This window comes from Mustela erminea, chromosome 3 (assembly GCF_009829155.1).
Source record: "Mustela erminea isolate mMusErm1 chromosome 3, mMusErm1.Pri, whole genome shotgun sequence".
NCBI lineage: Eukaryota > Metazoa > Chordata > Mammalia > Carnivora > Mustelidae > Mustela > Mustela erminea.
In genome coordinates this window covers 7,278,281-7,350,369 of record NC_045616.1, presented here as the reverse complement: position 1 = coordinate 7,350,369, position 72,089 = coordinate 7,278,281, and the positions used below count along the sequence as shown (strand labels likewise).

At 38.1% G+C, this 72,089-nt stretch overlaps 1 protein-coding gene, 2 long non-coding RNA genes and 1 pseudogene across 3 annotated transcripts; 1 reads left to right on the top strand and 3 right to left on the bottom strand.

Annotated features, from left to right (window-relative positions):
• Positions 1-35,052: 35,052 nt before the first annotated feature.
• Positions 35,053-35,958, bottom strand: LOC116585848. The gene is made up of 3 exons (XR_004283790.1): positions 35,944-35,958; positions 35,456-35,461; positions 35,053-35,359 (listed from the first exon to the last, which is right to left on the bottom strand). It is a non-coding gene; the product is annotated as an uncharacterized LOC116585848 (long non-coding RNA).
• Positions 35,959-38,666: 2,708 nt separating this feature from the next.
• Positions 38,667-39,065, bottom strand: LOC116585847. The gene is made up of 2 exons (XR_004283789.1): positions 38,925-39,065; positions 38,667-38,886 (listed from the first exon to the last, which is right to left on the bottom strand). It is a non-coding gene; the product is annotated as an uncharacterized LOC116585847 (long non-coding RNA).
• A 3,110-nt stretch (positions 39,066-42,175) lies between these two features.
• Positions 42,176-52,456, bottom strand: LOC116585781 (annotated as a pseudogene).
• An 8,224-nt stretch (positions 52,457-60,680) lies between these two features.
• On the top strand, positions 60,681-66,886 carry LOC116585780 (olfactory receptor 2G2-like). The gene is made up of 2 exons (XM_032335034.1): positions 60,681-61,601; positions 66,797-66,886. The coding sequence occupies exons 1-2, from the start codon at positions 60,681-60,683 to the stop codon at positions 66,884-66,886; spliced, it is 1,011 nt and encodes a 336-aa protein (XP_032190925.1).
• The last annotated feature ends 5,203 nt before the right edge of the window (positions 66,887-72,089 follow it).

The following is a 72,089-nucleotide window of genomic DNA, read 5'->3' as shown; positions in this document are numbered from 1 at the left end:
CACAGACCTGTACCCCTGGGGATAAAAATATATTATATGTTTATAAAAAAATAAATAAATACACAAATAAATGTTTGTTAGAATTCTCCTGTGAAGGTATCTCATTCTGGATTTTTGTTTGTTGGGGAGATTTTTGAATACTCATTCATTTCCTTTGCTAGTTATTGATCTGTTCAAGTTTTCTGTTTCTTCCTGTTTTAGTTTTGGTAGTTTATACATTCCTAGGAGTTTATCCATTTCTTTTAAGTTGTCCAATTTGTTGGCATGTTGTCATGTGTAATCAAATTCTTTCTCATTTTTTCTTGATACATCTTGCTACAGGTTTATCATATTTATTAATTTTTTCAAGGAACCGCCTCCTGGTTTTGTTGATTAAAAAAAAAAGTTCTGTATCATTTATTTCTGCTCTAATCTTTATCATTTCCTTTCTTATACTGGTTTTGGGTATTCTTTTGTTAGCTGCTTTCGGTACAAGATTAGATTGTAACATGTGATTTTTTTTTTCTCTCTCAAGGTAGTACTTTCCTCTTAGAGCCACTTTTGTTGCATCCCAAAGTTTTGGGACCATTGTGCTTTTTAACTTTTTCTTTTATATCCTGGTTGACTCATTCACTGTTTAGTAGCATGATACATAACCTCCATTTATTTATTGTTCTTCCTGCTTTTTGCTTGTGATTTTTCTTCTAGTTTCAATGTGTTATGATCAGAAAAGATTCATGAGATGACTTTGATTTTGAATTTGTTGGGGCTGATTTTTCAGGCTAATATGTGATCTATTCTGGAGAATGTTTTGTGTGCACTTGAAAATAATGTGAATTCTGCTTTAGGATGAAATGTTCCAAATATATCTGTTAAGTCCATTTCATCTAGTTGGTTATGCAAAGCCATTGTTTCATTGTTGATTTTCTCTTTAGATGATCTGTCCATCAGTGTAAGTGAGATGTTGAAATCCCTAACACTATATTGATTAGTTTCTTTATGTTTGTTATTAAATGTTTTACATATTTTGGTGCTCTTATGTTTGGTGTGTGAATGTTTACAATTGCTATATCTTCGTGTTTGATTGTCCCCTTTATTATTTTATAGTGTCCTTCTTTTCTCCTGTTACAGTCTTTGTTTTAAAGTCTGTTTTGTTCAATATAAGTATTTTTACTCTGGCTTTCTTTTTATGTACATTTTTATGATAAATGTTTCTCCATCTCCTCATTTTCAATATCCAGATGTCTTTAGATCTAAAATGAGTCTCTTGTAAGCAACATATAGATGGGCCTTGTTTGTTGTTTCTTTTTCTTCTTCCTCTTCCTCCTCCTCCTCCTCCTCCACTACTACTACTACTTCTTCTTCTTCTTCTTCTTCTTCTTCTTCTTCTTCTTCTTCTTCTTCTTCTTCTTCTTCTTCTTCTTCTTCCTCTTCTTCTTCTTCACCATCTATTCTGCCACCTTATTTCTTTTGATTGGAGTATTTAGTCAATTTACATTAAAAGTAATTACAGATAGATATGTATTTATTGTCATTTTCTTATTTGTTTTGTGGTTGTTTTGAATATTTTATCTGATTCTTTCTTGTCTTTCTATCTTTCATATTTGGCGATTTCCTTCAGTGATATATTTTGATTTTTTTCCTCTTTATTTCTTGCATTTTATGAGTAGTTTTTAGATATATGGTAACCATTAGGTTTCTACATAACTTTTCTGCTTTTATTAGTCTATATTAAGTTGATAGTCATTTAAGTTGGAACCCATTCTTTACCTTCCTCTTGTTAGGTCCTCCCAAAAATGGGTACCCCAAAAATGGGTCCATGATTAAAGGAGCAAGACTGATACAGAGTGAAGGTTAAGCAAACCTTTATTTCATGCCAAGCATCAAGAATCAGACTGACCATCAAACAGACCAGTCGGGGATGCCCCTGTACAGAGAATGACCTTTCTCTGCTTTCCAGACTAACTTTTATAGAGCAAAGGCCATGTGGTTCGGCCTGGCCACACACAGGTGGCTAATTGAATTACAATTCACCCCACAGTAGCCATGGAAACTAGCCCATCACCTTGGTAGCTAGGAGACAGTATGTGCCCCCACTGATTGAATACCTCTACCTGGCCTTACCCACCCTTGTACTTGGGCTTTGTAACCTGGTGCTGGTTTCTGGTACTTGTTTTTAAGTCCCGTGGGGGAAGGGGACAATAACAAAGTTATTGTTTAACCTTAATGGAAGCATCTGGCTAAAATAAAAATATAACATAGGTCCTTACACTTCTCATATTTTATGTGTTGTTATATTTTATAATTTTTAAAACATTTTAATATACATTTATTTTATGTCCTTTTATTTTATAAGTCCTTTGACTAATTTTTTACAGAAGTATTTATTTTTACTTCTTTTGTGTTTCCTAATTTTGTTCTGTCATTTTTGGACTCTCCTTTCTATTCAACAACTCCCCTTTAATATTTCTTGCTGGGCTGGTCTAGTGGTCATGAATTCCTTTAGTTTCTGTTTGCTGGGAAACTCTTTATCTCTCCTTCCATTTTGAATTATGTGCTTGTTGGATAGAATACTTTGACTGGAAATTTTTACCATTCAGCATTTTGAATGCATCATGCCACTCCTTTCTGACTTTCAAAGTTTGTGTTGAGAAACCTCCAGCTAACCTTATGTTATGGATTTTCTCTTGTAAGTTACTATCTTCTTCTGTCTTGCTGCTTTAAAACTTTTTCTTTATTGCTACATTTTGCCATTGTAATGTATCTTTGTGTGAATCTGCTTTTGGTAATTTTGATGGGAGTTCTCTGTGGCTCCTGAGTCCAGATATCAGTTTCTTCTCCAGATTATGGACGTTTTCATGAAACATTTATTTAAATAAATTTTCTGCCTCCTTTTCTCTCTGTTCTTCTGGGACTCCTATAGTATGGATGTTATTATACTTGGTGGAGTCACTGAGTTCTCTATTTTTTTTTTTTTACATATTTTTTTCTCTTTCTTTCTTCTTTTCAGCTTGATTACTATCCATTGTTCTGTATTCTAGACCACAAATTCATTCCTCTGCTTCTTCCAGCCTACTATTCATTCCATCAAGATTATTTCTCAGTTTGTTTATTGAGCCCTTTATCTCTGTTACATCATTCCTCATCTTTGTGGTAAGGGTCTCACTCACGTCCTCCACTTTTCTCAAGTCCTTTGAGTATCCTGATGACCATTGGTTTAAATTCTCTGTCAGGTTTGTTACTTATATCTGTTTTGCTTAGATCTCTCATGGCCTTGTCTTATTCTTTCATTTAAGATAGTCTCCTTATTTTATCTGCCTTTCTGTGTCTTTGTCTGTGTTAAGAAATTCAACTGTGTCTTCTGCTCTTGAAAGTTCAGATTTTATGCAGAAGAGGTAGTGAAGTGCTTTGCAGTGCAGTGTCTCCTGTTGATCAGAAACTAGCTCTTCAGAAAAGTATGCTGTGTATTGTTTACACCCTGCTGCTGTGTCTGAGTCATTTTTTTTTCTTTCAGAGCAGTAATCTGCACTTATTCTTTGCTTGTTTCAGTCTCTGTTTGCCCTTTGTGATGTTAATGGGACCCAGCTATATCTGCTTTTGGGGGATGTTCCTGCTGGGGAACTTTGAAGAAGGCCTTCAATGTTAATAAAATTTGTGTTGTGGCATCAGTCCTATGCTGGATCCCCTGAAGTGCTGCAGTGGCTGGGAGCTACACACTAGGTGGCCTGGCACAGGAGTCTTGGTATGGCATGTGGTGAAAGCTGTACACCTGGCAGCTGGGCTGTATGCATATCTTTAACAAAATTTGTCCTCAGCTCATGGCCAAGGCTATCAAGCTGGGAGTATTTGAGTTCCTAGGAACACTTGTGGATGCGACATAGTGCTGACAGGAAAGTTAGCAAGAGTCTGTCCAGTACCATTTACTGCTTATGGTGCTGTGTTTATGCTGGGGGCAGGGAAGCAAAATGATGCCTTTCTTCTCCCTCATTTTTAGAGAAGACCTCAACAAGCTCTAGAATCAGTAAGACAAATTTGTCTCTCATTTGCTCCCAATAGTGTGTAAATTGCTGCTTGCATGTTACCTCCTTGTGCAGGCTGCTATCTTTTTAAGAATGGTAACTTAGCTCTCATTCACCCTCTCTGCTTGCCCACTGCTGAGTCAGCTGACACTGAAAACTCCAGGCTCCATGTCCCACTGGATATACAAAATCATGGAATTCAGCCCCTCTGGTTTTTGAAGTAAAATATTATGGAATTAGTCCTAAGTGAGTTCCCTGGTGTGAGGGCCCATTTCTATGCTCTTTCCATCCATACAGCTCCCTGCTTCAGGCATTCTCCCTTTGTCTTTCTGATTTTTCCAACCTTTTTTTTTTTAAGATTTTATTTATTTATTTATGAGAGACAGAGAGAGAGAAGAGAGGGAGAAGCAGGCTCCCTCTGCAGAGATCCTGATGCAGGACTTGATCCCAGGACCCTGGGATCATGACCTGAGCAGAAGGCAGATGCTTAACTGACTGAGCCTCCTAGGCTCCCCAATCATCCTTTACTTTTAAATGCAGCTTCTTCTTTATATTTAGTTGTGGAGTTTGTACTTCCAATCTTCAGATTACTTTTCTGGTTCCTTGATTTGGATATGGATATCTACTTATAAATGTGGGACAGGTTGAGCTCAGGGTCCTCCCACTCAAGTTACCAAGTTCCACTCTATATTGACTTAGTGTGAAAGACCCCCCCCAGTCGTTAACTAATTAACTGCTCTTTTATTGTGTCAGAGTACCCCTCTTCCCCTTACAATGAAAAGACCCTTCCCCCAGGGTTGAATTCAATTTAACTGCTCATTTGCCTTTCTGTAACTGCTTGGCTTTTAGGGCATGACACTTGTCTCCTGTTTGAACAAGGTACCTTCTCCTAATAGCGGAGGTATGGTCACGTAGGCAAGGGGGCTGCATGGTCACGTAGGTCACGTAGACAGGGGGCTGCATAGTCACGTAGACAGGATGCCTTTCTGCTGAGTAATAAGGTCAAACTTCCCCTCTTTGTTTCCCCTTCCCGCCTTTCTCTTCACGGGCGGGGGTCTTCCAAAGCCAATCCGCTAACACCAAGTATGCCTTTTTTCAAATGTTCAAATTGTCAGTCAATCGGCCCCGTCCCATCCGGGACTTGTATGTACCTGTCTATAAAAATCCTGCACCACCCCAGCCTGGTGTGCTCAGCTAGCAGGAGCTGCTGACCACCCACAGGCGCCCGCGCTACAATAAAGAACCTCTTGCTGTTTGCATCCTGTGGCAGTGTTGAATTCTTGGGTAAGGGGATCCCCGGGTCTTTCATTGAAATAATTTAAACTAAGACTCTTGAAATCAGATTTTTAAAATTCCACAAATAAGTTAGATCATACAATATTCATATTTCTCTGACTTATTTGGCATAATACCCTAAAGGTTCATTTATATTGTCACAGATGGCATGATGTCCTTTGTCTTTATGGTGAAACACTATTCCATTGTATATATGCAATACATGTTTTGTGTGTGTATATGTATATGTATGTGTGTGTGTGTGCACGTGCATATATATATGTATATGATCTATTTGTTAGGAGTGTACAGAACTCTTTGAGATAATGATTTGATTTCTTTTGGATAAATACCTAGACATAGGATTGCTATATCATAGGTAGTTCTAATTTTTTTGTTGTTTTGTTTCGTTTTTTGTTAAACAATATCCATACTGTTTTCCATAGTGGCTGCACCAGTTTACATTTCCACTGACAGGACATCAAGTTTCTTTTTTCTCCACATTCTTGTCAACAATTATCTCTATTCTTCATGATGATAAACATACTAACAGGTGTCAGGTCATATCTCGTGATTTTGATTGGATTTCCCTGATGATTAAGTATGTTGAGCAAATATTCTTCTACCTATATGCCATTTGGATGACTTCTTTGAGAAAAAAAAAAGTCTATTCAGGTCCTTTGACAATTTTTTAAATGAGTTCTTTATTCCATCATGTAGTTCTGTGATTTCCTTAAACATTTTGATATTAGCCACTTATAAGATAAAGGTTTGCATATTTTTCCCCAATTATGTAGGTTGCCTTTTAATTTTGTTAATTGTTTCTTTTACTATGTAAAAGCTTTTTACTTTGGCATTGTCCCACTTGTTGAATTTATTTTTCTTGCTTGCGCATTTGGAGCCATAACCAAAAAATAATTGTCAAGATTGATATCAAGGAAATTCCTCCCTATGATTTCTTCGAGTAGTTTTATGGTTTTAGATCTTATATTTACATTTTAAAAGGCTTATTTATTTTTATCGTAGAAAGAGAGGGGGGACAGTCAGAGGGAGAGGGAGAGAAACTTAGGCAGACTGTGCTAAGTGGAGTCCTATGCAGGGCTTAATCTAATGACCCTGAGATCATGACTTGAGCAGAAACCAACAGTCAGACATTTAACCAACTGCACCAACCAGGCACCCCCATTTACATTTTTAATACACTTAAAACAAAGTTTTATTAATGAACTTTTCCAAATATAAATCTTGTTTATATTTTCTTATATTTATGCTTAAGTATTTCATTTTGGGGGGTGTTAATATAAATGGGATTGTCTTTTGAATTTTAAATTATATTTGTTTATTGCTGGTTTAGGGGAAAGTGTTTGACTTGTATATTAGCCTGCATATTATAACATTGCTGTACTCACTTACTTGTTCCAGGGGGATCTTTTTTTCTTTTTGAATTTTTTTTCTTACTGTTAATTTGTTTGGATTTTTTAGGTAGATGTTAAGTCATTTACAAACAAAGACAGTTTTATTTCTTCCTTTCCAAAGCTTACATCTCTTATTTCCTTTTCTTGTCTTATTGCATCACCTAGGATTGCCAGTACAATGTTAAAACAGAGTTTTGTTCCCAATTTTAGTAGGAAAGTTTCTTGTTTCTACCTATTAAGTAGACTGTTAGCTTTAGATTTTCCATATATATTCTTTTTTTTAAATTAACATATACTGTATTATTTGCTTCAGTGGTACAGGTTTGTGAATCATCACTCTTACACAATACACAGCACTCACCGTAGCACATACCCTCCCCTATGTCCATCACCCAGCCACCTTATGCCTCCCATTCCCCTCCCCTCCAGCAACCTTCAATATGTTTCCTGAGATTAAGAAACTTTTAATCCTTAGATATTATTTATAAAGTAATGAATCTTTTCCTGTATCCCTTGTATACTGAAAGTTTTTATTAGGAATGGGTGTTTGGTTTTATCAAGTGTGTTTTTATTTCCTGCATCAGTTTATACAATTTTTTGACTCTTTTTCTCTTGCTTCTTGATATGATGCATTGTATTAGTTGGTTTTTAAAAGGTTGAACCAGCCCATCAAGATGTCAGTTCTTACCAAATTGGTATATATATTAAAAGCAACCTAAATAAAAATCTCACCACATTGTTTTATGGATATCAACAAACTATTAAAGTTGATATTGAGAAGCAAAAGACCCAGGAAGGTCACAAATCTTGAAGGAAAAAGACAAAACTGGCAGACTCACATTATAAAACTTTAAGACATAATATAGAGTTATAGTAATAAAGAGTTATGGTGTGGTGTTGGGTGTTGGTTAAAGAATAGGTAAAATAGATAAATTGAGCAGAAGATAGTTCAGTAATAGACCCATACAAATATAGCTAAATCAATGGAAACTGATAGTCATTTCCACAAACAGTGCTGGAACAACTGAACATCTATATGTAAAAAGAATAATGTAGATTGACATATTTGTTATAAAAATTAACTCAAAATGGATCATAGATATAAATATTAAATGCAAAACTATAAAACTCCTTGAGGTTAACATGGCAAAAAATTTAGATGACTTTGTGTTATCCATGACATTTTAGGAAAAATTAGAAGTCACGATTTATGAAAGAAAAAAAAAAGATTGGCATTGCAGCTAAAAACTTGTCTTCTGTAGAAGGTAATTTCAAGAGTATGGGGCCATAAGCCAGAGGCCAATATTCTAAATATTCCAAAATACAAATCTGGTAAAGAAAGCACTGCTTTCTAAAACACACACACACACACACACACACACACACACACACACACTCCTTAACTTTCTTTTTTTTTAAAATATTTATTTATTTGAAAGATAGAGAGTGTGTATGTGAGAGCACAATCAGGAGAATGACAGGCAGAAATAGGGAGAGAAGCAGGCCACACACTGAGCAGAGAGCTTGATACAGGGCTTGATCCCAGAATCCTGGGATCATTACCTGAGCTGAAGCAGATGCTTAATTAACTGATCCATCAAGGCATCCCATTAACTTTCAGAATAAAACAATGAACAACCTAATTAAAAAATAATAAGTAGTACCTTAGTGTTTACAGCAGCACTATCAACAATAGCAAATTATGGAAAGAACCCAAGTGTTCATTGATTGATGAATGGATAAAGATGTGGTATATACAATGGAATATTAGTCATTAAAAAAAATGAAATCTTTCCATTTGCAATGATGTGCATGAGTGAGAGAATATTATACTAAGTGAAATAAGTCAAACAGAAAAAGATAAATACCATAAGAATTCACTCATATGTGGAATTTAAGAAACAACAAGTGAACATGGAGAAGAGAGAGAGATAAATTAAAAAAAAGTCTCAATTATAGAGAATAAACAGTCTCAATTATAGATAACAAAATACCAGAGGGATGGGGGATGACAGGATGGGTTAAATAGGAGACGGGGATTAAGGAGTGCACTTGTGATGAGCACCAGGTGTTGTATAAAAGTGTTAAATTACTAAATTATATACCTGAAACTAATATTACACTGTATGTTAACTAACTTGGAATTTAAATGAAAACCTGGACAAATAAAAAAAGTGAGTAAAAGATCTGAACAAACATCTTACTAGAGAAGACATGCATGTAGATAGGTGTGTCTGGGTGGCTTAGTCGGTTAAGTCTGTCTTTGGCTCAGGTTGTTGCAGAACCTGGACTGGATGGTGGTGGAAGAACCAAGTGGTACTTGGAGACTTTGGGGGACTGGAGGATCAGTGGTTTATTTAACACCAGTGGGCTCAGACGGGGTTATTCTCCAAAGGTCTGATCCCTGAACACAAGCAGGGAGGGGGATTTATACCCTTCCACTTCCACATACTTGGTACTTTTGGCATGCATGGGGAAATGGGGTAGGAAAGAAGAACCTGGAAGGGCTTTGAGACAGGGACTGGAATTCCCTTGCTTGTTTAGTCAGCCATCATAGAGTATAGTTTTTCCCAATCAAGGTCATGATCCCAGATTCCTGGGATAGAGACACTGCTTAGCAAGGAATCTGCTTCTCTTTCTGTCCTTTTCCCCACTACTCATGTTCTCTATCTCTCTTACTCTCTGTCTGGAATAAATAAATAAAATCTTAAAAAAAAAGACATGCATGTATCTAGAAAATATAGGAATGCTCAAAATCATTAGCTGTATTATTAGGTAATTGCAAATTAGATAATTGCAAATTAAAACACCTATGAGTACAACTACAGACTTACTAGAATGGCAAAATCCAAAATATGGATGATACAAAATGCTTGTGAGAATATGTAGAGTAATAGGAACTCTCATTTGTTGCTGATGAAAGTCCAGAATGACATAGCCACTTTGAGAGACAGTTTGGCAGTTTCTTACAAGAGTAAACACACTCTTACCATACAGCCCAGCAATCATGCTGCTTGATATTTACCCAAGGAGTTGAAAATATGTCCTCAGAATAACCTCCACAGAAAGGTTTATAACCACTTTGTTCTTAGTAGTGCAAATATGGAAATAACCAACATGTTCTCAGGTAAGTGAAAAGATATATAAACTGTGGTTTATCTAAACAGTGACATATTATTCAGTGTTAAAATTAGGTGACTGTCAAATCATGAAAAACATGGATGAATTTTAAATGTATATTACAATGTAAAGAAGCCAGTCTGTAATGGCTACACTACTGTGATTCTAATTTCATGATATAATGGAAAAAATATTAAGGCAATGAAATATCCGTAGTTTCCAGGGGTAAGGAGACAGGGGGATGTATCCATGAAACATGGGATTTTGGGGGGTTGCAAACTACTATGTAGAATATTATAATGGAGATGAATGTTATTATATATTTGTCAAAATTCAGCACCAAAAGTAAATGATATTATAAACTATGTACTCTGATTGAAAAAAAAAATATCCTGGTACAAGATGGTGATGTAGGAAAACTCTGAATTTACATCCTCTGTGGAAACATCAGATATACACCTATTTATAGAACAATTCCTCCTGAAGAAGAACCAATCAACTGAACAGCTTCTGCTCAACAAAAGAGAGAGAGACTGCATAAGTAATAGGAGGAGAGATGGAGACACAGGAACAAAGGGAATGCTCACTCCTGCTGCAAACTGCAGTGGGGAGTGATAGTACTGTTAGAACAGGAGCAGATTCATCTCCCCTGAGACACAGAAAACAGCCATGGTTTAAAAGAACAACTGAACCAAAAAAAGACCCAGCTCCAGAATTCTGCCAAATGGTAGAGGAGCTACTTAAACTCTCTCTGGGTCAGAGAAGCTGGTGAGCATGATGGTTTATGTTCCTCCTCCATACTGACAGTGCAGACAGGAGCAGGATCTAGATGCTATGGGCAGCATGCCACATAACGCAAACTCTAGGCTTCTAGACCACAGCAGGCTCAGATGCCTTGGAAGACAGAAAAAGAAAGCCATGGATTAAAAGAACTACTACACTATGAAGAAACTAGCCCCAAACTCTGACAAATGGCAGGGGAGCAGCTGGAACTCACTCTGGGTCAGAGGAACCAGTGAGTGGTAGGATTTACATTCTCTTATGATATTGATAGTATCGATGGGAGCAGGGTCCAGATGCTCTATTTCACCTACAACCTCAGTAAGCCTCAAACTACTACCCCACACCAGCCCCAGCCACCCTTAGCATAGTGCATACAGGGATACACTTGGTCAGTTCCTACTACAGCTCCAGCTCTCTCGCCAAGGTGACAAATGTGCAAAGCACCCTGAAACACTCCAGGCTTGCACCACTTAGGCTCCAGATATCTTTCTAAGGCATCTCTTGCTCAGAGTTCTCAGGGAATTCCCAGCTTATGCCTGCTTCAGCTCTAGACAGTGTTCAGAGCACCCCACATATTTCCAACCTTTGTCCATCTCAGCTTTAGCCATAATACCAGGGTGCCCCCAGCATCACACAAGCACTCAGCCCACACCAATTTCAGTACCAGCCACAATGTCAGGGTGCTCACTGCACTGAACACAGTGTGTATGCACTTCAATGTTAGCTATTTTTCCAGGGTGTCCTTGTGTGAAGAGACCTGGGACCACCCCTGCTTCCACCCACTTGATAAAGTGCTGTCCACAGGGCAACCCCCTACATGGAGTGCACTGGGACCCCCAGGACATTAATCCATCTCGGATTCAGCCACCCCAGCAGGGTTTCCCACCCAAATAGCATCTCATGATGCCCTAGCCCACATTGTGCTTTAGCCCCAGTGAATCTCTGTATGCTTCATATAGAGCATTCCAGGAACTACAGCTTGCACCCACATTTCTGTTAGCAATCTTGCCAGGTACCCTCTGTGCAGATCCTTGGGATCCCCAGCTTGCATCTGCACAAGCTTTAGCTGTTTTGCTAGTTTGTATTCTGCATGGAGAGCCTAGCAACCACAATGGCCTATGTCCACTTTACCTCTGGCCACTCTCCCATAGCAGCTCTGACATAGAGTGCCCTGGAAACCCCAGGAACCACAGCTCATATTAGACACAGCTCCATTTAGCCAACCAAAGTCCCCAGGCACAGTCTAAACAGGGAGTGACTGTAGACCCCCTTTTCTCGAAGTCTTTTCTCCAAGTCTAGAAGAAATAGCAGTACCACCTAATTCATAAAAAAACAAAGACAGAAAGGCAAGCAAATTGAGGAGATAGAAGCATATGCTTCAAATGAAAGAACAAGATAAAACCTCAGAAATATAACTAAGTGAAATAGAGATGAACAGTATGCCAGGTGAAGATGTATGATTATAAATGATCATAGAGATGTTCCTTAGACTGTAAAGAAGACTGAAAGGACTCAGTGAGAACTTTAAAAAAGAAATAAAAAATATAAGTAAAACTCAGAGTTGAACATAATAACTGAAATGAAAAATACACTAGAAGGATTCATCAAGAGATCAAGATGCAGAATAAGTCAGTGATCTGGAAGACATGGTAATAGAAAGCACCCAAGCAGAACAGCAAAATGAAAAATAAATACATAGATAAATAAATACATAAATACATCGATAAATTTTAATACATAGATAAATTTTATTTTATAAATAAAATAAAAGCATAAAATAAAATAAAAATGAGGCTAGGTTAAGAAACATATGGATAATATCAAGTAAACAAATACTCACATTATAGGGGGTCACAGAAGAAGAAGAGAGAAAGGAGTACTAAAGCTATTTGAGTAAATAATAGCTGAAAATGTCCCTAACCTGGAAAAGGAAAGAGACATCCAAATTTAGGAAGCACAGTGAGTTCCAAATACCATAAACTCAAGGAAATCCAAACCATGACATAATAATTAAAATGTCAAAGATTAAAGGTAAAGAGGAAAAAAAAGATTTTATTTTCTTGAGAGAGGGACAGAGAGAACACAAGCAGGGGCAGAGACAGAGGGAGAAGCAGAATTCCCACTGAGCAGGGAGCCTGATGTGGGGCTCAATCCTTGGACTCTGGGATCATGACATGAACCAAAGGCAGACACTTAACTGAATGACCCACCCAGGTGACCCAGATCTATGATTTTAATATTTATCACATAAGTAATCTAATTTTTATGCTTTATATTTCTTACCAATATTTCAAGTTCTTTTAATTTTAGTTAGTTAAAATATATAAAATTTAGTTAGTTAAAATTTTAGTTAGTTAAAATATTCCATCATTTGTAATATTAGTTTCAGGAGCAGAATTTAGTGATTTATCACTTACATATAACACCCAGTACTGATCACAAGTACCCTCCTTACCTTCACCCATTTATCCCACCTCCCTCTATCAACCCTCAGTTTGCTCATTATAGTTAAGATTTTCTTATGGTTTGCCTCCCTCTGGTTATTTTCCTTTCCCCTTTGTTCATCTGTTTGTTTGTTTGTTTGTTTCTTCAATTACACATATAACTGAAATCATATTTTTATTTGACTGACTTATTTTGCTTAGCATAATACACTCCAGCTCCATGTATGTCATTGCAAATGGCAGGATTACATCAGTTTTGATTTTTGAGTAATATTCCACTCTGTATATATACCATATCTTCTTTATCCATTCATCAGTTGTTGGACACTTAGGCTTCTTCCATCATTTAGCTATTGCTGATAATGCTACTATCAAGGTGCATGTGCCCCTTCAAATCAGTACTTTAGAAGCATATTTTATATTTTATTATATTAAGATGATCATTAAGTATTCATATATTATGTTCCAAACATTATATTATTTTAATGGTGTTCTTTTAAAAAAAAATTTATGATTAAGTTCAATTAGCTTATATATAGTGAAACACTCAGGGCTCATCACAACATATGCCCTCCTTAATATTCATCACCTTGTTACCTCATCCTCCCACCCACCCCCCAATTCTGTAACTCCCAGTTTGTTTCCTGGAGTTCAGAGTCTCTCATGGTTTGTCTCCCTCTCTGATTTCCTCCCATTCAGTTTTCTCTCCCTTCCCTTATGGTCCTCTGCATTATTCCCTATGCTCCATGTATGATAATTGTCCCTCTCGGCTTGACTTATTTCACATAGCATAAGCCCCTCCTGTTCCATCCATGTCAATGCAATGATGGGTATTCATCCTATCTGATGGCTTTAATTATACTGATATTTTCCTTCACTGTATAGAAGCTTTTTATCTAGATAAAGTCCAAATACTTCATTTTTGCTTTTGTTTCCTTTGACTCTGGAAAAGTGTGTAGTAAGAAGCTGGTACAAATGAAGTCAAAGAGAGTGCTGCCTGTGTTCTTCTCTAGGATTTTGGTGGTTTCATGTCTTACATTTAGGTCTTTCATCCACTTTTAGTTTATTTCTGTGAATAGAATAAGAAAATGATCCAGTTTCATTCTTCTACATATTGCTTTCCAGTTTTCCCAAAACCATTTGCTGAAGAGACTCTTTCCCATTGGATATTCTTTACTGCTTTGTTAAGGATTAGTTGAACTATAGTTGTGGATCCCTTTCTGGGTTTTATATTCTGTTCCATTATTTTATGTGCCTGTTTTTGTTCCCAAACTGTACTGTCTTGAACACTGTAGCTTTGTAGTACAACTTGAAGTCCAGAAACATGATGCCTCCAGATTTGCTTTGTTTTTCCAAGATTGCTTTGGTTATTTGGGGTATTTTGTGGTTCCTTGCAAATTTTGGGATTGTTCTAACTCTGTGAAAAATGCTGGTCATATTTTGATAGGTACAGCATTAAGTGTGTAGATTGCTTTAGGTAGCATAGATATTTTAACAATATTTGTTTTTGCAATCTATAAAAATGGAATGTTTTCCCTTCTCTTTGTGTCATCTTCAGTTTCTTTCATAAGCATTCTGTAGTTTTCAGAGTATAGATTTTTTACATCTTTGGTCAGGTTTATTACCAGGTATCTATGTTTTTTTGGTGCAATTGTAAATGAGATTGATGCCTTGATTTCTTTTTCTGTTGCTTCATATTTGGTATTTGATTTCTGTATGTTGATTTTATATCCATTTTAAGTAATTTTTTAAAAAGATTTCATTTATTTATTTATTTGACACAGAGAAAGGGCAAACAAACAGGGGCAGTGGCAGGCAGAGGAGCCAAGCAGGGAGCCTGATGTGGGGCTTGATTCCAGGACTCTAGGATCATGAACTGACTAGAAGGCAGACACAATTGACTGAGCCACCCAGGCACCCCAAGTTCTAGCAATTTTTTTTAAAGATTTTATTTATTTATTTGACAGAGAGAAATCACAAGTAGATGGAGAGGCAGGCAGAGAGAGAGAGAGAGGGAAGCCGGCTCCCTGCTGAGCAGAGAGCCCGATGCGGGACTCGATCCCAGGACCCTGAGATCATGACCTGAGCCAAAGGCAGCGGCTTAACCCACTGAGCCACCCAGGCGCCCAGTTCTAGCAATTTTTGATGGAGTCTCTTGGGTTTTGCATATATATCATGTTGCCAACAAATAGTGAAAGCTTGACTTCTTCCTTGCCGGTTTGGGTACTATTTATTTCTTGTTTTCTACTTGCTGAGGCTAAGACTTCCAGTACTGTATTAAATAACAATGATGAGAGAGGACATCCCTATCTGACTATAGAGGAAAATTTCTCAGTTTTTCCCCATTGAGGATCATATTAGCCATGGGTCTTTCATGCATAGTCTTTATGATGTTGAGTTTGTTCCATCTCTGCTTTGTTGAGGCTTTTATGAAGAATGGATGTACTTTGTCAAATTATTTTTCTGCATCTATTGAGAGGATCATTTAGCTTTTATCCTTTTTTGTTGTTGTTAATGTGGTGTATCATGTTAATTATTTTGTTGAATATTAAACATCCCTAACACCCAGTAATAAACCCCACTTGATCCCAAATAATTTTTTTTAATGTATTGGATTTGATTTGCTAGTATCTTGTGAATTTTGCATCCATGTTCATCACGGATATTGGCCTGTAATTCTTTTTATTGGACTCTTTCGTTTTGGCATCAAGATAATGCTGGCCTTGTAGATTGAATTTGGAAATTTTCCTTTCCTTTTTATTTTTCAGAACACTTGAGAAGAATAGGTATTAACTTTTTTTTCTTCCTTGTTTCATTTTTAAAATTTAATTTAGTTAGCCAACATATAACACATCATTAGTTTCAGATGTAGAGTTCCATAATTCATCAGTTCATATGACACCCCCTGCTCATCAGATCATGTGTCCTCCTTAATGTCCATCATCCATTTACCCCATCCCCCAATCCACCTCCTCTCCAAGAACCCTCAGTTTTTTCCTATAGTTAAGAGTCTCTCATGTTTTTTCTTCTCTCTGTTGAATTCCCATTCAGTTTTCCCTCCCTTCCCCTATGATCTTCTGTGCTATTTCTTATATTCTACTCATGAGACCATATGATAATTGTCTTTCTCTGATTGACTTATTTCACTCAGCATACATGTCAATGTACATGGTAAGAGTTATATTCCATTGCAACAAAGCAGGAAAGAATATCCAATGGAAAAAAGACAGTTTCTTCAATAAATGTTGCTGAGAAAACTGGACAGCCACATGCAGAAGAATGAGACAAGACCATTCTTTTACACCATTTACAGAAATACTCTCAAAATGGATGAAAGATCTACATAATAGACAGATATCCTTTGAAATCCTATAAGTGGACACAGACAGCAACCTCCTCAACCTCAGGTGCAGCAACTTCTTACTAGATAAATCTCCAAAGGCAAGGGAAACAAAAGCAAAAATGAACTATTAGAAATTTGTCAAGATAAAAAGCTTCTGCACAGCAAAGGAAACAGTAAGCAAAACTAGAAGGGAACCTATGGAATGGGAAAAGATATTTGCAAATGACACTATAGATTAAAGGACTGGTATCTAAGATCTATAAATAACTTCTCAAACTCAACACCAAGAAATGGACAGAAAACGTGAGCAGACATTTCTGCAAAGAAGACATACAAATGACCAACAGACACATGAAAAAAATGCTCCATATCACTTGACACCAGGGAAATATAAATCATAACTACACTAAGATATCACCTCACAGCAGCCAATTTGGCCAGGAAACAGCAAATGTTGATGAGGATGTGGAGAAAGGGGAACCCTTTTACATTGTTGGTGGAAATGCAAGCTGGTACAGACACTCTGGAAAACAGTATGGGGGTTCCTCAAGGAGCTAAAAAATAGGATATTAACTTTTCTTTAAATATTTGGTAGAATTCCTCCAGGAAGTCATCTGGCTCTGGACTTTTATTTGTTGTTTTGATTACTGATTCAATTTCTTTGCTGGCTATGGATATTCAAATATTCCATTTCTTCCTGTTTCGGTTTTGGTAGTTAATGTTTCTAGGAATTCATCCATTTCTTCCAGACATAAAACTTCCATATGTTCTCTAATAATGGTATTTCTGTGGTGTTGGTTGTAATCTCTCCTTTTTCATTCGTGATTTTATTTATTTGCATCTTTCTCTTTTCTTTTTGATAAGTCTGGCAGGGATTTACCTTTCTTATTAATTCTGTCAAAGAATCAGATCCTAGTTCCACTGATCCGATTTACTGTTTTGTTGTTGTTGTTGTTGTCATCTCTATATCATTTATTTTGGCTCTAATCTTTAGTATTTCCCTTCTGCTGGCTTTAGGCTTTATTTGCTTTTCTTTTTCTCCTTTAGGTATAAGGTTAGGCTGTTTATTTGAGATTTTCCTTGCTTCTCGAGTCCTGTATTACTATTTGATTCCCTCTTAGGACCACTTTTGCTGCATCCCAAATGTTTTGGACTGTAGGATTTTCATTTGTTTCCATGTATTTCTTTATTTTTTCTTTAATTTCCTGGTTAAATAATTCATTCTATTCTAAAGCATTCATTCTATGTTCTTCAACCACCATGTGCCTATAGTCCTTCCAATTTTTTTTTTTTTTTCTGGTTGACTCTCGTTTCATAGTATTATGGTCTTAAAATATGCATGTTATGATCTAAATCTTTTTGTATTTGTTAAGGACTAATTTGTGACTCAGTTTGTGATCTATTCTGGAGTATGAACTATGTATATTTGAAAAAAAATGTGTAGCCTGCTGCATTAGGATGAAATGTTCTGAATATATCTGTTAATTCCATCTGGTCTAGTGTGTCACTCAAAGCCATTGTTTCCTAATTGATTTTCTGTTTAGATGATCTGTCCATTGGTGTAAGTAGGATGTTAAAGTCCCCCACTATTATGGTATTATTAACAATGAATTTCTTTGTGTTTGTTATTAATTGATTTATACATTTGGGTCCTCCAAAGTTTGGGACATAAATATTTATAATTGTCACATCTTCTTGTTGGATTGTCCTCTTTGTTGTGATGTAGTGTCCTTCATCTCTTGTTACAGTCTTTGGTCTAAAATCTAATTTGTATGATATAAGGATGGCTACTCTTCTTTTGACATCTATGACCATGGTAAATGTTTGTCTATCTCTTCACTTTCAATCTGCAGGTGACTTTAGGTCTAAATGAGTCTTTTATATCCAGCATATTGATGGGTCTTTTTTTTTTGTCTATTCTGGCACCCAAGTCTTCGATTGGAGTACTTGGTCCATTTACATTCAGAGTGATTATGGGTAAGTATGAATTTAATGCCATTGTTTTACCTGTAAATTCATAATTTCTGGATATTTTCCCTGTTCCCTTCTAGTCTTTGTTGCTTTTGGCTACTACCCCCCTCAACCCCAACAACCACACACACACACTCTAAGAGTCCCCTTTATTATTTCTTGTAAGGATTGTTTAGTGGACACAAGTTCCTTTAGTTTTTGTTTGGGAAACTCTTTATATTTCCTTCTTTCTGAATGATAGCCTTGTTGGATTAAGTATTCTTGACTGCATATTTTTCCCATTCTATACATTGTATATATCATGCCACTCTCTCTGGCTTGCCAAGTTTCTCTTGATAAATATGAAGATAGCCTGATGTGTCTTCCCTTGTAAATTAGGGATTTCTTTTCCCTTGCTGTCTCAGGATGTTTTTCTTATGTCGGTATTTTTGCAAATTTTACTACAGTATGTCTTGGTATTGGCCTGATTTTGTTGATTTTGATGGGAGTCTTCTCTGCCTCCTGGATTTAGATGTTCCTTTCCTTCCCCAGTTAGCAAAATTTTCAGCTAAAATTTACTCACACAAACATTTTCCCTATTTTTTTCTTCTGGAACTATATGGTATGAATGCTATGCATTATCCACTTTCATGAGCTAATATTTTTCTTACCTTCTCCTTTACAGCCTCATTATTTTCCGTAATTTTATCTTCTGTATCTCATTAATTCCTCTTCTTCTTCTTCCATCTTTGTGGCCATTACATGCAATCAGTTTTACATCTCGGTTATAGCACTTTTTATTTCAGCTTTATTAGTTTTTATGTCTTTTTATTTCTGTGCTAAGTGATTCCTTGGTGTCCTTTTGCCTTTCTTAAGCCCAGTTAGTAACCTTATGGTTGTTCTTTTAATTCTGGTTTAGGCATATTACTTATATCTTGATTAGATCCCTGGTGTGCCCTTTCTTATTCTTTCATTTGGGATGAATTCCTCTGTCTTGGCATTTTGCCTAAGTCTGTTTTCTTTGTGTTAGGAGAGTCCGTATTTCTTACTCTTGAGCATAATGTCTATATTATGAGGATGTCATATACTGATAAAGGTCTGGCATCAGAATGTGTTTCTGGCATATGCTCTGTGTTCTCTGCTCTTGTGTTTTGGGTGTTCTAGTCCTCAGGTCAGTCCTCTTCAGAGTTTTCCTTGCCTACAGTGTGAAGTGTGTGAACCTTGTCTAGTGTGGGGGAGTATTTTAACTAGGTGTGTTTTGGTCTCCGTGTTAAAAGAGGGTAGACAAAATTTCCCCCAGAGCTGAAGTTGTGCAATAGTCTGGGTCACTTCAGGAAAAACAGTTCCCCTTCTTGGAGGGCATTTAGGAGGGGTGGCACTGCCTCTCAGGGGACAAAAAAGCTGCTGAGTGCCATTGACCTAACCCATTCATTAGCATAGTCTCAGAGGCACTGCTAAGGGCAACTAGTCTGGATGCTGGATTTTTGGTGTGTTTTACTATAAACTCCAAGCCCCTGAGCGTTTGTGCTGCTGCCACTGTGGGACAAACTAGCACCCACCAGAGAAGAGGGAGACCCTTGCCCAGAGGATCAGTGAAGGTCCACATCATGCTGGGTCCCTAAAATTTAGGGTTTTGAAGCATAACCAGCACACATAACATAAAACACAGGAACACATCATCATCAGGTGATCAGATAGCTTGGATAAAGACAGGATGAAGGCAGGGATATGAGGGATACCTGGAACACACAAGGGGAGATAATTCACTCTTTTTTGAGGGCTTCCTGAATAGCAGTGGATGCAAATTCCCCTTTCTAGGGATGATAGAACAGGCTAATACAATTTTTATTCCCTGTCAGTCAGTACAGACTGACTTCAATGACCAGTACAGTGCCCATAATGGAGGCTTGAGCTGCTTATAACAAGCCCCACCCCCCTTCACTCTGCAAGTGCCTTTTAACTAGGGAAACTCAGCCTAAGAGCCAGAACAGCAGGAGGCCCCTTCTCCAGAAAACCATCAGAAACCACCATCATGCCCTACACACACATGCACCAAGTCTACTGTCATAGAGTTTGGCTAACTTCAGCTCTAGTGTAAATGGGATCTAGCCTTTTTTAACAAGCAGACCAAAACACACTTAGTTAAAATTACCCACACACTCTGAAAAGGACTCAGACAACACTGTCTTCTTGGGCCCTGTCCTCCTTCTCCATAGGAGTACTGTTGTGCCTGCCAGGGCATACCCCAGCAATGCAGACTTCTAAACTCTGTACTTTGAATGCTGCCACTTATAAAAACTTGGAATAATCAGCTTTACTTATTTTCCCTGTAAATGGCTTTGGGGAAGGGTTTTTCTTCTGCAATTCCCAGGATGTTAGTCTCTCTCCCCGTTTCTCTCTCTTATCCCCTGATCCAGGTTCCTTTCCCTCTGCAGCACTCATTTTTTTTCTCCCACCAATCACATCTCTGCACCTCCTACCTTCCATCATGTGGCCACTTTTATTTCTCTAGTTGTGGTAGTTTGTTCTCTCAGTTCTCAGATCAACTTCTTGGGGTTCTCAGAGTGATTTAATATTATCTAGCTGTGTTCAAGGGAAAAGACAAGCATAGTGTTCCCCTACTACTCTGCCGTAACTACTACACAACTCTAGCTGCTTTTAAGATTTTTTTTCCCTACATCAATATATTTGTCAAATTTAATTACAATATGTCTTGGTGTTTTTTTTGGTATTGTTAATTTTGGCGGAAATTCTCTGTGCCTCCTAGTTCTGGATGTCTGCTTCCTTCCCCAGATACGGGATGTTTTCAGCTATTATTTTTTTCAAATAAATGTTCTGCTCTTTTCTCTCCTTCTATGATTCCTAGAATATGAATGTTATTACGTCTGAGTCACTGAGCTTCCTAAGTCTACTCTCATTCTGCTTAATTCTTTCCTCTCGATTTTATTCAGCTTGTTTATTTTCCATTAATCTGTTCTCTAGGTCACTTATTCACTACTCTGCTTCTTTCAGACTGCTCATCATTCCATCAAGTGGGTTTCTCATATCATTTATTGTGCACTTTATATATGCCATATTATTGATATCTTTGTGTTAGGTGTCACTTAGGTCTTCTACTCTTGTCTTAAGTCTAGTGAGTATCCTTATGGTCATTGCTTAAAATTCTCTATCAGGCATGTTACTTATATCTGTTTCATTTAGATTTCTGCTGTAGCCTTGTCCTGTTCTTTTATTTGGTGTAAATTTCTCTGTCTGCTTAAATTTCTGCCTTTGTGTGTTTCTGCAGGCAGAAAGTCAGTGTTGATTTTATATTTATACTCCGCTGAATTCATGTGTTAGTTCTAGTAATTTTTTGATGAAGGCTTTCAGGTTTTGACTGAAAGTTTGACTTCTTTTTTGCCAGTTTGGATGTCTTTTATTTCTTTTTGTTGTTTGATTGCTGAGACTAGAGTTTCCACTGTTAAATAACAGTGGTAAAAATGGACATTCCTGTCTTGTTCCTGACCATAGAGGAAAAGCTCTGTTTTACCCCATCAAGGATCTTATTACCTGTGGGTCTTCCATATATCGCCTTTGTGATATTGAGGTATGTTCCCTCTATCCCTGCTTTGTTGAAGTTTTTACCAAGAGTAGATGCCATGTTTTGTCAAATACGGAAAGAGGTCAGATGTCCATTGACTGTTGAATGGATAAAGAAGGTGTGATGTACTATGATGTACACCACGTCTAATGAGTATGTGTCATACACACATACTCATTAGTACTCACATATACATACACACACACATATACATAATATATGATTATATATATACATATACATGTGATTATATATACACACATATACATATGATTATATATATATACATATGTGTGTATATATATATAATCATATGTATACATCTGTATATGTACATATATACATAATATATAATTTCAGCCATCAAAAGGAATGAAATCTTGTCATTTGTGAGGACATAGATAGAGCTAGTGGATATTAAAATAAGTGAAATAAATCAGAGAAAGAAAAATACCATACGATCCACTCATAATGTGGAATTTAAGAAACAAAACAGATGAATATAAGGAAAGGGGGGGTGGAGGAGAAAGTAAACCAAGAAACATTCTCTTAATTATAGTGACCAAACTGAGTGTTGATGGAAGGAAGGCAGGTGGGTGATGGGCTAAGTGAGGGATGGGCTAAGTGGGGGATGGGTATTAAGGAGGGCACTTGTGTTGAACACTGGGTTTTATATATAAGTGAAGCATTGCTAAATCCTACTTGTATGTTAACTTTTATGTTAACTGTTGCTTGTATGTTAACTGAGTAGAATTTAAACAAAATTTAAATAAAAATTTGAAAAAGAAAGCAGTTTGAAGTGGCGGGGGGGTCGGAGGTTGGGGTACCAGGTGGTGGGTATTATAGAGGGCACGGATTGCATGGAGCACTGGGTGTGGTGAAAAAATAATGAATACTGTTTTTCTGAAAATAAATAAATTGAAAAAATTTGAAAAAAGAAAATAAAATACTCTAATATTTCAAATTAAAAAATAAAAAGAAAGCAAAAAAGAAAGTGAGCTTTGTCTTATTTTCCTGAACTTAGTAATTTAATGAAGAAGAGGTACTGGATTGCCCTGAAATACAGTCCCCCCCTTTGGCAGAACCTGACACTTTTGGAGAATATCCAAAAGTGCTGTGAATGTTGTGCTATTTTCTTTTTTATTCCCTTTTACTTTCAGTTTGTTTTTTTGCACTGACTTTTTGCTTGTTGTGGGATATTTTTGTTCTCTGTAGGAGGCAGACAAGGCAAGACTTCTGTGGAAGCTGGCTGCAGGGCAGTGGTGTTAACAAAATTTGCATGGGGCCACTAGTCCTATGCAGGATCCCCTGAATCTCTGTCAGCTGGGGACTGCATGTTGGGGTAGATGAGGGCATGAAGCTTGGCACATCATAAAATGATGGCTGGCTATTGTTGCACCTGTTGCACGACATTGTTTAATGGCCCATGACTGAGCTCTATGTGGTGGGTTGGTCTGGCAGGTCATCTGGGCATGGCACACACCAGCAGCTGTGCACCAGCAGCTGTGTGCATTGTGCAGTGATGGCTGGGGACACACTTGTGAGCCCTGCACAGCAGATGTGCACAGCACACAGGGACAGCTATGGATTCAGAATCTGCATGGTGTGCACACACAGTTTTAACAAAATTTGTACTGAACCCAAGTCCCAGGCTAGCAGGTTTGGAGTGGGCAAGTCATCAGGAGAATTCATGGGTGTTGTACACTTCTAGCAGGTATGTAGTAAGTGTCTGTACACTCCGTCTACATCTCTAGAAGGTGTCTGTGTTTGTGTTGTTGACAAGGAAGGAAAATGGAGTCTTTCAGCTTCCTCATTTTCAAAGGACTCCCCCAACATCCTCTAAAATCAGTATAAGAGATCCATTTCCTGTTTACCCTTGATGTTTTGTAAACTGTCACTTTTATATTTTTTCTTTGGGCAGATTAATGTAAGGACCTATTTAGCAAGAGGCTTTCATTAAAGTTAAACTGTCCCTGCTTCCCTTCCCCCAGGGGATTTACTTAAAAAGAAGTCCTGGAAACCAGCTCCAGGTAACAAAGCCCAGATACAAGGGTGGGTCAGGCCAGGTGGAGACATCTGATCAGTGGGGGATTGCATACTGTCTCCCTAGCTACCAAGGAGTAGGGGTCCCCGCCCTTTGGGAGCCTTTTTGGCACCAATCCTAATCAAGGTGTAATAAACTGGTTCAAATGTCTACTAGGGTAAATTGTAACTCAGTTGGTCACCTAGCATCACTGTGGAGTTTCCCATGTGTGTTACAATCTCATTGGCCACCTGTGTGTGGCCAGACCAGACTGTATGGTCTTTGCCCTTAAAAACTAGTCTGTGAAACAGAGAAGGGTTGCCCTCTCTTGTAAGAGGTGCGTCCCTGAACGTTCGGTTAGATTCTTGATGCTTGGCATGAAATAAAGCTTTGCTTGACCTTCGCTTTGTATCAGTCTTGCTCCTTTAATCATGGACCCATTATTGGGGTATAACACTACTATCTCTTTAAGGGCAGTGACCCAGCTATCACTGACCCTCCTGGGTGGCCCTGTGCTAAGTCAAGTTATTTTTAATGCTCCAGGTTCCAAGTCCCACTGGTTTTATGAACTCACGAAATTCAGGCCCTCTGGCTTTTAAAGCCAAATATTATGGGGATCAGTCTTCGTTGTGTGGGCTTTCTGGTGCAAGAGATGCTTTCTTTGCCCTCTGCATGCATGCAGCTTCCTCTGCCTTTCTGACCTTCCTTGCATTCCAGAGGTAGCTTCATTTATTTAGAGAAGGTTTTTTTTTTTTTTTTCAGCCAATCTTTGGGTCACTCTCTGGCTTATTGACTTGGATGTGGATGATAGCTCATTGTGAACATAAGAGCAGGTGAGATCATCTGCCATCTTCCCAAGCTCCTTCCCTGCCATGTTTCTTTATTGATTTTCTCTCTTGAACATCTATTCATAATTTAAGTATGATATTGAAGTCTCCTACTATCACTGTATTGATATCTATTTCTTTTTTTAGGTCTGTAAGGATTTGCTTTCTATATTTAAGATTTCCTATGTTTGGTGCATACATATATATATACATATATGTATGTGTGTGTATATATACATACACACACACACATTTGTTGTATCTTCTTGTTGGATTGACCTGTTTAACATTATACAATGTCCTTCTCTATATGTTTTTTTTTTAAGGGGGCAGATTATTATATTATTATTTAAAAATTTGGTTACAACCAATTTTGTTGACATTAAAATTAGAGGTTGTTTTAGATTTGAATGGATAAACCAAAAACCAGAAATTAAGTTTGGTAAAAATGAGACTAGTGATGAGGGAGCACGAGGCTGACTGAATACATAGCAAAAGCTGGCGCCCTGCACCCTCTCCCCCTCAATCATATATGTAGTATCCCTCAGGCAGCCCTGACTGCCATGAACAATAAGCAAATAGTTAACTTGCAGAGCTCACAATCCTGCAAGACAGGAGTCTCCCTTGGCTTACAAATGTCCTAAATCTTACTAACAAAGACAATTGATAGCAGGATTGTGACACCCCACCAAAAAGTCTCCCAAATCGCTTAATGTTAATGGCTGGTCTAAAGACAACATTGATCCAGCTGCAAAGGCAAGGCCTCCAGTAGGCCTGGGACATCCTGGCACCTTGTAGGCCCTCTTTAGCGTATGAAAACTCCATTGAAACCTCCCTTCCCCTTACCTTCCCCCAACCGCAGGGTACATAACCTGCCATCCCTCACAACCCAGGGAAGCAGCTCTTCCAGCCCACGGGTCCTGTCCCCATGCTTTAATAAACCACCATTTTGCACCAAAGATGTCTCAAGAAGTCTTTCTTGGTCATGGGCTCCGGACCTCAGCCCACTGAACCTCACCTAGGTTCTAGAACTTCATCATATGGTGCCCGAACGTGGGGCTGTGAGTCTTTACATTTGGACTCTGAGATTTGGGGCAAAATTGGTGAGTACTTTATCTCCTTTTCCTTTACTCTTATTTCAGGGCTTTTCAAGGAGTATGGTCTTATTGGAACACTTGCATGTCAGTTGCTTAGGCTGTAATCCTGTAGCCCGTGGCTACTCTACGGGGAGGAGAGCGTCTGCCTTTTGGCTCTAAGTTAGTACCCTGGCCAGAATGGCAATAAGACTCAGAAACTTGATGGCCTCTCTTTATTCCTGTTCTTATATAAAGTTGTCTCTCTTTGGCACGGGACAACCACCTATGTCACCAGGATGGCTGCCAATCTTAAGACTCCCGCGTGAGTTTCCTCCTGATTAATCTAATGTAATCCCCTCCACATCCCTGGTCTAGCCACTTCTGGCCGAGAGACCTCCACTGGGAGCCAGCTGAAACCAGTACCCGCTTGAATTAAAACACAACCGGGGACCGAAGTTGGCTGTAAGGGCCACATGTGTTGGAATGTCGCATAGACCATGATGGATTTCAGTCTTGACTGTTTCTTGTCAGTGTCTTCTACAGACTACTTATAGCTATGAAATTGGGTAATTTCCCCTTGCCAAACTTTTCTAGTATTTCCATGGGTTAAAATGGCTAAATAGTATGCAGTCTTCAGGAGAGACGATGGCATGGCATGGCAAAAGTATTTTGGTCCATTCACCAGGCACCCATCAGCAGCCTAGGATGCGATGGGGAAGTGGAGGGACGCCGGCACCCCTCCAGGGCCTTTTATGGCAGAAATGCCTTCCCGGGGAAGGCAGGATGGTGATCAATAGCGATATCTTGAGGGACGCCTCTGGTCGCTTTTGACACACAGGAACCTCTGACATACCCTGCATGGGATGCCACCCAGGACTCAGGGGATTTGGTAATGGACCTTTACATTTCTGGGAGCATGGCCTCTATCTTGGGGTGCCTTTTAACCCACTGGAAATAATTTGGATTGCAAAACTTAGGAAAGGACTGAGCTCCTGTAACACTGCATGGCCTCAGTGGGATCTATCAGTTAGACCTCCTCTGCAGGAAACCGGGCAACTGGACCTAGGATACCTTCATTGCTCATACTTAGGCCTTTATTGCTCTGCACCAGGACCCTGAACTAAGGGGCTTTTGTAGAATGTGTTGTCCAAATGAGTAAGTTAGTAAACCCAGGTTGTTGGGCCATCCCTAGAAAAGGGGGCTCTGACCTTATTTCTGTTTCTCCTAATAGTTGTGGGGTCTTCTCCCTCACTCACTTCCCATGTTAATGGCTATAACTGGAGCCAACTGGAGTTAGTCTAACTTGAGACAGAGACTGTAAGGAACATTCCCAAGCAGCTGCCGAAACTCTCTTTGTTTCGGGGAAGTTTCCCTGTCTTCTCTGGCCGACTTGGACTGTTTAAGCCCTCCCCGCTTGTTGGTGGGAAAGCAACTTCTGCTCCTCTGTTGGGGCTTATGAGCTCCAAAACCGGGAATCCTTTCTCTGCCTCCTGGCAGCACTTTGTTTCTTCTGTTTCCCCCTTCTCCTGTTTCTGCACCAACATGCGTGCAGCCTGAATGACTAGCCTCTAGATCATGCACCACAGCTCCTTCCCTCTTCACTGTCAAGGAGCAAGAAGAGCACCCCCTGGACCTAACACCCCCTACTCCAGAGCTTCCCATTTGTGTCTCAGGTAAGCATTCAAAGTGGAATGGGCCCAGGTGAAATGTAAATCAGTATTGGAACTAAGTTAAGTTTGTTGGTTTAATTAAGATAGACCTGTCTTAAGTTATCAGTAGTAAATGTGAAACTTTGTGAAGTTTACTGAAGGTCAAATAAGCTCATGTTATTTGTTAAAATCTGTTAGCAAAGAAATGACTAAACTGATGGTTAATTGTCTGTCTCAAAGTTTTAATGGGTAATTGCTGAAGTAACATTCAAAGTATTTGGTAACCTGAAAAATTTAAAGTTTTGGTTGGATAAAAAATGGAATTAAATTGTGGAAATTTAGGTCTTAAAGGATAAAATGCTAAGTCGTTAATTACTGGATGTAGGTTTGTGCTTTTGATTTCTTACTGCAAGGAAACTAAGAGTATTTAAATCTGTTGGTAAATGTGTTTTGCACTTAACTATTTCATAAATTTGTCATCTAAAGAATTCTGTTGTAACAGTTCACAATTGGTTAATACTTAGTCTTCACTAGAGATTAAGGTGTTTCTAAGAGTACAAAATTCTGCTTAGTGTAACTAAGACTGATGGAAATAAGGGAAATTCTGTAGGAAAGTAGATGATATGTAAGAAAGATTTAAAGAATGGAAATGCATTTTATTAAAGATAAAAGGTAATTTTGTCCAAAATGAGATGGTGGTTTGTGATGAGGGAGCAGGAGGCTGGCTGAGGACAGAGCAAGAGCTGGCGCCTTGCACCCCCTCTCCACCTGCCCCCCTCCATATGTGTAACATTCCTCAGGCACCCCTGACTGCCATAAAACGATAAATAGTTAACTTGCAGGGATCGCAAACCTGCAGAACAGGAATCTCCCTTGCTCTACAGATGTCCTAGAGACCTAAACAGGGAGGTTACCTTATCAATAGCGCAAATTTCCAGAGGCAAATAACTCTCGGTTCCTGAAGCCCTAATGTCTCCCTCCCACCATAAACTAGAGGAGCTGAGGTAGAAGGGAATGTAAATGATAGCCAGATCATAATACCCCACCAAGAAACTCCCAACTATCTTGATGTTAATGCCTGACCTAAAGACGACATTGATCAGGCCATAAGGGCAAGGCCTCCCCCCGGCACCTTGTAGGCCCTCCTTAACATGTGAAAACTCTGTTGAAACCTCCCATCCCTTCCCCTCACTTTCCCCCAACCACAAGGTATATAACATGCCGACCCTCACAACCCAGGGCAGCAGCTCTTCCTGCCCACGGGTCCTGTCCCCGTGCTTTAATAAACCACCATTTTGCACCAACGACGTCTTAAGAATTCTTTCTTTAGTCGTCGGCTCCGAACCTCCTCACCCCACTGAACCTGACTTAAGTTCTGGGACTTCATCAGTTTGGAAGGAAATGGCTTGGGACAAAACCTAGATGCAAAGGAAAGTTGTAGAAGGTTTGTGAAGGGAAATCTTCAGAAAAAGAATTTTAGCTTTGGTCAAGATGGACTAAATGAAAGAGTTTTAAAGGTACATTGGTATAAGACTGAAATTGTCTCTGTTCAAAAGGACAAAGTTTTCTTAGATTAATTGATCTGCTGTTAAGAAAATGTAAATGGTTTTTCTCTTTGCCTGCCCAGAAAAACCAGTTTCTATGTTTTGTTTTATCAGGTGTTTAACATCCCTAATTATATTTAGGCATGTGCTTTAAAACTTGATAATATTTTAGCAAATGTTGACAAGATTTAAGTTGTAAATCTCTTTAACTCAGGCTTTTCCTTGGTATGCAAAGTTGCTCACAAAGTACTACTGAACCAAACCTTGGGTTACATTTGGGAAAATGCTGTAACTATTCTAGAGATTCTATACACTCCCTACAGTTTTAATGTTTTGAGAGATCATCGCTTGATATCGTAATTATGGAAATGTTATGTGTCACAGAAATAACCTGATTTCCTTGCCAGGTAAACTGTAAAACTCTCCTGGTCAACTCTAACCATATCCATTCTGAGATTTTGTCATTTATAATTGTTTTAATTCTCTTGTAAAAAGAGTTTTATCTTCAAGGAGATTCATACAAAGGACTTTCAGGACAAATACAGATATTTGATGTACTTGAAAATCCTAAAACTGAAATGGGTAAGAATTTCCAGAACTAACTAAAAGCTGCATTCAACAGATTTAGTAACATGGTACTAAATGAACTAAAAGATTATAGTGTTGTGTCTCTTAATGTTTTGTCTTACTTTAAACATTGCTGGTTCTCTCTAATATTTGCTCTTCCAGACTAGGAATACTTTTTCTTAAGTTATGTGTAACTTACAGAGATGTAAAAGTGCTGATTTGTAAACGAATCAAGGCATTCAACTTTTCTCTCTTTCTGAACCCTCTGAAACCAAAAGGTCTCAGTAAGTATTCTTTCTTCCATGGCCATCAGTCATTTGCATAAGTTCAATAATAATCTGTTCTCCTTGTAACAGGACAGCATTGGAAACTGGTTATTTTACCAAGGCTTTGACTGGAATGTCATATTTGAGAAAGACATGCATAGACTCAGATATGACCAGACAGTTTTAAGGAACTAAGGTTGACTTTATGAAACCTGGAGCCATAAAGCCCTTTGGAACTGTTGGCCTTGATGCCTTGCTTACAGAATTCCCAGCAGCTTCACCAGGTGAGTAAAGAATGTCATTCCTTGGTAGATGCAGAGTCTCAGAAGAGGAATTGGGCCAAATTGACGGGTATTGCAGGCACGCCTGGTGGCAAGTACGTGGCTTGGCTTCTGACCTGGAGAGGCTACTAGAAAAAGTTCAACCTAGAGATTCCTTATAAGAATTTCCAGCAAAGCAGATTCTAAAAGATATATATGATCACACTCACTGTTCTTGCTGAGCTTATGTAAATAATGGGCCAAGTTTGTTAAAACTGGACTTGTTTCACAAGTGAATTAATCCTGATTTGGCTATCTCTGTAAATGAGGGTTATTTTAGAGAGAAAAATTCTATTTTAATAACACACCTTTATGGATGTTAAATTCTAGATTTGATTGTCTTTACATGTTTACCTAAGCTCAACAATTTGAGGTAAACTTCAGAGAAGTTACACAATAGCTTCTTTAGTCGATCTTATTATTTTGTGGGGATAGTAGCAGAACCCCCTGGAACATGGTTAAACAACTATAAAATGGGATTGATTCCCCCACAATTGTATAACTCATCACCTTGTGTGTGACTGGGATAATGAAATTGCCTAAAAGCTAGCCTATCGCACTCCATAGGATTAACTATGAACTTGTGGAGATAATGGATGACCCCACTTTCTTTATGATTGGATCGGATGATGCATGGGGAACTCCCCTTATCTCTTGACAAGTTTTCTCCCACTTGCCAGTGATCCTCTGTAATCAGGGTATTGTTAAGACTGGACCACTCAAAGGGCTACTTAATGGTTTCATCCCTTAGTCATATTTATCCTAGAAGCCACCTCTGTCGGGGTGCAATTGCAAACAGATGCTTTAGCTAAACATAGAACAGCCCTCATAAAAGGAGCCTCAAAGCTCACTATGGGACAGCCCCTATATAATGAGTTCACATCAGGTCCAGTTTTGTCTTAGAATTCAAAGGCCATCAATGGATGATGGAGGCTAACTAATTAAATATTGGGCTATACTTACAGATATGCCAGAAATAATACTTAAAAACTTGTCAGACTTTAAACCTAGTTACCTGTATGCCTGAACCTGACAACTGTACTTCTTTTTTTTTATGTTTTTAGATTTTATTTTTATTTTTTTTTATTTCCAGCATAACTGTACTTCTTTATAGAGCAAAACTGTTCAGAGGTTATTGATCTTGCTTACTCTATTTGGCCAGATTTAAGATGCCCCTGTTAAAAATATGAATGTCAGTTTACTGATGACAGTAGTTTTCATAGAAAGAATAAGAAAAGCTAGGTATACTGTAGTGCTCACTAGCACTTTTCAATTGTCAAAGCCTTAAAAATAAACATTAACATTGACGCCAAATATGCCTTGCTGGTACTACATGCCCATGGAGCTATTTGGAAGGAAAGAGGATTGCTATCAAGCCATAACTCCCCAATCAAATATGGGCCTAAGTTACAAGACACTCCTTATGGCTATACTAAGGATGGCGTATATCAAATCTGGGATACATATTTGTGTTTCATACCCACACCCACTGGACAGCTCAGTCTAAAGGCAGTTTTATGCTGGGAACAAAAAAATCATATGTAAGATACTTGGGCAAATAACACATGACATCTAGGATGGCTATCACTAGAAATGTGTTCCCAAATAGTACTCCAGGCTACTGACTGGTTTGCTACTGACTGGGTAAGGTGACGTGGCATTAGATGGTCAGCTCCAAATGGAACCCACTGGATATGTGGAACTAACCTGTGCCCTGACTTCCTCCAGGTTGAATAGGTCACTGGACTTTAGGATTTGCCTGGATTTATGGGCGCATTACTAAAACCATTACCACTCCAGTTAATCTTCCTAATTTAAAGCAAAGTTGGACACAACTGGGTTTTAAATGGTATGATCACTTAACATCCATTTTTGTTCCATCTGCAGGACTAGAGGATGTCATGTGGCATGTAGAAGCCCTTAGTAAATACACTACAAAGGGACTCAGTGATTCACTAAATAGCCTCTCCCTACTTAATACCAAAGTCTCAGATACGCAAAGCAGTCCTACAAAATAGGATGGCCTTAGATGTCCTGACAACAGCACAGGGTGGCACATGCACAATTATCAAAGCAGAATGTTGTGTGTACATGCGCAATTATCAAAGCAGAATGTTGTGTGTACATCCCAGACTACCACAAAAATGTCACAGTACTAATGCTCTACAAGATCCTTCTCTCTCTCTCAATGAATGGTTAAGTTCCTGGTTTGGAGGAGGACTATGGCTGTAGTGAGTATGAACCTTTAATAAATAAAGTGTAATAAATAAATGAATAAATAAATAATATATAGTAAGTGCAAACTCCTACTAAATGAAAAACAGAAACAAATTGCAAACTAACCACATAGCAAGTAAGCCTAGACCATATGCGTGTAGTCACAACGAACTAACCTTGTAGCATAGCAAGTAAGCCTAGACCATATGCATGTAGTGATAACAAACTAACCTCATAGCAAATACCACATAGCAAGTAAGCCTAGACCATATGCGTGTAGTGATAAGATTAGCGTGAAGTAAAAAGTTGTAAATATTTTTAACTTATGCGAAATATCATAAAGACCAAAAAATGTTTTCGACATGTGTGTGTTTTTGATGTGCAAGCATGAGAAAAATAAGTGATGTAATGTGTTTTTGAAGAAGACTTAGCACAGTATATAAAAGAGGCATCAGGTTGGACTGAGGTGAAGCGAGTTCCCTGTCGGGAGGATATCATCGCCGATGTTACCGACGCCCTGACAGCTTCGTTGCCGACCACTCGCTGGCTCTCAGTCTGACCTTCTGCGGTGACCTCTCTGTCTAGATTGTGAGGCGACGTCTCCTTCTCCGTGACAACTTCAGCGGACCATGACCGGACCACAATAGTGGTGCGGACCTCGTCCCAATAAATCAAGTGAGTTACATCATATCCATCTCTCTATCTCTTCTTTACACATCGCGACCTCCTGGCGGGACGCAGGGGTTTTGCTCGCGTCAATGGCCAATAATTAAAAATCTCCTTTTCGGGCTTCTCATTTTTATTACCTTATTAATCTTAATATGTTGCTTTGTTCATTGTTTCTCTACTTGGTGCCCAGACTCCATTGCTGCAGTGACGTCACAGCAACAGGTGATCATGACCACACACAGAGACACTTCATGGTCAGCGCTGGATTCAGCTGCCTCCTCCTTTTGTATCTCCCTTATACATCCCTCCACTGATCAGTGTTGATCCAAGTAGGTAGGGACAGCTCTACACCCCTATTCAGCAGGAAGAAGTTACAGAAGATAAAACCTTCCACCTTCAACCACTTTAAAGATTTAAGGGTCAAAATTGTTCAGGGGGGAATGATGAGGGAGCACGGGGCTGGCTGAAGACATAGCAAAAGCTGTCGCCCTGCACCCTCTATCCATCCGCTCCCCCTCAATCATATGTGTAGCATCCCTCAGGCAGCCCTGACTGCCATGAACAATAAGCAAATAGCTAACTTGCAGAGCTCACAATCCTGCTAGACAGGAGTCTCCCTTGGCTTACAAATGTCCTAAATCTTACTAACAAAGACAATTGATAGCAGGATTGTGACACCCCACCAAAAAGTCTCCCAAATCGCTTAATGTTAATGGCTGGTCTAAAGACAACATTGATCCAGCTGCAAAGGCAAGGCCTCCAGTAGGCCTGGGACATCCTGGCACCTTGTAGGCCCTCTTTAGCATATGAAAACTCCATTGAAACCTCCCTTCCCCTCACCTTCCCCCAACCGCAGGGTACATAACTGCCATCCCTCACAACCCGGGGCTGCAGCTCTTCCTGCCCACGGGTCCTGTCCCCGTGCTTTAATAAACCACCATTTTGCACCAAAGATGTCTCAAGAAGTCTTTCTTGGTCATCGGCTCAGCCCACCGAACCTAACCTAGGTTCTAGAACTTCACCACTAGTTTTCCAGTAACTACAGATTAGAAGGCAGAAATCAATTTAGAGAAACACAGACAAACCCCATGTTTATAATGATTGTGCCACAGATTTAAAATTCAGTAGTGTATTAGCAAACTTTTCACATTTAGATCTTCATCTTGAGATTATGGTAAAGTTTTAGAATATAGGTGAGATTCAGTGGGGTTAGTTCCAGAGCCCATGACCAGGAAAGAATTCTTGAGACATCTTTGGTCCAAAATGGTGGTTTATTAAAGCATGGGGACAGGACCGGTGGGCTGGAAGAGCTGCTGCCCTGGGTTGTGAGGGATGGCAGGTTATGTACCCTGCGGTTGGGGGAAGGTGAGGGGAAGGGAGGTTTCAATGGAGTTTTCATATGCTAAAGAGGGCCTAGTTCCAGGATGTCCCAGGCCTACTGGAGGCCTTGCCTTTGCAGCTGGATCAATGTTGTCTTTAGACCAGCCATAAACATTAAGATAGTTAGGAGACTTTTTGGTGGGATGTCACAATCCTGCTATCAATCGTCTTTGTTAGTGAGATTTAGAACATTTGTAAGCCAAGGGAGACTCCTGTCTAGCAGGACTGTGAGCTCTGCAAGTTAACTATTTGCTTATTGTTCATGGCAGTCAGGGCTGCCTGAGGGATGCTACACTAGGACAGAGGGAGAGCAGATGGAGAGAGGGGTGCAAGGCGCCAGCTTTTGCTTTGTCTTCAGCCAGCCCCGTGCTCCCTCATCATTCCCCCCTTAACAATTTTGACCCTTAAATCTTTAAGGTGGTTGAAGGTGGAAAGTCTCATCTTCTTTAACTTCTTCCTGCTGAATAGGGGCGTAGAGCTGTCCCTACCTGCTCGGGTCAACATTGATCAGTTGAGGGATGTATAAGGGAGTTACGAAAACCAGAGGCAGCTGAATCCAGCGCTGACAGTGAATAAGTGTCTTCTGCGTGGTCAGGATTATCTGTTGCTGTGACGTCATTGCAGCAATGGAGTCTCGGCACCAAGTAGAGAAACAATGAACAAAACAACATACTAAGATTAATAAGGCGATAAAAATGAGAAGCCCGAAAAGGAGATTTAATTGTTGGCCATAGTCCTCCTTCAAACCAGGAACTTAACCAATCACTGAGAGAGAAGGATCTTGTAGAGCCTTAATCTGGGCATTCATATATTTTATTAGTTCTGTGACAGTTCTGTGTTAGTCTGGGATGTACATACAACATTCTGCTTTGATAATTGCGCATATGCCACCCTGTGCTGCTGTCAGGACATCCTATTTTGTAGGACTGCCTTGCGTATCTGAGACTTTGGTATTAAGTAGGGAGAGGCTCTTTAGTGAATCACTGAGCGCCTTTGTAGTATTATTTACTAAGGGCTTCTACATGCCACATGACATCCTCTAGTCCCACAGATGGAACAAAAATGGAAGCTAAGTGATCATACCATTTAAAACCCAATCGTGTGTATCTTTGTTTTAAACTGGGGGAGATTAACTGGAGTGGTGATGGTTTTAGTAATGCACCCATGAATCCAGGCAGATCCTAAAGTACAGCGACCCATCCACCCTGGAGTCAGCCAGGGCCACAGGTTGGTTCCACATATTCAGTCATTTCTTTTTGGAGCTGACCGTCTAATGCCACGTCACCTTACCCAATCAGTAGCAAAACATTCAGTAGCCTGGAGTACTATTATTTGGGAACACATTTCTAATGATAGCCATCCTCGATTCTGTGTGTTATTTGCCCCAAGTATCAGACGTATGATTCTTTTGTTCCCAGCATAAAACTGCATTTTGAGTGAGCTGTCCAATGGGTGTGGGTATGAAACACAAATATGTATCCTAGATTTGATATACACCATCCTTAGTATAGCCTTATGGGGGTCTTGTAATTTAGACCCATATTTGATTGGGGAGTTATGGCTTGACAGCAATCCCCTTTCCTTCCAAGTAGCTCCATGGGCATGTAGTATCAGGAAGGCATATTTGGAGTCAATGTTAATGTTTATTTTTAAGGCTTTTGCAATTGAAAAGTGCTAGTGAGCACTACAGTATACCTAGCTTTTCTTCTTCTTTTTTTTTTCTATGAAAACTACTGTCATCAGTAAACTGTCATTCACATTTTTAACAGAGGCATCTTAAATCTGGCCAAATAGAGTAAGCAAGATCAATAACCTCTGAACGGTTTTGCTCTATAGAGAAAGAAGTACAGTGGTCAGGTTCAGGCATACAGGTAACTAGGTTTAAAGTTTGACAAGTTTTAAGTATTATTTCTGGCATATCTGTTATTGTAGCCCAGTATTTAATTAGTCAGCCTCCATCATTCATTGGTGGCCTTTAAATTCTAAGACAAATCTGGACCTGATGTGAACTCATTAGTTAGGGGCTGTTCCACAGTGAGCTTTGAGGCTCCTTTTATGAGGGCTGTTCTATGATTAGCTAAAGCATCTGTTTGCAATTGCACCTGAACAGAGGTGACTTCTAGGATAAATACGACTAAGGGATGAAACCATTAAGTAGCCCTTTGAGTGGTCCAGCCTTAACAATATCCTGATTACAGAGGATCACTGGCAAGTGGGAGAAAACTTGCTTGAGATAAGGGGAGTTCCCCATGCCTCATCCGATCCAATCATAAAGTGGGATCATCCATTATCTCCACAAGTCCATAGTTAATCCTATGGGGTGCGATAGGCTGACTTTTAGGCAATTTCATTATCCCAGCAACAAACAAGGTGTTAGTTAAGTTATACAATTGTAGGGGAATCAATTCCATTTTCCAGTTGTTCAATCATGTGCAATGGGGTCTTGCTACTATCCCCACAAAATAATAAGATCGACTAAAGAAGCTATTGTGCAACTTTTCTGAAGTTTACCTCAAATTGTTTAGCTTAGGTAAACATTTAAAGACTATCAAATCTAGAATTTAACATCCATAAAGGTGTGTTACTAAAACAGAATTTTTCTCTCTAAAATAACCCTCATTTTCAGAGATAGCCAAATCAGGATTAATTCACTTGTGAAGCAGGTCCAGTTTTAACAAACTTGGCTCATTGTTTACATAAGCTCAGCAAGAACAGTGAGTGTGATCATATAGATCTTTTAGAATCTGCTTTTCTGGAACTTCTTATAAGGAATCTCTTGCTTGAACTTTTAGTAGCCTCTCCGGGCCAGAAGCCAAGCCCTGTACTTGCCATCAGGCATGCCTGTAATACCTGTCGATTTGGGCGAGTTCCTCTTCTGAGACTCTGCACCTACCAAGGAGTGACATTCTTTACTCACCTGGTGAGGCTGCTGGGAACTCTGTAAGCAAGGTATCAGGCCAATAGTCCCAAGGGGCTTTATAGCTCCAGGTTTCATAAAGTCAACCTTAGTTCCTTAAAGCTGTCTGGTCATATCTGAGTCTTTTCAAATATGACATCCCAGTCAAAGCCTTGGTAAGATAACCCGTTTCCAATGCTGTCCTGTTACAAGGAGAACAGATTCTTATTGAATTTATGCAAATGACTGATTGCCATGGAAGAAAGAATACTTACTGAGACCTTTTGGTTTCAGAGGGTTCAGATAGAGAGAAAAGTTGAATGCCTTGATTCACTTACAAATCAATACTTTTACATCTCTGTAGACAACTTAAGAAAAAGTATCCTTAGTCTGGAAGAGCAAACATTAGAGAACCAGCAATGTCTAAAATAAGACAAAACATTAAGAGACACAGTAAATCTTTTTGTTCATTTAGTCCCATGTTACTAAATCTGGTGAATGGAGCTTTAGTTAGTAATTCTTACCCATTTCAGTTTTCAGATTTGCAAGTAAATCAAATATCTGTATTTGTCCTGAAAGTCCTTTATAGGAATATCCTTGAAGATAATTTTACAAGAGAATTAAAACAATTATAAATGACAAAAACTCAGAATGGATATGGTTAGAGTTGATGAGGAGAATTTACAATTTAGCTGCAAGGAAATCAGGTTACAATTTCTGTGACACATAACATTCCCATAATTACAATATCAAGCGATGATCTCTCAAAACATTAAAACCTTAGCAAGTGCATAGAATCTCTAGAATAGTTATAGCATTTTCCCAAATGTAACCCAATGTTTGTCACTGGTTCAGTAGTACTTCATGAGCAACTTCGCATATCAGGAAAAGCCTGAGTTAAAGAGATTTACAACTTAAATTATGTCAACATTTGCTAAAATCTTATAAAGTTTTAAAGCAAATGCCTAAATATAATTAGGGATGCTAAACATGTGATAAAACAAAACCTAGAAATTGGTTTTTCTGGGCAGGCTAAGAGAAAAACCATTTACATTTTCTTAACAGCAGATCAATTAATCTAAGAAAAACCTTGTCCTTTGAACAGAGAATTTCAGTCTTGTATCAATGTACCTTTAAAACCCATTCATTTAGTCCATTTTGACCATAGCTAAAATTCCTTTTCTGAAGATTTCCCTTCAGAAATATTTTACAATTTGCCTTTGCATTCAGGTTTTGTACCAAGCCATTTCCTTCCAAACAACCACTTCATTTAGGACAAAAATTACCTTTTATCTTTAATAAAATGCATTTCCCTTCTTTAAAACTTTCTTACATATCATCTACTTTCCGGCAGAGTTTCCCTTATTTCCATCAGTCTTAGTTACACTAAGCAGAATTTTATACTCTTGGAAACCCCTTAATATCTAGTGAAGACTAAGTATTAACCAATTGTGAACTGTTACAACAGAATTCTTTAGCTGACAAATTTATGAAACAGTGCAAATTTATGAAAAGTGCAAAACACGTTTACCAACAGATTTAAACTTTAAACTTTAGGAAGTTTAAGTTTAAACAAAGAAACTTCTTAGTTTCTTTGCAGTTAAGTAAGTCAAAAGCACAAATCTACATGCAGTAATTAACGACTTAGCTTTTTATCCTGTTTGGTTAAGATATAGATGTCCACAATTCAATTCCATTTGTCATCCAAGCAAAACTTTAAAACTTTCAGGTTACCAAAGACTTTGAAAGTTACTTCAGCAATTACCCATTAAAACTTTGAGACAGACAATTAACCATCAGTTTAGTCATTTCTTTGCTAACAGATTTTAACAAACAACATGAGCTTATTTGACCTTCAGTAAATTTTGAAGTTTCACATTTACTGCTAATAACTTAAAAGACATATCTATCTTAATTAAACCAACAAACTTAAGTTAATTCCAATACTGATTTACATTTCACCTGGACCCACTCCACTTTGAATGTTTACCTGAGACACAAGTGGGAAGATCCGGAGTGGGGGGTGTTATGTCCAGGGGGTGCTCTTCTTGCTCCTTGACAGTGAAGAGAGAAGGAGCCGTACTGCATGATCTAGAGGCTAGTCATGCAGGCTGCACGCAGGTTGGTGCACAGAAACAGGAGAAAGGGGAAACAGAAGAAACAAAGTGCTGCCAGGAGGCAGAGAAAGGATTCCCAGTTTTGGAGCTCATAAGCCCCAACAGAGGAGCAGATGCCGTGCTTTCCCACCAGCAAGGTGGGGGTAGGGGTTAAGCAGTCCAAGTCGGCCAGAGAACACAGGGAAACTTCCCCGAAACAAAGGGAGTTTCGGCAGCTGCTTAGGAATATTCCTTACAGTTCCTGTCTCGAGTTAGACTAACCCCCGTTTGCTCCAGTTATAGCCATTAACACGGGAAGTGAGTAAAGGAGAAGTTCCCACATCTATTAGGAGAAACAGAAATAGGGTCAGAGTCCCCTTTGCTAGGGATGGCCCAGCAACCTGGGTTTACTAGAAGAAGGCTTATTTACATAATTATCATCCAATATGTCAGGAGGAAATTTACTAGCTGACTTATTTGGGCAAACATTCCACAAAAGCCCCTTATTTGGGGTCCTGGTGCAGAGCAATGAAGGCATAGGTATGAGCAGTGAAGGTATCCTAGGTCCATTGGCCCTGTTTCCTGCAGAGATCTAACTGATAGATCCCACTGAGGCCATGCAGTGTTACAGGAGCTCAGTCCTTTCCTAAGTTTTGCAATCCAAATTATTTCCAGTGGGTAAAAAGGCACCCCAAGGTAGAGTCCAGAAAAGCAAAGAAGGTCCATTACCAAATGCCCCCTGACTCCTGGGTGGCGTCCCACGCAGGATATGTCAGAGGTTCCTGTGTGTCAAAAGCGACCAGAGGCGTCCCTCAAGTTATCGCTATTGATCACCATCCTGCCTTCCCTGGGAAGGCATTTCTGCCCTAAAGGCCCTGGAGGGGTGCCGGCGTCCCTCCACTTCCCCATCGCATCCTAGGCTGCCGATGGGTGTCTGGTGAATGGACCAAAATACTTGTGCCATGCCATGCCATCGTCTGTCCTGAAGACCGCATACTGTTTTGCCATTTTAACCCATGGAAATACTAGAAAAGTTTGGCAAGGGGAAATTACACAATATGCTAGAAAAGTTTGGCAAGGGGAAATTACACAATTTCATAGCTTTAAATAGTCTGTAGAAGACACTGACAAGAAACAGTCAAGACTGAAATCCATCATGGTCTATGCGACATTCCAACACATGTGGCCCTTGCAGCCAACTTCCCTAGGAAACGGTCCCCGGTTGCGTTTTAGTTCAATCGGGTACTGGTTTCGGCCGGCTCCCAGTGGAGGTCCCTCGGCCAGAAGTGACTAGACCAGGGATGTGGAGGGGATTACATTAGATTAATCAGGAGGAAACCTCACACGGGAGTCTTAAGATTGGCAGCCATCGTGGTGACTTAGGTAGCTGTCCCGTGCCCAAGACAGACAACTTTATATAAGAACAGGGATAAAGAGAGGCCATCAGGTTTCTGGGTCTTATTGCCATTCCATGCAGGGTACTAACTTAACAGCCAAAAGGCAGACGTTCTCCTCCCTGCAGAGTAGCCATGGGCTAGAGGATTGCAGCCTGAGCAACTGACATGCAAGTGTTCCAATAAGACCTTACTCCTTGAAAAGCCCTGAAATAAGAGTAAAGGAAAAGGAGAGAAAGTACTCACCATTTTGCACCGAGGCTCAGAGTCCAAATGTAAAGACTCACAGCCCCATGTTCGGGCACCATATGATGAAGTTCTAGAACCTAGGTGAGGTTCGGTGGGCTGAGGTCCGGAGCCGATGACCAAGAAAGAATTCTTGAGACATCTTTGGTGCAAAATGGTGGTTTATTAAAGCATGGGGACAGGACCCGTGGGCAGGAAGAGCTGCAGCCCCGGGTTGTGAGGGACGGCAGGTTATGTACCCTGCGGTTGGGGGAAGGTGAGGGGAAGGGAGGTTTCAATGGAGTTTTCATATGCTAAAGAGGGCCTACAAGGTGCCAGGATGTCCCAGGCCTACTGGAGGCCTTGCCTTTGCAGCTGGATCAATGTTGTCTTTAGACCAGCCATTAACATTAAGAGATTTGGGAGACTTTTTCTTGGGTTGTCACAATCCTTCTATCAATTGTCTTTGTTAGTGAGATTTAGAACATTTGTAAACCAAGGGAGACTCCTGTCTAGCAGGATTGTGAGCTCTGCAAGTTAACTATTTGCTTATTGTTCATGGCAGTCAGGGCTGCCTGAGGGATGCTACACTAGGACAGAGGGAGAGCAGATGGAGAGGGGGGTTCAAGGCGCCAGCTTTTGCTTTGTCTTCAGCCAGCCCCGTGCTCCCTCTTCAGTCAGGTTAGGATTGCCTTTTGCCCTTAGCAAAGTATTAAGGTAGAGGCAGGTGAGTCCCCAAAAGAATGTCACTCTGCCTGTTTCAAGGACTTCTCAGTGGTCTCTAGATAGTAAGGAAATTTAATAACTTTTCTTCTGCCTCTGTTTCCCACATCAATTAAATAGCTGTTTCTTAAAAAAAACAAACAAACAAACAAACAAACAAAAAACCCCAAACTCAGTACCTTGTGCAAATAAATCAATTTTACATGTACCTTGGCACACTTAAAATGTGGAGGCCAAGAAAATTAAGGCCATCTCACTTCAAGTTTAGTTGATGTGGGAAACAGAAGCAGAAGAAAATCATTAAAATTTCTTGCCTACTGACAAGCCCTTGAAACAGAGTGGCTCTCCCCTGGGGACTTAACTGCCCTCACCTTGAAGTTTTGCTAAGGACAATCCTAGGCTGACTGACCCCCTACTCCAACAGGTCCAACCAGGATCTTACAGGATACTTTAAAAATTATTTCAGGAAACTTTATTTCTAAACCTCCAAGATAGTGTCGAGAATCATTCCCAAGCATATGGCCCACTGATATACATCTAAAGGTTATCACGAGAAGATTTTTATTATTGGTAATAAATGACCTTTCTCCCAACAATAGCTAGCCCCTCAAGGTCCTGGAGAACTTGCTTCCAGAAATCCTTGGAGACTTACTTCATCCATAATTCCCTTTGTCCTCACCCACCGCTGAGTCCACCCTTACTCTGCCTTTAAAAACTCTGACTGTAATCTGGTTCAGGGTCCAAGTCCCTACTCCACTGCATCGGGTATACATGGACCCAAGCTTAAGTATGTCACCTCCGGGTCCAAGTCCCTACTCTGCTGTGTCGGGTATACTTATGCCCAAGCTTAAGCTTGTCAAATAAGCCCTCATGTGATTGATTGCATTTGTGCTTGTTCCTTGGTGGTCTCTGGGACGTGAAAACGTGGGCATAACAAAAATTTCTTCATTGTATATATACAAAACACTTACTAATTGGTAAAACAAAATACATACCTTCACAACAAAACTCTATCTTTCAAGGATGAACAATATAACCATAATACATGGTGTACAGTATTTAAAATATATAAAATATAATACAGCTTGTTTACAATTTTTTTAACTCATCTTTTGCACTTGTATGTTAAGGCAAATTTCCATTTCCGTACCAATTTTCAGGAGTCTAGAGATTTTGAAAAAACTGTTTTACAAGACATACTGTGATCTGAGAGCTAAGTGTGAACTCTTAGGAGCATTTTTAAAAGATTTTATTTATTTATTTGAAAAACAGAGATCACAAGCATGCAGAGAGGCAGGCAGAGAGAGAGGGGCGAAGCAGTCCCCCTGCTGATCAGAGAGCCCCATGCGGGGATAGATCCCAGGACCCTGAGATCATGACCTGAGCCAAAGCCAGAGGTTTAACCCACTGAGCCATCCAGGCACCCCTTCGGAAGCATTTTTAAGTGTACTGATGAAGTTCTAGAACCTAGGTGAGGTTCGGTGAGCTGAGGTCCAGAGCTGATGACCAAGGAAGAATTCTTGAGACATCCTTGGTGCAAAGTGGTGGTTTATTAAAGCACAGGAATAGGACCGTTGGGCAGAAAGAGCTGCTGCCCTGGGTTGTGTGGATGGCAGGTTATGTACCCTGTGGTTGGGGGAAGGTGAGGGAAAGGGAGGTTTCAAAGTAGCTTTCTGCCAGATGCCTGGATACCAGAGGCTTGATAAATGTTGTCTTTTGGCAAGCCATTAACATCAAGATAGTTTGGAGATTCCTGTCATGCAGGTTTGTGATCTCTGCAATTTAACTATTTGTTTCTCGATTAAGGCAGTAAGGGGTGCCTGAGGAATGTCACACACATTACCGTGGGGAGTGGGTGGATAGGGGGTGCAAAGCTTTTGCTTTTGCTTTGTCCTCAGCCAACCTCCTGCTCCCTCATCATGTACAGCCATCAACTCCCTATTTTTGTTGGAATTTCCAAAAGTGTTTCCTATCCAGTGACTGGGAGCCTTTGGAAGAACACTAGGAGAAGGCTGATCACTAAATTTTGCCCCAGCATAATTTTCCTTTTGGTTCACTTCAGTTAGAAATGCTGATTTCTTCAAATGTGTATTTTTAATGTTCTCAGTATTTTTAAAAAGGCTTTCTTTTTTTCCTGCTTCTGGAGTTGTCAGATGAAGCAGAATCCTGCCGAAAGTTATTTTCATTTCTTTTTGAATAGTGATTTTGGTTAGTGGTAAGTTATATTTGCTTTTCTGTCTGCTGATCTTTGGTTGTTCACACAAGTGTATACCATGAACAAACTGGACATAGGGAATGGCAATTTTCTCCAATTTTTCCATTTTTGAATGTAAAACTTCTCCTGAACAAGAGTTGGCTGGGCGTGGCCAGCAGCAGCTGCCCAGGGAAAGGGCTCACTTTCTAAATTTGGGTTGCAACTGCAGGACTGGACCAGGGGCTAAATTGGCCAGCTGGCGTGGGACTTCCTGTGCTGCACTAGGCCAGTTGAGGGGCTCTGCCAGCCTTCCAGGACTGGCCGGTGCCCATGGTACTGATGGAAGCAGCTGGGCAATTGTCCAGCCGTGCTGGCCCGCACTCTCTTCTTTCACCGCTTCTTTTGCACTGCCCAAGGGATGCCTCCCACCAGAGCAAGACTACAGCTGGACAGAGCTGCAGGGGCATGAGACTGTGCAGTCATCCCGGGACCGTCTCACCCTAGGAAGTGAGAGAGGTAAAGGGTGTCGGGCAGTGCTCAGAGGTCCAGGATTCAGGGTCCAGGTGGCAGGGCTGTGGCCACCATCAGGAGGGCCCCAAAGTAACCGTGGGTAACTGTGGGTGGGAAAGGCCAGGGACACCAGGTGGCCACCCAAACAAGAGGCTCCCACTGTGCTGGGGGACAGAGATGACAGTCCTAGTGATGAGGGGACAGAAGGCTGATGGAGAACAAAGCAAAATCTGACACCTTGCAACGCCTCCAACCCTCCATGCCCCAACCCACCATTCTTGGGTGGGACATTTGTGACATTCTTTAGGAATCTCCTACCCATCTTAATGTTAATACCTTGCTAGAGGACAAAACAACCTTGGTAAAGGCAAGACCTCTGGTATCCAGTATCTTGCAGGTCCTCTTTAGCATATGAAAGTTCTATTGAAACCTCCCTTTTCCTTACTTCCCCACCCCCATGGTACATGACCTGCTACCTCTCACAACACAGGGCAGCAGCTCTTTGTCCCCCTGCTTTTTTTTTTTTTTTTAAAGATTTTATTTATTTGTCAGAGAGTGAGCGAGCGAGAGCGAGCACAGGCAGACAGAGTGGCAGGCAGAGTCAGAGGGAGAAGCAGGCTCTCTGCGGAGCAAGGAGCCTGATGTGGGACTCGATCCCATGACACTGGGATGATCACCCGAGCTGAAGGCAGTTGCTTAACCAACTGAGCCACCCAGGCGTCCCGTCCCCCTGCTTTAATAAACCACCATTTTGCACCAAAGACATCTCAAGTATTCTTTCTTTGTCATCAGCTTTGGACCTCCCCCCACCGAACCTAACCTATATTCTAGAACTTCATCATAGCTCCAATAGCTCAGCAGGGAGAGAAGGGAGAGGTGACATCCATGACCAACCCAACACACCTCCCCCCCAACCATGGGGCTGCTAAGAGGGCCCAAGGGGAGGGCAGACCACAGTTCAGGCACTAGCAGAGAGGCAAATCTGTTTTTACAGCCCTTGTTTCAAAATCTGTTTGTCTGCTATAAACATTTCCCAACTTTCATTTGTTTTCCATTTGTATGGAGTATCTTCCACTCTAAGGCTCTTATAAACAGCATCTTTTTTTTTTTAATCCCATTTAGCCACTATTTGTCTTTCTAAAGTCCAATTTACTCCATTTACATTTAAATCACTAATAAGTCTGTACTTACTGCCTTTTTGTTAATTGTTTTCTGGATTTTTTTTTTAGTTTCTAACTCTGGTTTTATTCTTCTGCTCTCTCTTTGTGATTTGATATTTTTATTTAGTGGTATATTTAGAGTCCTTTCTATCTCTTAGGATTTTGCTTTGATGTTACAACAAGTCTTACCTGTAACAACTTGTATGTATAACAGACTACATAAGTTAATAACAACAAAAATTTGAATACATTCTGAATCTATATTTGGTTTATTCCTCCATATTTTTTTTGTTTTTTTATGTTACCCTTTACATCTTTTTACCTTGCATATTTCTTTTTCTTTTTTTTTTTTTTTTAAAGATTTTATTTATTTATTTAACAGAGAGAGATTACAAGTAGGCAGAGAGGCAGGCAGAGAGAGAGAGGAGGAAGCAGGCTCCCTGCTGAGCAGAGAGCCCGATGCGGGACTCGATCCCGGGACCCCGAGATCATGACCTGAGCCGAAGGCAGTGGCTTAACCCACTGAGCCACCCAGGCGCCCCTACCTTGCATATTTCTTGACAAAGTATGTAGTTCTAGTTATTCTTGCTACATTTTTCATTTAAACTTTATTCTAGACTTACAAGTGATTAATTTTTGTTACAAATTATCATCCTTCTTTCAGCTTAAATAGTCTGTATATAATTTATTATAAGGCCAGTCTAGTGGTGATAATTTTTTTCCACTTTTGCCTGAAGATACTTTTTATATCTCCTTCAATTCTGAAGGACAACATTTCTGGATAGAGTATTTTTTGTTGGAAATTTTTCTTTTTTTCCTTGCACTTTGAATATATTATGCTACTCTTTGGGGAGCATGTCAAGTTTCTGCTTACAAGTCAACCTATAGTCTTCCGGGGTTTTTCTTACCACAAATTATTTTTCTCTTGCTGTTTTTAAGATTCTCGGCCTTTAACTCTTGGCAATTTAAGCACAATGGCTTTGTGAGAGCCTTTTTGGGTTTATATTATTTAGAACTCTGAACTTCCTGAATCTGGATGTTAGTTTCCTTCCTCACATTGGGAAGTTTAAGATATTATTTCTTCAAATAAGTTTTCTGCCGATTTTGTCTTTCTCTTTCCTTTTTGGAATCCTATAAAGTAAATGTTGGCTTGCTTCATGTTGTTCCATAAATCCTTTAAGCTATTTTAACTCTTTCTTAATTTTTTTTTCTCTTTCTGCTCTGATTGAATGAGTTCCACTGCCATGTTTTCAAACTCATTACTCTTTTCTTCTGCTTCATCTAGACTGCTCTTGAAACCCTTTATTGTATTCTTTCAGTGCAGTTATTCTATACTTCAACTTTATGATTTCTGTTTGGTACTTCTTCATATTCTCTATCTCTTTATTGAAATTCTCACTTTGTCTTGAATCGAATTTTTCAGTTCATTGAATCAAAGGGATTGTTCATCTGGCCTCTAAGCATCTTTATGAACTCCCTTATCACGTTAATTAGTTATCTCCATTTCATTAAGGTATTTTCTGAGGTTTTTAAGTTCATTTTTGGGGAACCTATTTTTTAATATTGTTTTTCATTTTTATTTAATATCTGTGTCTGTTTCTGTGTGCTAGATAAAGCAGCCCTTTTCTGTAGTCTTATGAGGAATGGCCTCATGTAGAAGGTGAATCTTAGTATTCAACCTTGCCCTAACTTTGGTTGTCTCTCAAACCACTGTAATTGTCCAAGCAGTTTACTTTGATTTACTGACTCTCAGTAGCTGGGGATATGCCAAGACTACTCAGTGTGCCAAAGGAGAAAATCTCAGTGAGAACCTTGCTTCAGGTTAACTGAAAATTGCACCCTCATGCATTACCTTTTAAGGTATGCAAATATTCTTTCAAAGAAAGACTTAAGAGGGATGTTTTCCTCTCTCTTCTGCACTAATTCCCGAGGTGTTAGCCAGTTATGAACTGTTTATTTGTTTGCTACGATCTTGTTAAACATGCGAACACAGGCCCCACTGACCATCTATAGCAGGCTATTAAGGAATGTGTTCTCTGGGAGGCAACCACAAAAATTGTGTCACCCACTGTCCACACAAGCTCCTTTCTTGAAGACACTGGTAACCTGAGGCAGAGCAGAAAGAGAACATGAAGATGGTGTCTGATGGCCTACCCAGTTTCTGGATGTGTGTTTAATTAATGTATGTTTAATCCCTAGATGTGTGTTTAATAAGAAGCCTCCTGCTTAAACTACAGCTATGAAGGTAAGTTAATAGGCCTCTTTCTTAGGAAGACCCCATTCCTGTCTGCTGCCTCTGTGCTGTGCTCTGAGGTAGTAGCTGGTGAAGATGTGCTATTCTGTTTGTTTCAGTCTTGAGGGACCATAAACAAAAGCCTCATTGGCCACTAGAGTCAGGCAACCAATGGGTACTCCTTGGGTGTCAGCTGCAGACACTAGGACTCTGGAATGTGTATAAGCTTCTTTCTGGGAGATACTGGTACCCTGTAGTGAGGCAGAAGAAGAATGTGAAGATGGTACCTGTCCTCCAAAGTCTCTGGAGAGGATTACCCTTGGCCCTTAGATGTGTACTTAATTAGAAACCTGTCTCTCTGGCCACAACTATGAACCACATGTGACCTGGAGCAAGACAGAGGGAAAGTATGAACATGGTTTCTGTTGGGCTTTGCAGTCTTTAGAAAATATTTCAGTTGGTCTCTAGATATGTGTTAAATTAGATGCTTGTCTGTTATGCCAATACTTTTGAGAAAAGCAGTGTCCCTTTCATAGGAAAACTACATGCAGCTGCCTCTGTGCTGTGTCCTGAGAGGTTGGCCAGAGTGAGTTGGCTACAATCCTTTAAGAAATGCTTCTCTGGGGTGCCTGTGTGGCTCAGTGGGTTAAGCCGCTGCCTTCGGCTCAGGTCATGATCTCAGGGTCCTGGGATCGAGTCCCACATCGGGCTCTCTGCTCAGCAGGGAGCCTGCTTCCTCCTCTCTCTCTCTCTCTCTCTGCCTGCCTCTCTGCCTACTTGTGATCTCTCTCTGTCAAATAAATAATAAAATCTTTAAAAAAAAAAAGAAATGCTTCTCTGTTTACTAAAACCTTGTGGATCTCATGGATGCAAAGCCTGTTGGCTTTCAAAGGTAGATGATTTAGAAGTCCATCTTTTGGATGCAGGTCTTAAAATTGGGGCTATCTGATGTGGGGTAAAAACACTTCATTCATCAGGAAAAACCTAGATGTTTTGAATTTCACCCCAACTGTGGGTCACCAGGGCAAGGATGAGATTTATGACTTTGTTTCACCTTTCTTACCATCTTCGATGTGAGTTTTCTTTCTTTTGCCCAATGTATAAGCATCACTTAACTAGTTCTTAGATTTTTATTAGAGGGTATTGTTTCATATGTAGTGACAGATTTGGTATGTCTGTGGGAGGAGGTGAGTTCAGGACCTTCTTAATTTTCATCTTGAATCAGAGCTCCTATCTCTTCAACTTTTGATAGACAACTGGCTTTTCCAATTTTTAATAGTTTTGAACAATCCTGCTATAAATGTGTCCATGTGTATTCTTATGCATATGTGGCCATATTTTTCTAGGACTCTAAGATATAGAATTCCTAGGCAATCATGTTTACCAATGTTCAACTATACTAGAAAATGCCTAAAAAATTCCTAAATGGTCATAGTAAGTCTCAACATCATTATATCACATTTTTGATGGATGCTCCACATTGTTCTCTGCCTCTCCTGTTGTCAATCTTTTAAATTTTTGTAAATATTATAGATAGATGTGCAATGAAACCATGTTCTTATTTTAAATTATATTTCCCTCGAAGACCTTTATTTTATTGATTGGTTTCTTTTCCAAAGTACACATTTAATTATCTGGAACATATTTCCATGGATTTTATGTTTGTATTGATTTCTAGGATGTGTTTTTGTATGCTGGATACAAGTTATTTGTTGTATATTTATTTTATAAATATCAAGTCAAATAGCTTTCCTTTAACTTTTTTAATGAGCAGAATTTCTTGATTGTTCTGTCATTAAATGTCTCAATCTCATTTTATTTATTTTTTTAAAATCTTACTTAATAAATAAAATGTAATAATAAATTCTAGCATTTGTTGTATTTATTGCATTTTCTCTCAGATTTATAGCTATATAGGATATTTTAGGCATTCTACTGATAGCTGTGCAATTTTATTTTTATGGAGGTAAAATATACAAAATAAAATTTTTGAGATAAAGTATATATAAGTAAGAAATGTGCATTTATAAGTGTATAATTTAGTGATACTAAAAACAATTACAATGTAGTTCAACCATTATCTCCATCCATTTCCAGACTTTTTCATCATTCCAAACAAACTTTTTAGCAACTTTATTTTTATTTATATATCTAATGGGACTAGAACTATTTATTCAAAGGAGAAAAAAAATCACTTACTGATCTCCATTGTGCACTTGTAACATATCATAGATGCATGTTGTTGTGTCTAAGTTTTTTCTTGTTTCTGTTGATCTATTTAGTTATCAGTGCTCTTATATTGCAAACTCTTGATTACTATTTTAAGAGGCCTTAGTAATATGGTAGAATGAATTTTTTGTGAATGAACTGTTTTGTGTTTTCAAAAATTTCTTGACTTTTTCCATCTTACTAAATTCCCATATAACTTTTAAAATTACCTTGTCATATGTCAATAAAACTTGCTTATTTTATATTAAATCTAAATTTTTTTCTCCCTTCTCCTTGAGCTTTTAGATTAAAATTTTAAAATGCCTTAATTACTGTCATGGAAAGTGGCTGATAAATTTATTATCTTAATCTGTCATGTTTTCCTATAGTCCTGTGTATTTATCTGCATTTCTGTACATACACTATCGTTCTGGCCCCCCTATCCCTGATCTTGCAAAGCTACTTGCAGAACACTAATATATTTTTTCTGAGATTTTCTCTATTCTGTAAATTTTTATTGCATGGTTCCTCACTTTGTTTCCTCGCATCTTTCAATTGCTGCTTTTTTCAAACTCAGAGTGAACATTCCTATTTCAGATAACTCTTTTGTCTTTTTAGAGTCGAGATTAAATTTGTGTTCTTTTTTTTACATGATAATATGACATTGTATTGACTTTCTACAATAGATATAATCTTTCTTCTGCTATCCCATGATAAGCCTGAGAGCATGTTCATTGCTACATATTCATTTTTTGGTACAGAGGCTAAAAGATAGATACTCAAGAAATAATCATGGAATGAAATCTTGCTTAATAACTCCTGAATCAGTTTCATTCATTTACTACTCAATTTAATTCAGTATGCATTTATTACTATAGAAAATTTAAAAGATTAGTAAGATATGATACCTGTCTTTAATAACATAAGGTATATATGATTATTAAGTATCAGATGCTTACAAAAAATTATTTCAAATTTGAAGTAAATTTTGATAGAAATTATGCAAGTACAGAAAGGTAAATTAAAATGATTGTCCCATTTAAGAGTATTTTTTGCACAACTGCTATGTGTCAGACAGTCAATTAAATGCTAGTGCATTTTTTTTACAATTGTTAAGACACCATCTCAAAGTTCAGAATCTAGGATCATAGCCAGAATAAAAAAAAACAGGTTGGACAATTTTCTAATTGTTTTAGATGCTCTTAAAAAAATAAAGAGCATGACAAAAAAGAGATTTGTTTCAGATTGGTACTATGGAAAAAATATGTAAGGAATAAAGTGTGAGGAATAGGTAGACTGAGAAAAACATTTTTGTGTTAAGGGCAGTTAAAAATGTTCCAAAATAAGGAACAAATTAAAATATGAGAAATGTAAAACAAAACAAAGAAATACAAATCACAGACAAATGGAGTTGAATAAGCAAGCTAAGACAAATCATGCTGGGCCATGTACTGTGTTCAGATGTATCCATAATTGTCCCCTTTTTATTTGTTAAATGATTTTTTTTCTATAGAAATATGAAGTCTTATTGGTTATTTGCATTGTTTCCCATTAGTATGTTTATTAATGTTGCTTTGGGAAGGCAAACCATAAGAGACTTTTGACAATAGGGAACAAACTGAGGTCTGCTGGAAGAGAAGTAGGTGGCAGGTGGGGATAGGTTAAATAGGTGATAGGTATTAAAGTAATCTCCTATTGTGTTGAGTAATAGGAGTTGTATAGAAATGGTGAATCACTAAATTCTACACCTGAAACCAATAGTCTCCTATATGTTAACTAACTAGAATTAAAAAAAAAAAAAAGAAGAAGAAGATTTTATTTCTTTAAGTGAGAGAGAGAGCGAAAGAGAGCATACAAGCACAGAGGGAGAGAGAGAAAGAGATTCCCCACTAAGCAGAGAGTCTGATGTGGGGCTCAATCCCTGGACCTCAAGGTCATGACCTAAACTAAAGGCATATGCTTAACTGGCTGAGCCATCCAGGCACTACACCTAACCAGAATTTAAATAAAAAGTTGAAACAACAACAACAAAAGTAAAAAACAAAAACAAAAAACAAACAAACAAAAATCCCTTTGGGATATTTTAGAATCTAATGAGAAATCATTAAATGAAATGTTAACATGGCAAGAAGGACAGAGGGCTCATTGGCTAGCTGGCTGGCTGGGTGCATGCAAGACTGCCTGTGTTCAAATTGTTTTGAGCACTTCCAGAAATACTATTGAAATTTCCTAGGCTGTAATGTTAGCTGGTACCCAGAAGACCAACCCATGACCTCTCTCTAGAGTATGCAAGAATCCACACCTCAGGGAAATTGGCATTTTCAGAATAAATCACATCTATCCTCTGAACACCAAAGAGGAAGAACGCCATTACCTACTACAAGTGTTGTACTGCTCTGAAGATGGATTATTCTAAAAGTAGCATTTTTTTTTGAAATTCTTCAAAATTAGGTATTATGTCATCTAAAAGGATAGCTTTTAAGTATGTTTTTTAAAAATTTTTCTGGTTGGACTACTGTGCTGACCGAAGGGAAATGTTCATGTTTTTAGAGTTGGAAAACGTGAGGGAGTTCATTAAATCACAACCAAATTATGATCATAACTTTATTGCTTCAGAGACATCTTTCTAAAGCATTTGCATAATCTCCATTTGTGACCCATAAATTTATATATAATTGGTAGTTCATTGAGTTACAATAACTTTGCAGTTTTAAAAATGAAATGATTTTAGTTTTTCTTTAAAGCATATGCAGAAATTATTTTCATTTTCATTTTCTTTTTCCAGAGTTTAAAACAGAAGCATATAGAGTTGAAACTAGGAGTCTAAGAATCTACAGTGAGTTGGTGGCAGACTGTTTGGACTCATGTTGCCATGGAGCAGAGAAAAGGTAACTGGGTAATGCATTTCCAATGGAAAAATGCCAGCAGGTTTGTGAGAGACTGCCTACTGCCTGGCTTCCAAAGTCCCATTCCCTTGGTAAACTTATGAAAATATAAAGTCCTCTTCTTATGTTTTGTGGGCTTAAAACACTGTATTTTATTGATTGATTAATTTAGATTTTATTTGAGAGAGAGAGATAGTGACAGAGAGCATGGGGGGTAGAGGGGAGAAGCAGGCTCCTTGCTGAGCAAGGAGCCTGATGCAGGGCTCCATCCCAGGACTGTAGGATCATGACCTTAGCCCAAGGCAGACACTCAACTGACTGAGCCACCCAGGTGCTCCAAAACACTGTATTTTAAATTGCATGTCCTTTTTAGTAATGTATACCATTTATATGAGATAGTAGCAAAGATTCCCTCTGCCCTGGGGATGCTTTGATTTGGGTTCTGATAGGAATTAAATTTTTTTTGAGGTTTTTGATTTTGTTTATGTTTTTAGTTTTTATTAAGTTCCAGTTAGTTAATGTACACTGTAATATTAGTTTCAGGTGTAGAATTTAGTCATTCTACACTTATGTACAGCACCCAGTGCTCATCACAACAGGTGCCCTCCCTAATGCCGATTACCCATTTAACCCATCTCCCCACGCACCTCTGTTCTGGTGACCATCAGCTTGAAGAATTAAATTTTTATAACTCAGTCCTTGCACAGTTCAATTGTATTCCCTATTCTTTTTTTCTACTTCAGAAAAGAAAGGGGGTGGTGGTCCAAAAAAAAGAAAAGAAAAGAAAAGAAAAAGAAAACTAGTTACTAAGATTAGACCAAATGTTTCTTGCAGGAATGATGAGAGTCTCCTATCACAGCAAGGGTCAGCTATGAGCTTCACACTGGGAAGCTCAGGGAAACAATTAGACATGAAGTCTTTTATCATTAAGTTTCAAGAGTGACTTTGCTGATTTTTTCCAATACCGCTTTCTCCCATAAGTAATGTTTAAGTGTTTTGCAAAATCTAACCAGATTAACCCATTATATATTTATTCGAGTAAAATATGCTTAAATATTGTGACTTAGGGTCCATTGTGTGGAACAACAGAAATATTTTCTGGACTGCCACCCCTCTCCAAGCATTGTCCTATGATGCACACTTCTGAACGTAAAGACACCACCTTGAGATTAAACCCTAAACATAGGCCTTATTCATGCCAGAATTTTTCAGCTGATTAGGAAAGTATCTTCAGCTCCAGAAGATGCAAAGTATCATATCTTCCAGTTATCTCAAGATTATATTTCTTATGCCCTTAATTCCTTTTCTACTGTCACTGGCCTTTTCCATATATTCTTTTATAATCTTTCTTTCTCTCTGTAACCCAAAGCAGCACATCATATTTAAAATGAGAATTGCTACATCACCAAGGAGACATTGTGTCCTGTCTGCAATCTTTTGGTATAAATGAAAAGTGTTTAAACATGAAATATCTGAGAGTTCTCTAAGTGACCAGCACAACCTTGGAAGCTCAAAGCTGTAATTCAAATCAGAACTATCATTCACTAAAATAAATAGCTTACAAGGAAGCAAAGCACTCTGAATAGCATGACAAAGAGATGATTTAGAAGTTACTGGTTCTTGCCCAGCATTTATAGCATGTCCATTTCTTCCATCTCAGCAGGAATCCAGGAGGCCAGAACAGTGCAAGGGGCTTGGGAATGAAATCACCTGGGCTCAGATTCTGGCTTTGCCTATAAAGTCAACTTCACTCAGAGTCTCTCAGAGTCTTAGTTTCCTTATCTGTGTTGATAGGAATAGTAATACACCCACTTTCATTGTGGAGAGATTCAGTGGCTTCATAGAAGATAGGTCCTTGGAGAAGAATCTGAGGTGAAGAGTGAGCCCTCTGTAAGTGTGCCTAATACCACGATCACCAGGAGTTCAGGGCCAGACTGTTGACTCTCAATGCAGATGCTCAGATATTTATCATTCTTCATGACAACATGTCTTAAGTGCTTGCAGAAACCGATGTTACTATCCTTGCTTTACATAGGGAGATACTTAGTTTTAGGGATATGAAATCCTTTCCCATGGTTAGTGAGGGTGTTCAGTAATCAACCTTAGCATAGATTCATGGCTCACCACCCATCTAGTGAATTCCTGGGAAGCAGCACAGACTGTAGTCCCAGCATTCTCTCAGGATAAATACAGCATTAACAGTCCAGAACACCTTTCTTCTGTTCCAAAAGAAACGTAAAAACTGATGGAAACTTCCTGCAGCAAAGCATGGAAACTGCATTGTTATGCAGAGGGAAAGTGTTCAGCACTGTGAGGTGCACCAATGGGTTGCTTCTCTTAAATTTAAATTCAATTAGCAAACATATAGTACATCATTAACTTTTGATGAAGTCATTGACTCATTAGGCATATAATATGCAGTGCTGGCTTTATTTCTGAGTGCCTGATTTGCAGTCAGACTTGAATGTTTGCCCTGGAGGTTCTCTCTATGCCTCAGACTTCAGAGGGATATGCTACTGACTGCTTCCCTCAGACACAGACCAGGCTGTCCCTTCGCCTTCAGGTCACTTTCCAAATGGTTATGGGTTGTACCCAATTGGTAGCACTCCCCAGGATAAACTCACATGTTCTTCCAGCAAGGAGAAAAATGTAACAGGGTATTTGAGTTAGGTAGGGAATGCAGACAAACATTGATGTACACAGCTGGTAAAAACTGTTAATCTGAGCTTTCAAGTTATGATATCTTGAAGAACCCTAAAAAGTTTAAGAACTGCATAAATTATGGTTTAATTTCTCAGAAATGCATCATATATTCTCTCTGTACTGCTATTGATGCTATTGATGATACCTGTTAAACCATTGTTACATTTTTATTGTTTGCCTTATGTCTAGTACCTTTCCCCCACTAATTTTACTCTCCTTCCTGCTTACTTCTTTACTGGTCGTGTGTGACTATGGTGCAGGGAGCATTCATAGAGATGACCTGAGGCTGTTTTACACCTAATGACTTTCCTACTAGAACGTCTGAAGAGTGACATCCTTAGCTAATATTTTATTTACATGTGGTTGGAAGAGCTAGACGTTCATATTGGTAGATAAACAGAAAACCCACTCAGAATTCTCTTATCAGAATGTCCTGTTCAAAAGCAGCAAGGAGATGCATTTATTTTTAGAAAAAGACATACACTGGGTCAGAGATAGTGGGAAATGAAACTGGAAGTCAGTAGTCCCTATACCCTTATCATTCCCATCCTGCTATTTCAGATCCCTTTAGTCTCACTCAGTCACTGATGTCTTTAAACTCATTTCATAACATTCCTTTTGGTAAAGTTTTCCATATAGTTTTTATTGTAAAATGTTGTTTGGATTTCTAGTTCTAAAGAGCATGGCCTAAGATCAATCTTAGTTGATTTTAGTCTTCCCTTTTTCCTTTCCATCCCTTAAAATCTCAGTTCCAGCAGCACACACAACCTCCACGAGTGATGGAAGATGATGCCCAATTATTTTAAGACTTTGCATCATCTGTAAGACTGCTTTTTCCTCCTGGGACAACCTTGTCCAACTCAAGAACACTTCATAATCTTAAAAACTCAAATTTGTTTTCTGAGGCCCTTCTTTCATCTCCTTCTTTCTCTCTTCTATTAGTCATTGTAGAATGGAATAAGATTTGCCATTTAGTTGCACTTAAAACTTACTATTGTGCTTATATTTTTTTAGTTTCCTTCTGTTTTGGATAGTCAAGAAGGTTCTTGATAGCAAAATTAATGCCTTTTTATTTTGTTTTTAGAGAGTGTGCATGAGCAGGGGGAGGGGCAGAGGGAGAGGGAGAAACCCAAGCAGGCTCCACACTGGGTGTGGAACCTCATGTAGGGCTTCAGTCTCATGACCTGAGCTGAAATCAAGTCTGAATGCTTAACTGACTGAGCTATCCAGGCATCCCAAAATTCATGCCCTTTTAATTTCATATGTCTGATACCCAGCATAGGTCCTGGAACACTGTATTCATCCAGTAAATACTGATGGATACCTTAATTGACAAAATGTCCAATGGCAAATAGTTAAGTTATAATTATCCATCTAATATCTATAACGTACCTTAAAACTTGTTGTTGAAAAAATGAAAAAAAAATGTCCTCTTTGTGTGTATGGCTGAATAGAGCAGTGTAGGACAATCACATATAATTTTACATACATATATATGTATATATAAATTATATATAAATACATTTGACAGTGATGAAAAAGTAAGGAAGTCCTTAACATAAATGTATTATTTTATTTTATCCTTATATTCTCTATTTTAACCCTTTTTCTTTAGCTATTTCCAAAGTTTTATTTCTCTACATCTATTATCTGTTATTTTTATCACTTATTTTTCTATATATAAAATACGTATTATGTATTCATTACAGTTATTTTAATGTAATATAATGTACATATGGCTATATATTAATATGTGCTCAAGTAAAATATGTGCATGACTGTATATCATATATTTTTATAGATATTTTATTTTTATCATGGATTTACTATATATTATATTATAATATATTTTATATATTATATTATTAATTGTATATTGTATTTTTAATAAAATCTATGATAAAGATAAAAGATCAGTATTCGTGTTGGAAGATAAAAGACAAATATAATGAAATAAGTGATAAAATCTTCATTTTTATTTTCATTTATTTATACAATACACACATATTATTTCACAGTCATTTTTTGGGGACTATGCTGAATTAAAGGTCATCAAGATAAGTGAGATATAGCATTCAATATCTTTTAATTCTACAATGTATATAGAAATACCTACAGAGTGATGTGGAAATGAAATGTAAAAGTGACTTTTCTATAAAGATTCCCAGAATCTTTGTTATTTGAACCAAGTCTTAAAGGATACAGAAAAATGTCTGAGCAGATTCCATGAGTGAATACTATGAAAATCACAGCCAGTGACAGAACCTGATAATGGAGGACCATACTCTGAGTTTGGAGAACTGGAAATATTTCCTTCTGTGGCTTGGAAGGAGGCATCAAAACCTGGGAAGGTAGGTTTAGGCAAATATTGAGGGGCTTATAAGCTATAGAAAGGACTTACATTTAATATCCTGATCCACACACTGAATACACTGTTTATTTATGCATCTTCATGCTCAACTCTCGCCCAGGTATTGTAGAGCTGCCATCTCCTACAGTCCTAACACTATCCCTATAAATTGTAACTATTTATCATCTCCATGTCACAGACAGACAAACCAAAGCTCAGCAGTATCTACTTATTTACTCCAGGTGCACAACCAAAAGGTGGAGGGCCAGGAATTAAACCTAAGCTTTTTCTGTTACCAAAGTCCTTGATTTTTCATAATGCTCTATAGAATTCCATCAGCATGGGGAGTGGCAATGATTGCATGTGTATCTAAACACAATAAATACGGCTTCAGTTGTGTTCCGGTGGAAGGATACTAGTTTTAAGTTCATTTCATACCATAAAAGACAAAATTTTTAAAACCTGAACTGAGCTGGCAAACTTGTTGGTATAAAGAAATATAATCAGTAAAAATTTAAAATCTCAATAGGATGTTGAAACATAACTTCAGAGTAAAGACTTAGGACCTTAATGAACTTAAAGAACTCCTTTAAACTGTATTTGCTTTTTAAAAAATCATGATTTTTATTAATATGCAATGTATTGTTTGCCCCAGGGGTACAGGTCTGTGAATTGTTAGGCTTACACACTTCACAGCACTCACCATATCGCATACCCTCCCCAATGTCCATAACCCAACCGCCCTAGATTGCGATTATTTGACTGGGAATAGTCCTTATGTTAATTAAGCTTCCCTAATTATGTTTTTATGCAATTTTTGTGGTTATATAAGATATATATGACTTATGTGTTTTTATAGAGTCTAAATTGTGAGGGGTATCAAATGAGTAGCTGCTACCAATGCATCACAGCTTAAGTGAGACTCTAGGTCCAAGTCTTTATACCAAGGAGAACATCAAAACAATGGTCATCAATCCAATTCTAGGACTCTGTAGAAATTATCAGTCTGATTCTTCCTGGCATCACCAAGTGAGTTGGGACTGAACAAATGCAGGCTGTTCTTAATTACTAGATCTCCCTTTTTCATCATATGTAAAACTTTAATAATTTTACTTCTTCCTATTCATTTGTCTTATATCCCATTAGTAGTTAAATCTTGATTGTCATTTAACTGTGCAGCATTTCTTGCATTCTATTTACATCACCTTTATTCTATTCTAAATTTGTAACATGGTGTTATTCACTGTTACATTGGCTGCCTACATAGTTTCTGGATTAGAGGGTCTTCTTTTTCAAAATCTTCTATATTGTTTCTTTTTTTCTCCCAACTTTTTATTTAAATTCTGGCTAGTTAACATATAGTGTAACATTAGTTTCAGGTTTAGGATTTAGTAATTCAACACTTTCATACAACATTCAGTGCTCATCATGAAAGGCGCACTCCTTAATCCCCATCACCTGTTTTACCCATCCCGCTTCCCTCCATCTCTTTAGCTACCACCCCCAAATCTATATTGTGTAGCCATATTTATCTGAAAAGAACAATTCAAATAATACAAAAACCCTCCTAACAAGAACCTCTGCTATCCAAATAATGCTTACTGATGTCATTGAAAAAGTGTGGGGTGCCTGCATAGCTCAGTGGGTTAAAACCTCTGCCTTTGGCTCAGGTCATGATCCCAGGGTCCTGGTTTGAGCCCCACATCAGGCTCTCTGCTCGGCAAGGAGCCTGCTTCCCTTCCTCTCTCTGCCACTTCTGATCTCTGTCTGTCAAATAAATAAAATTTCAAAGAAAAGAAAAAGTGACTCAAATTTACCTTGTAAATATCATATTCTATTATATAGCATAGCCAGTGTATGCAATAATCACACCCTAAATTTAGTTCCTTTCTTTTTAATGACACTCTATAGTGTACTCTCCATTTCTATACTTATTTCTTAACATCGTGCAATTCTATCATTTTTTATTCCTCTCATTTTTTTTTAATTTATTACCAAAACTTTTATTTAAGAGTTTTACAAAGGCATAATATATATTTTTTTTATTTCCAGCATGCAACATGGGGGCTTAAGTGGGTAGGAGAAGAATAAATGAAACAAGATGGGATTGGGAGGGAGACAAACCATAAGTGACTTTTAACCTCTCATTTTTAAGAATAAGATGTAACCTAATCCTTGAACTTAATCTCAACATTCCCTCTATAGATTCTTCTCCCTGCTCTGTACTCTCATACCAAATTGCTGACCCTGGTGATGTCTTGTTCATTCTGACATGTTCATTATGTTCCTCCCTAATTTGTCCACCTATATGATAGATTATGAGGATGCAGTATGGTATTTGCAATTCCCATATTTCCTACACAATTCCATTACCTTTATACTGAAAAAAAAAGGTATTGACAAAGCAGTGGGGTAAACCTGATCTTTGATTTATTTTAACTTGTTTTTCCCTCAAGGTAGATGGAAAACCTATGATCAACACACCAGGTATGCCACTTCGTGGGATAATCAATGGAATCTCATTTGATATTCTCTTTACCTACATCCAAAGTCTTATTTTTCAATATTAGATCTTAATTATGAAGGAATTTACATAAAATCCTTGCAGTTTCTGTTTAATGTGACTTTATCACTCTGGAGTTAATAATCAAAGAGTAATGTGGTGGACTAATGATAGCACACTCCCTGGGTTCATTTTGGTAGGCTTCTCTGACCGGCCTCAGTTAGAGCTGGTTCTCTTTGGGATAATTTTTTTTCTTTACCTGATGACACTCCTAGGCAATACCACTATCATCCTAATATCCCTCTTGGACTCTAAACTGCACACTCCCATGTACTTTTTTCTCTCCCATCTCTCCTTCCTCGACCTCTGTTTCACCAGCAGCATTATTCCTCAGCTTCTAGTCAACCTGGGTGGTTCAGATAAGTCCATCACTTATGGTGGCTGTGTGGTTCAGCTCTATGTCTCTCTTGCCCTGGGATCCACAGAGTGTGTCCTCCTGGCTGTGATGTCTTATGATCGCTACATTGCCATCTGCCATCCTCTACATTATGCCTTTTCCATGCGCCCTGGACTCTGTCACATCCTGGCATCTCTGGCGTGGCTCAGTGGGGTGGCCACCACCCTCATACAGTCCACTCTCACCCTGCAGCTACCTTTCTGTGGGCATCGCCAAGTGGATCATTTTTTCTGTGAGGTCCCTGTGCTCATCAAGTTGGCTTGTGTGGACACCACTTTCAACCAGGCAGAGCTCTTCGTAGCTAGTGTTTTATTCCTGGTGGTGCCTTTGTCACTCATCTTGATCTCCTATTGGCGCATTGCCCTAGCAGTTCTGAAGATCAAGTCAGCCATCGGACGGCACAAAGCATTTGGGACCTGCTCCTCCCACCTGATGGTTGTCATAATCTTCTATGGAACCATCATCTTCATGTATCTGCAGCCAGCCAAGAGTAGATCAAAGGACCAGGGAAAGTTTGTTTCCCTCTTTTACACTGTGGTGACCCCCATACTTAACCCCCTCATCTACACCCTGAGAAACAAGGAAGTGAAGGCAGCTCTGAAAAAAATTCTTGGGAGAACTTTGACTTAGTGAAACGTGATTTTCAAGAATTTTTTAGGAGGCAGTTATTATGACTGATTAATTTAATGGATGATGACTCAGTAAATTATTTGGTTATGTTCATAAACCTATAATGGGTTTCGTTAGAAAAAAATTAATAGTACTTGAATTTCTGAGTTGGACAAACCTGAGTTTGAATGCTCATTTCATGACATAATAGCTGTTGACTTGAACAATTTGCATAACATTTATACCATCTATGAACTGGAAAGTGTAATATTGAACAACCCAAATTAAAATTAGATCACTATCCTAAGCATCTGACTTTAAATAAGGTTTATTCATAAAGTCTGTTGTATTTAATAGACACAACTGTGTGCTAGATGGTATTATTATGCCTTATTTTGCAGAGATCAAGATATTTTAACTATTTGCTCAAAACAAAAAGAAGAAATGTTAAACTTCAGTGGTATTGCTCTTTCAACAAACTGTGGATTATTGGACCCTGAAGTTGGGGTCAAGTCTCCATCACACACTGAGCTCATTTCTATTCCAGCATTTTCCCTCCTGTTTGACAAGTTTCTGATTTTTTGCATTTCTCTCCTTAGTAAGTTTTTGAGAATGGCAACTACATTTTGACTTAATCATGATTAAAGTAGAATATATTTACAGGTGTCTCCTGGATTTGTATTTTCTATCTATATTCTCATGTTCAGCTATGTGCTTTACTTCTCCACCTGAGTGTATTAAAACAACTTCAAAATGAGCACATGATAACTAAGTCAAAACTTTCTCTGCTTTTGGCCCTTTCTCACTATTCTCAATATCATGAAATGAAGCATGCACCATCCTAAATACTGCCCTTTCTTTCACCAACTGTATGTAACCTATAAACAATTCTGTAGATTTTACCTTTTAATTATCTCCCTAGTTTACCCACTTCTTTCCATTTTAATTTCCTGCTACCTGCGTACTGCTGAGATGGCTTCTTTACTAGATGAAGGGAGATTTATTTTATTGCTCACATCTTCCATTATACCCTCTATCTTACATTACTAGGTGCACACAATTTTAAATGCACTGTGGAACACATGCTTGTCCTATCTGCTTTAAAAAATGCAATTATTTGTCCAACAATTTTTGAGAAATTGAGAAAACAGATGTGAAGGAAACAGTATATGCTAATGGTTCAATTCAGTTAATTGGTAGATTTTCACTATCTGATAGTATCTATTAACAAAATAAGTAATTAACGGGGGAAAAGTCACTTTCATCAAGTTGGTTGCAAAAAATCAAATCTATCTCAAGCTATAAGCTTAATGGCTATGTGATTTTATTTAACTTGGATATTTGCTACTAAATTGATGTGGTTGCAAATCATCTTTATCTAAACAGTGGCACATCAACTTGAAAAAGGAAGAAAGAGTCTATATTGTTTTTTGCTAAGTTACAAATAAGTTAATATGTGTATAAGAAAGAAAAGAATCGGGCGCCTGGGGGGCTCAGTGGGTTGAACCGCTGCCTTCGGCTCAGTCATGATCTCCGGGTCCTGGGATCAAGGCCCGCATCAGGCTCTCTGCTCAGCAGGGAGCCTGCTTCCTTCTCTCTCTCTCTGTCTGCCTCTCTATCTACTTGTGATTTCTCTCTGTCAAATAAATAAATAAATAATCTTAAAAAAAAAAGAAAGAAAGAAAAGAATCCATGGGTGAATTTTAAAGGACTGACAGCTTATAACAGAAATCAAATAGTCTTCAAATGATACAATACACTTTAGATAACCAAGAGGCCATTTTATTTAAAATTATTAGAAGATCCAGAGGATATATAGAATACAAAGATATGGTTGGAAATAGAATGCTTTTCTTTGTGCTCAGGAGTGCACGAACATCTCTGAACTCCAAGTAAACTGGGGCTTAATGATCTAGAAAAACATATGGGAAATGAAAAGATTTCTTAGGCAGAGTTTGGGAATTGTTGATAAGCATGATCAGAGACTTAGATAACAAAGGAAAAATGGGGACTCTCCTATTTTGAGTAACAATAGAGCAACAGTTCTTTTTTATTTCTATAGGGCAATTAAAGTGTTTGAGTATAGATGCAATAAGTAAGAATAGAATTATTAACTTTCTGCTCAAAATTGTAAAGGGACAGTTTACTAGAGTGAGAATAGAACAGTGCAATAATGTCTGGCATTTGGTGTCCCATTGGAGCTCAGTTCATAGACACCATGATATTGTGAGCTGGTTACTCAAGGGACTTACTCTTGAGGTAATTTCTCTGAATTCTGTGATTACTGAAACATAACATTTTTCTACTGTCTCTTGCATTACAGTGGGATAATCAGGATGAATTTAATTGGTAATGTTTTGGAAAGTGTCAAGGTAAGCTCCTGATGTCTTAGTGAATGCTTACATGATAGGGGAAAATTATGACCACAGGGCTCTTGTGCGTTCACCATGTCCCAGCATCCTCTCCTAAAGACATTTTAACGAGCTACACATTTTCCATAGAGGGAAGATGGTAAATCTCTAACCCTTCTGGGGACATGATTAGGTCACATCAACAGGACTTTTTTTTTTCCTCTTTCCTAGCTTAAGCCACTTCCTCATCGCAGAGGTAAGTCACTGGGTTTCTAAATTCCAAGTTCTTTTTCTTAGAAGTGGAGTCACTGATGTTAGCTCACTTTCTTCTGACATGTTCCCAGGCAAGTCCTGACATCTAGTCTAGAAACCGTTTAATTTTTTTACCTTATTTGGCACAAACATTTCCATGTTGTACCACATTAAGCATGGGTCAGGATTAACCACTTTTGGAGCTGTTGCAGAGAGATTCAGGGACCAGAGAGGTAGCTTTCAAGCCATTGTTTTACTTTGCAAGCATAACTGAGGGTCAGACTTCACCTGTGGTCCTAACTCTCAGCCACAGCTTCAACATTTTTGCATACCTTTCCAGATAGTGATAAGAGCTAGGTATCATCTTTGTGGGCATACTACTCTCTGGTTTATGGGGCAGTCAGTGACTGGAGTCTACAACAACTCAGACTCCTCTTTTCTTAGAATCTTACATGTGGTTCCCAGCTAGTCCTTTCTGGGTTCTTAACCAGAGGACACCTTTTTTATTTCCTCTCAAGACACAGGCAGCTGAAGATACCGCAGACAAGAAAGTAACTCCTGAGGCCAGAATGAATATTCTTGGCCTGAAATAGGTATATTTGCATTTATGGTTATGTTCTATGTTTTATGGCATGTAAATCAAACTGAAATTAAAGCAACTCAGAATCGTGAAGTCTGAATTTCAGACTAGTCTTTTCATGTTGCCTTTGACTATTCACAACCAGACAGGAAATATCTCATAAAATTCTTTTTATTTTGTTCTCTTTTTTATACCCAATATTCCTTCTGCTCAAAGGCAGCAAAGACTGGGTTTAAATTGTTCACTCCTGATTCTTCTATATTCTTCAAACTGAAAAAATAGTCATTCCCACTCAAATATTTTTGCATTTAATAAACATTTATGAAACATCTTACCAGGGTATGGTGACAATCTCATTGAATTAAAAGGGAATTGCTTGAGGATATACATTATTTGCTCAACAAATTCATCTTAATTCTGACTACAAATAAATTATCGAAAAAATTGGCTCTGAAAGGAGATCGATATATGGCATGTATGTCCATTTACCACCCTCTTTGCTGCTTTGTCTACTTGCAGCCACAGTCTCCTGAACAGCTCTCGGGCTATCTTTGATTTTATAGACAATGAAGATGCTTGTATTTTATATCAGCATGCTCCCTCCTTTCATGGCACATGTCATAATTATCTTGTTTAGGGATAACATTTGAATTCAATTTTTTAAAAGAGTTTTTAATTAATAAATAATTTTATAGAGAGTGGGGGAGGGGTAGAGGAAGAGAAGCAGACCAACTGCCTGCTGAGTGGGGAGCATGATGCCGGGGCAATCCCATGACCCCAATAATACAGCCTGAGGCCAAACCAAGAGCTGGCTGCTTAACCAGCTGAGCCACCCAGGTGCCTCTGAACTCAATTTTTTTTTAATTGAGAGGGAGAGAGATCCCAAGTAGGTAGAGAGACAGGCAGAGAGAGAGAGGGTGGAAGCAGGCTGCACACTGAGCAGATAGCCCGATGTGGGACTTGATCCCAGAACCCTGAGATCATGACCTGAGCTGGGAAGAGGCTTAACTCACTGAGCCACCCAGGCACCCTGAACTCAATTTTTTTAAAAATTGCTTTTGAGTGCAACTTTTCCTATATTAAAAAGTACATCTAGTTAGCTGACAATATTTGTGTCCTTTGGCCTAGATTTATTCTATTTGGATGAGAAAGTTGCTTTTAGTATGTTTAAAGTAAGTTCTTGTTTTGTGTTTTGTAGTTGGGTCTAAAAAAGGAATAAAAGGGGTGGGGTGGAGTCTTCTAGAACAGAGTAGCAGGTTAAATAGTTCATAGCAACATTTAGAATACATGGGCTCATCATTACAATAGCATTTTCAACTCATGCCCTACAATCACACAATGAAATAATGGAGGGCACAGTATTCTCAAAGTGAAAATAATTCCACTTAGAGAAGGAGGTAAGATGTAGGAATTCACAAAATCCAGAGATCCATGTAGCATTTCTGATAGGATCAGCCTAGAATAGCAGACTGGGAAAGTGACTCTAGAGCTGGAATCTGGTGAATAGGTTTTTAAAGGAGAAAAAGCTCCAAGTGGGGATGAGCAGCTATGGGGGTGTCCAGCACAAGCAGAGGGCATGGGATTTATCAATGATAATCAGATACGATCATCAGGCTGGACCCTATGTGATATGGAAATACCCAGAAGTTTACTATATTCTAAGGCAGATAGATGAGTGGTATATCCAAAATAGCATTAGTTAGGATCATTTTATGTTCTGAGGTTGGTACTATTAGTGGTCTTTAAAAGTGGTGAGTGACTGTGGAGACACAGAAAGCATTATCTGCAAAGGTGTAGAGAACCCTGTCCCATGGGATGCTGCATGTCACTATGGGTAGGGTCTAGACAAAGGGACTAAAAATGCTCATGTTAAAAGTCTTTTCAGTTGTCAAATGCAAAATTCAGCTTTATATGATAGTTTAGGGGCTAGGCTATAGTGTGTTTGAATGGCAAGGAAGACTAGTCTGCACAGAAAGGAGAAAAAGAAGCATAATGGGGCATGGTCAGCATCTGGAGGGACTGGAAGGGAAGTTGGTTGGACTTTAAAAGAAAATTCTTCAATATTGGTAAAAGAGGCAATGACTAGCATGATTTATTTGGTTCCCAAATAGACAATCTCATTGTTTCCAATGTATCCCTGCATATTTAAGGAAATGTGTCTTTCTTTATAGATATTTTCTGCTTTAATTAAGAAAACAGTGATAGTATTTTATAATGAAGGTGTTTTACAGTTTTGTAAAAAAATATACAATTAGTTTACAATATAGCCTCTTAAATTTGCATTTTATATGAAAATTATTAAATTATTAAACTGTTTCTGAAATATTTTTAAAAATTATCTTTTTACTTTTGTGTTACTATAATATGCTATCATTTATTCATTCATACTTTTGGGGGATGTTATATTAATATTCATGATTACTTTTGTTTATTATGATATGTAAAATATTATCTTTATTTTTACTAGATGTTATTTTCTGACATTTTTCTTATTTATTTTTTCTCATTTTATCTTATTTAAAGGAATTATTAAATATTCTGTTTACATTTTAATATTCAAATTTAAAAAAAATTTATTTAATAATCCCCAATTGAAATTTTGGCACCCTCTTTCACTTAAATTTCTATTATATATTTAAGTTTCACAGCAATGAGTTAGAGAATATAATGAGAGAAATTTCTATTCTCCACATAATTGAGTTTTTCATTAAAACTTAACACCTGGTCAATAACACAAGCTTTATTGTATGACCAGTGTGTTGTGTATTTTATGTTTGTTTTATGGGAATTTAGTAGGGCTATGTCTCATTGTAGATTAACATATAGTTATAAAGTAACTGTGAGAATTAGAACCTTAGCTTGCATGTTCACTTTCATAATGTTAAACTGTGAGTTTTTGATGTCAAAATTTACTAACATTGAAAATCTTATGATATATTATGTTTTTAACTCTTTCATGTCACCTTTCATTGTAACTCCCTCTTTCTCCTTTATTCCACTCTGGGCAAGTTACTCAGGCATATCTTTTACTCAGCTTTGTTTTCACTTCATTAGTACAAATTATGATGTAATTGCTCTGTATGTCCTAAATCGTTTTCTACAGCCAGTTTACCTTTTAAAATCAACTGTTGTCTTGAATCATTTGTTTTAGTACCACCCTTGTCTTAAATTTCTTGAGTGTGAAGAACTACTGTTTGCTTCCCAAATATTTATACTGGTTTTTGGAAAAATTCTTCTGCAAGTGTATGCTCTTCATTGAACTTTTGTTTCTTGAAGGTCACACATTCTCCTCTTTGTCTTTGTCCTTGGTCTTGTTTTGTATTTTAGTTGTTTTTTGAGAAGTTCAAAACCTAGGTACAGTGTTTTTATATTTTTTAAATACCCACCTTTGGATGCACATACTGACCTAGGCTTATTGTTTCCTGAATAAACAGAATCATTTTTCTTTCTTTCTCTCTTTCTTTCTTTCTTTCTTTCTTTCTTTCTTTCTTTCTTTCTTTCTTCTTCTTTTCTTCCCCTGGATGCTTTTTTGTGTTTTCCTCATTAAGCACATTTATTTGTAGTGAACATTGCTTAATATATATTAGATACACTTTTATATACTTTAAAACTGAGCCATGTTTTATTAGACTACTTGCTAAACATGATCTTTTTTCACTCCATCTTTTTAAAATAGGAAAAATATTTATTCATATTTGAACAATTACTATTTGTATTACACAAGTCAAAATAATAAAACAGTGAATGGCAAAATCTCATCTCTCTCCCAGAAGTCTACCACTCCTATAAGCCACTGCTCTGAAAAGCTTCCTGTGTATCTGCATATATAGGGACATATGACTATACAGAATTCCTCTAATTTAGGCACATATACATGGAATGTGATACATATGTTTACACATTCCATAGTTTTAGAATTATTCCTGTTTAGAATATTCTATTTCTACTCCCTGTTTGATATGTTGAAGCCATAAGATTTGAAGAGAAAAGTTGTGGAAATACTGCATTCACTGCCAATATTTATAGCTTAAATTTTTTTTTATAGAAGTAATTTAAAAACCTTCAAAGCTTAGTAATTCATCATGCTCTTAATGAGTAATGAGGATTTCTAACTTGATCAGAAAAATTGCTATGATTAAAAGGTCCAAACTCAGTGTTACCTGAAGTGGGATTAATTGCTTTCTGTAAACTCTGCAATGCATCTTAGGCAGGTGACTGGACACCGCTGTTTTCTGTGAGTCCTTTTGTGGATGTGTAGAGTGAAATCAATAAAGGTTCAGGAGGAGGGTAGACTTAGGCAATGTTTATTCCCCATGCGTATTAAAGGTAGTGCTTTCAGGGTTCACCAGTGAAGGAGCTGCGAACATTTTGCAGGACTCATACATGAAGTGACAAAGACGGAACTAAAAACAATTAATACTGCATAATATTTACTCAAGAAAAAAATGAATTGGAAAATGGAAGCATTTGTTTTTGTAATAGACATATATTTTCTTTAGTAATAGATAAAATACATGAAGTTTCCTACTGGGAAAGAATGGGGCAAATAGACAAAATAGTAATGAAGATATTACAGGATGGTTCCATTTTGTAATTACAAGATTGAGGTGGAGTTCATCAAAACCAAGAGGACTTTGTGTGGTCTGACTCCTACTTACCACGTTAGAAGTCCCCCTATCAAATTCATGCTTTTTAATACTTGTATTTTATTTCATTTCATTTTTAATTTTATTTTGTCTTTGTAAGTTTTTATTTAAATTCTAGTTAACATATAGTATATTAGTTTCAGGAGTAGAATTTAGAGATTCATTAATTACATACAATACCCAGTGCTCATCACAATAAGTGCACTCCTTAATGCCCAACACCCATTCAAACCTTCCCTCCACCTACTTCCCCTCCAGTAACCCTCAGTTTGTACTCTATCATTAAGAGTCTTTTTGGGGTTTGTCTCCTCTTTTTTCCCTCTTCCATACGTTCATCTGTTTTTTTTGTTTTTGGTTTTGGTTTTTTGTTTTGTTTTGTTTTTTAAATTCCACATAAGCATGAAATCAATACAGTATTTATCTTCCTCTGATTGACTTATTTTTCTTAGCATAATAAACTTTAGTTCCTTACATGTTGTTGAAACTGGCAAAATTTCATTCTTTTCAATAGCTGAGTAATAGTCCATTGTATGTATCTACCACATCTTCTTTTTTTTAAAAACATTTTATTTATTTATTTGACAGACAGAGATTGCAAGTAGGCAGAGAGGCAGGCAGAGAGAGGAAGGGAAGCAAGCTCCCTACGGAGCAGGAAGCCCGATACAGGCCTTGATCCTAGGATCCTGGGAACATGATCTGAACTGAAGGCAGAGGCTTTAACCCACTGAGCCACCCAGGCACCTCCACATCTTCTTTATCCATTCATCAGTCTATGAACATTTGGGTACTTTTCATAGTTTGACTGTTGTTGACAATGCTGTTATAAACATTAGGACACATGTCCCTTCAAACAAGTATTTTTGTATCCTTTGGATAAATACTTAGTAGTACAATTGCTGGGCCATAGAGTAGCTCTATTTTTATCATCTTGAGGAACCTCCAACCTGTTTCCAGAGGGCTACACCAGTTTGCTTTCCCACCAACAGTGTAAGGGGATTTTCTTTTCTCTGCATCTTTGCCAACACCTGTTGTTTCCTATGTTGTTAATTTTAGCAATTCTTTTTTTATTTTTAAGATTTTATTTATTTGTCAGAGAGAGGACAAACAGGCAAAGTGGCAGGTAGAAGCAGAGAGAGAAGCAGGCTCCCCTCTGAGCAAGGAGCCCGATGTGGGACTTGATCCTGGGACCCTGGGATCATGACCTGAGCTGAAGGCAGCAGCTTAACTGACTGAGCCACCCAGGTGTCCCAGTTTTAGCAATTCTAATATAGCCATGTTTAAATAGATGGCAGAATAGCATTTGTTTGAGGCAGCTCCAAGGTGGAGGAAGATTGGTAAGGCCTGATTATTCATTCATTTGATAATGGCATCTACTAGTAACTCTACTATTGACTAGAGATGTGTTAGTCTCTTTAGGGAAAATAAAACAGGTCTGAAATGGTGAATGTAATTTAGATGAATTGTTGACTAATTTTGGGGAGACTAATTTGTGCTGAGCCATCTAAGGATTGGGTGCTACAAAATTACATTTTATATGACCCTTGGCCTCTGACTCTCAGAAGCTGTTGTGAACAGATACATACACAACGTAGTCATGTAAGCAAATAGAGAAGATGTTGTATATTATCTAGTCATGTGCAAAAAAAAAAAATTACCCCATTAGCTAGTTTTCCATTCAAATAAGGACAAAGGTTTGGGGTATAGAATTAAAGTATGATACTGAGGAAAATTTCATTGGTAGCTGCAATGTAAAAGAAGGACTCACCTTTTTATAAAGAAATCGTAATTACTAGCTTGCTAAGTATCATTATTTTACAAATTGGATACAGTGCCATCATTGGAAATAAAATAGCCCCTTAATTAATTGTTTCCAAGACAAGAGTCACATTTTGCATTCATACTTTGAGCTGATGACTAAAGTACACATGATTCCAGGAAAAAGAAATCTAAAACATATGGATAGGATTTCACTTCCTAAAAATTGATTATGGAGCCTGGAGTATCCTGAGTCTCTGAAAAAAGGAGTAGGCAAAACAAACAAACAAACAAACAAAAAAATAAACACCACGACCACCACCACCAACAACAAAAATCCCCTAAGAAATGAACATAATGAGAAGGAAGAAGAAAGGTAGTGTAGAGAATTAACTGGAGGAAGAAATAGACTTGTTAAGTGTATATAATGCTCTCTCTCTCTCTCTATATATATATATATAAAATACACTATATATAATACACTATATATAAAATACACTATGGTATTATATAATACTATATTATGTACACTATATAACATATTAATACATTATAAAATACATATATAATACATAATATATACATATATAATACATAATAATATATACTATATATCATATACACTATATAGTGTATATAATACATTTGTTAAGTATATGTATGCTTTTGACTGGGTCACATGAGCTCTCAGGACTTGATTTTTAAAGAAATGCCATTTAAAAAAATGTAATGACCATTACATCTGCTATATTTTTAAAAATATAAATTTATAAATGGCTTCCACTATTTTGGGTGATGAAAATGGTTTTATTTCCTCTTGATTGAAAATTGCTTAAAACAGGGACGCCTAGGTGGCTCAGTTGGTTAAGCAGCTGCCTTTGGCTCAGGTCATGATCCCAGCGTCCTGGGATCG

What these genes read in the sequence shown, in the direction of transcription:
- LOC116585780 (XM_032335034.1), top strand. Translation starts at nt 60,681, where the DNA reads ATGTGGTGGACTAATGATAGCACACTCCCTGGGTTCATTTTGGTAGGC. An exon ending in TGAAAAAAATTCTTGGGAGA is followed by an intron (nt 61,602 to 66,796) that starts ACTTTGACTTAG and finishes TCTGGAGGGACT; the next exon opens with GGAAGGGAAGTTGGTTGGAC.